Raw genomic sequence first — 72089 nt, 5'->3', positions numbered from 1 at the left:
ATGATAATTTCATACCCTCACTTTCACTCATACCTTTAGAGATCATGTTAGATCCATAACTTGATAACTATTGTTACCAACAAGTTTGCTATAAAAATAATTCAACTCACTTCGTCTGAGTTCATAAAACTAGTTTGCCACCTACTCGTGGATATCCGTGTTCTAGTTTTTATTTCTTAACTTTTACCAATTCCTTGACACCATTGAGTATCTTGTGATATTTTTCTACGAAACTCTTAGGATTGCATTTATTTTCATGCGCACCATAGACATGCTACCGTAGCTCGTAAGCCTTCAACAATCGAGAGTCATTGTTATCACGATGGTACTTGCACCCTTTTAATATTAGTGCTCTATTTTTAACCCATGCCCTTTACTGGCACATTTTATTTTTGTATAGAAGAGTCTATTCTCATTCAAGAATGTGCATTACATTACCCTTTTCTATTTCATCTCGTGCTAAGTGTGCACATATTAAAATACCCTCTTATTCCACTTAATCCCACGTACAATTCAAAGTACTTCCTTGTTCTCCGCCAACACCTGAATTTAATTCAAATCGCACATGTCCCCAAGTTGTAGGAATACATTCGAGTTGCCTATTAAATCCTTGACTATCAGACATAACTTTCAACATCCCTGATGTGGACCATCGTAACTATTGCTCGTAATGAGTTTGTAATTGTCGTACAAGCACTTCATAAAAATTATACCCTTCTTATCATAAAGGTTACTGATAATACCTCATTCATCTTGTTTTTAGTAACTATAACCTTTCCTCATCTTTTTTTTTTTAAACCATTACTTTAAAGGTAACATATGCTTACTCAGACACTCCCCCACTTAGGAGCAAATGAAATTTGAAACTCTTACTTACCACACAAAGAGTTAACTAAAATTTCGGATAAATTTTCTCGGACCATTTATATGCTCACCTGCTTTTACATCATTTATTTTGTCAAAAGCTTTCTGGCGGGCTCCCCCAATTAGAAATCTCTATTTTACCGCTTCAATCTTTCATCGTACATTGACTTTTATTCCATCATTATGTCGAAATGCTCATTATTCTAACAATAGGATACATTGGTTATACTCATAGGAACTTTCTTTGTTCATTTTCGTACCCAAGTATCACGTCGCTACTAGCTGCAACATATATTGCTAAGGGCCATTATATTCCGCCCTTGCGACATCTTTATAGCTAGCACTTTACTCTTTCATGTTCACTTTACCATTGAAATCTCTTTTAATATTTCACCCTTCAATCCATGCTCTAATACAATTCTAGCAAGTACGACTACCTTGCGCCTCTCATCTCATGCTTAAATATGTTGAACAAGTGTGACTCCCTTAGGCTAAATCCACATATCATTATATAACGTTTCACAACATATACTATCTTCATAATGCTACATGTAAGAATTACACATCCTATATTTATCCACCATCATGTTCTCAATATATATATATATATATATATATATATATATATATATATATATATATATATATATGTGTGTGTGTGTGTGTGTGTGTGTGTGTGTGTGTGTGTGTGTGTGTGTGTGTGTGTGTGTGTGTGTGTGTGTGTGTATCTCTGAAATTATATTTCTTGCTCTTAAGTCCTTTCATGAAACTTTATTTTGATGGTATCCCACCGAGTAGGCTAATACTTATGATAAAGATGGCATGCATGTAGGGTCTTATTACCTCATGTCTTCATTACAATGTGAACTCTTTTGGTCGTAGCTAATACCACATATTTATATCAACACGTTTCATACGATAAATATATACTTGCATGTTTTCCCATTATTCATGGTATTATTGACCTCGTCCATACACATTCATGTAGGTATTTATGACACATTATCATGTAGTCTTAGAATTCTTGTAACTTCTCAATCTCCAAATTCGTACCATAACCGTTTTCAATTATTGTTTTTAGCCGTACGTCGTATACCTTATATGTATAACTTTCCAACAACTTTAACTTAGCCCATGAGCCATTTCTATATTTATTCTTCTTGAATCATAAGGATCTGTTCACTCACAAGTTAACTGCTCTTTCAATATCGGGCACATATAGAGTTGCTTTGAGATCATTCTTGGGAATTCTCAATTTTTTTTTTATCATTTCAATAGAATAAAATAAGACATACCTCGACTAGAAAAACTCAAGATTATCATTCCACGTCATTTTCTTTTTCTTCTCTAACAACCTATATTATTTCTTATAACCTCCAAGATTATGCTTTTTGCGCATCTCATGCCTTAATATTTTCACGCTTACCCATTTAAGTTCACATACTTTATCCTCGCATACCTTGGTATGCATAATTAGAGATTGACTTTTATTTGTATCACATTCATCATCTGGAGGAACTCAAGGTTGTCGTGCCATCTTTTACATATGGCATGCTTCGTCTATCCTCAACTCGTACTTACACGTGGCACTTCATTTCTTATGTGTCACTTATATTACGTATGACACAATCATGACGATAACCTATCATGCTCAGAGGAAACCCGATGTCTAGTATAATTAAGGTTCATGTCCCTCATCGTGTAACATTCCCTTTTCGAATGATCAAGAAAGTCTTTTTCTTTTTCTTTTGGGAATGTGTCTTTGGTCATTTTTGACATTGTCTTAACTATGCCAAACTTCTTATGAGTCATACTATGTTTACCACAAACTTGACTGATTCATATTCACTTATCAATTAGATCCATATCACCTCTCTATATCTTGTCATGATAATTTAAGATGCAACATCTTTATTTACAATTTTTTTTTGTACCTTTGCTAAACTCGTTAATGGTGATTACCATAGTAAACAGTCCCTCCAACATCTTGACCAATGATCTTGAATTGAAATCTAGGGCCTAACATATGTGCCCTTATTCGCATCCTTTAGTAAAATTCTTTATAAGTCAAGGCACTATCCTGACAATACTAGCTTACATCCTCACCTTATTTTCTTCCATGATTTCTCAGTATTCGACTGATAATTTTTATTTACCAAAGTCATACGTGTTGACTGTATCAGTCCCAATCTATTCTCAACTTATCCTTCCATTTTGAACAAATCTGACACTTTCTGGCCATTAGCTTAAACATCTCGTATTATAACTTGAACATTGAGCTTCATTCTCATCACTTCAATATCTTTCTCAACGGGAAATCAATACGATCGAGAATCCATAATCTCACTTCAGGAACAAACGCATGATATAGAGTAAGAAAAAAAAAGTGAAACTCCCTAGATGTCATTGTAGCATCCCTAATATAAGTGTGGCCGGCAACACACCGATAAGAGAGACTCTACTTGACACGGCTCTGTAGACTTTCTAGGACTTGACTTAGAATCTAGTGCTCTGATACTAAGTTTGTCATGGCCCAAAATCCACGTGACCGGCACCCAGCACACTACCCGACCCGAGCGAACCAAACCATGTAATGCACCCACATCATATGCATGAAAACCAATTTAACTGCGGAAGCTCCTTGAAAATCATATACATTTTCAAATTAAATGATAAAATATTTTCCAATTCAAAATCACACATGATGTCTTTCATGACAATAACAATGAGACTAAGTAAAATAAATATACTTTTATGTATGTCGTGTACAACCCCATTATTATAACCTTTTACAACTATCTATGGAGCCTCTATACCAAAGAATAGAACCAATGGTTGGAGTAGTTCCAACAAAATAAAATAAGGAAGAACATGATAGCTACCACGAAATAAAAGTGGTGCTTCATAATACTTCGGAAAGAGAGTCATCCTGGCCTAACCACATGCCACGTATCATACATCATCCTAAAACATGTAAAGTAAGCAGGGTCCTGGAGGGGGGGCCCTAAGGGTTGAGTACACCACAGCGATACTCAATAAGTGCCATAGACTTTCTCTAACTTAAGTTCTTGGGACAAACTTTATCAAAATCAATTCATCAATATTTGATATAAAATGATAAGAAATTTTTATCAATTTACGACCCTTGTTATTTTAAATAACAACCAAGTGAAATATAACCCACAATATAAACTTTTAAAGCATTTACATCAATCCAAGATTTTGGATAAAATCATACAAAATTATTCCATTTGCTTTAAGTCATCGGAATCCCTTTCGGCTCCTTAGGCCTAAACATAAGAAAATCCTTACCTTTCATCGGGAGTACTATACCATCACCGGAACAAGAAGGTCAACTAGGTTATGTACCTAGCGGCAAGTATCATATACCCTACTTGCTCAGGTCGTCTCATCGTAGTGCCGTACAAATCGACTCAGCCATGCTAATAATAGCACAAAATAGTACTCTCTCGAGGGAGAGCACTCTGCCGTAGTCTATACCACAAAGTGTCTATCTACGCCTACACCGGCACGTACAGTTTCATGATAACGAACATGATATATCCGAAGTCAATCTCGGTGAACACAAGTAACTCCCAAAATATTTGATACTTCAAAATAGATTCATAGCATAGTAGCCTCAAATGATCTATTTTTATTAAATCATAGCATTTATAGAAAATCTAAATCCTTTGAACAAAATTTAAATAAATAACTGTTTACATGCTAAAGCCTTTAGTAATTTAACATCAATCTTTAAAAGATACCACAAATGCTATTCCGTTCGTCAGTTTCCAAAAGAAATACTTTCCATGAAAACTTATCTTTAGTACTCAAATATGTATACTCTTGTCAATACATAAGTTTTGATAAAAAGTTATAACATTTACCTTGAGTGTCATTCTGCCAACAAGGTTTAAAATAAAATTTCATAAAATGGCATGACACTACATATGTAACATAATATTCTAGTACATGGAGACATCCGTACTTGTTTGTCCTTACAAGCACGAAAGCACATTTGCAAACAACTTAAGTATTAACTTGAAATATGCTTTTAGAGAAAGTCCCTCAAGAAGAGTAGATTCTAATCAACTTACCTCGCTTTCGCTTTATTAACATTCACAAGCTTTCAATCCTCCTCCATTATTCCGGTGTTGATTTAAATGTTCAACATCACCAACAAGTCGATATCTACAATTAGATATCCTAATTATATCAAAATATGACCTAAGATATTGATCAACATCCATATATGGCTCACAAGTTGGCTACAAGCCTCCAACAACTCAAATCGCCAAATAGGTTTACATGCTAGACCATTCAACTTCATTCTTATGTTTTAATACCCATTCGAAGTCATTAATGATACTACATCAATTGTCCCTTGCCATCAAGTTACTATTCATCATCTTCCATAATCAACACTTGCAAAATATACAATTCGGGTGATTACTTAGTTGATCACTTTTATCTTTTGCTAACAAATAATTCCATAGGTTCATTATATTCATAAATTTCATCGTCAAGATTACCATTCATCTTCTCTCTTATTTTCTCAAAAGTACTATTTATTCCATGAACTAGAGTTTTATAATCCAATCTTTCAACCATTAAAATTTGTAACAAATGCTTCAAATACTTCTAACTACTCATAATAAATGAGTTTGAAGCATTGAAATTACCTCCAATAGATCAATCTTTAAAAATCACAACTTTGGCGTTAGAACTCATGTATTTGATGCGCCCACCATGCTTTGACGTTAGATCAACTACTCATACTTCTTGAGGATTTGATGAAAAAATTTAGTATTTGGATGTAAGAATGATGTTAGAACTCATGTATATTGAGTAATAATCAACCCAAAATATCATTAAAAACTTACCTTGGTTGATTAGACTTGATTTGAGCTCAAAATCGCCCCTTCACTTCAAGAACTCTAACCCCCAAATACACAAAATACCTTATTCCCCCGATTTTGTATTTATAAGCCCAGAATTATGGGTTTCGGCCCTGGATGCTTCGCATCCCCACTTCACTCCTCTTTAAAGTTTGGATGCGGACCTGGACGCTATGGCAGCACTTCACTGCCAGCCTCTCTTTCAGAATGTCCAAATGACACACGGTTTGAAGTGTTAGAAACTAGGCTCGAAGATCTTTCATTTGATAGGTTTTACATCACATAACTCCTTATATATATGTAGATATTCTCATCTAAAGTTTGGTCTTGTGCGTACTCGTTTGAAACTTTAGTCTATCATGTAATTTCGAACTTGACTTAGACTTAGGGCTATCCTTAGAACCCACATCACTTATAATATACTTCGTACACTTATTATCATAACTAATTGATATCCATCATATTAATAGTCCTCGTCTGCACACAAAGTAATATTATTAGCGCACATCAACTTTTTTAATAGCGCTGAACTTCTAGTGACTCCCCCTCTAACCGATTGATCAAAATTTGGTAGTGATGTCTTTTTATTTCAAACTCTGCAATCTGGCGCTCTTTGCTTGACTCAACTCCCCTATCTGATCCTTTAGACCTTGGATTAATGGAGCAAAACCTCTGCGTTCATGATCACGGACCACCTTGAACTAGGCTTTTTTTCTTGTTGTTGTTGAGCGGTAGTGATCGCTTTTTTCTGTCTAATTTGAGCTTTGAGTGCTCGTCTCTCTTGTGCCTACTGAGCCTTTTCCCGCTCGAAATCAGCATGTTGTATGTCCATTGCTGTCTCCAAAATGCCTTTATCTTCTTGTAAAATGTCAATGCGGGATTGGTACTCTTGTGCCACTTCCCTTCCGGTTTCTGTAACTCTAGCCTCAATCTCCTCCTCCTAATCAAATGTATTCTATATGAATTTTTCTGGCCTTTGCTCCGAGATAGCTTAATTGTGAAACCACTCAAGGTATGTGAGACTTACCTTCCCATGTTCACGATCAGCTACCATCTCGTCCAAGTCGGAAAATCGACTTCCAACCCAAACCTTTTGTACATATGACTCCCTTGGAAGTTCCTCTCCCTTGAATTCCCACACAAACTGATGCATGTCCTCAATTTGGGGCCTCTTTTGCTCTCTCCCTAGCTGGCGCATGACACGTAGGGGTGCGTAGGGTTGGAAACCTCTGAAACCCATGAGTATAAAGAACGGGCGATACGTCGACATATGCATGACCCTGGCAGAAGGGGACATTTAATAGTTCCAAGTGATTTTATCAGCAGTCAATGAACCAAGTAGTGTCCGCCAAGCCCTTACCCCCTCTAGAAGATTACAACTCGCGGCCCTGTTTGGGTGACATCCAATGTAATTCAGCCAGTGATCACAAAAATTTACTACTATTGGATGATGATAAAGGTGCTCCAATGTAATTCAGCCTCGATTAGATCTTTGTTAGGCTCAATTCCCATGATGTTTGTGAGGAACTTGAGGTGCTTAAATACTTGATTTTCTCCCATGTAGCAAAACTAGCACACCAGTTACAAAGACTACTCGGGGTCTTATCTCTGATCAAGAACATATGAGGTGTCTCGTCTCTTACCCTTTTCTAACTGCTTTGTTGTGGGGAATTCATGGTGAACCTAAGAATAAGAAATAAAAGGGGTCAGGACTTACCTAAACTATATGCAAATTCTGATTATTCTTTTTTTTAAATGCCAATTTAGGACTCAATCTATTTTTCATTATTATTTTTTGAAATTAACGGATACAAAAGGTGAAATGGTAAAAGTAGGAAAAATGGCTATTATTACGAAAATGGCCCTTTGATACTTCCACGGAAGGCTTAAAGGATGTCTCGGAAAAAACGGCAGAACATAGGGACAAAATGATAAAAAGTAGACAAAATAAATAAAAATGATTATTTTTACGAAAACGGTCCTTCGGTACTTCCGAGAGAGGTTCAAAGGCTGTCTCGACAAATACGACTAGACAAAATAGCCATTTTTATCAAAATAACCCTTTAGTACTTCCATGTAAGGTTTAAGGCTGTCTCAGCAAAACGATCGGACAAAACTAGATAAGATGGTTATTTTTGCAAAAATAGCCTTTCGGTACTTCCGTAGAAGGTTTAAAGCTGTCTCGGCAAAAATGGTCGGACATAAAGAAAAAATGGTAAAAGTTGAACAAAGTAGCTATTTTACAAAAATGGCCCTTCATCACTTCTACGGAAGATTTTAAGGTAGTCTCGGCAAAATAGCCGAACAAAACTAGATAAGATGGCTATTTTTGCAAAAATAACCTTTCGGTACTTCCGTAGAAGGTTTAAAGTTTTCTTGGAAAAAATATCCAGACATAAGGGCAAAATGGTAAAAGGTAAAAAAGAGAGGGACAAAGTAGCTATTTTACAAAAATGGCCCTTCAGCACTTCCGAGGAAGATTTTAAGGTTGTCTCGGCAAAACGGCCCGATACAAAGAAAACACAGTAAAAAGCAGACAAAAACAAACGAAATGGTCATTTTTACAAAAGCAGCCTTTCGGCACTTCCGTGGAAGGTTTTAGGTTATCTTGGCAAAATGGCCGGACATAAGGGCAATATGGTAAAAAGGTGAAAAAGAATGGACAAAGTAGCTATTTTTATAAAAACGACCCTTTAGCACTTCTGAGGAAGATGTTAAGGTTGTCTTGGCAAAACAGCCGGATACGAGGGCAAAACAGTAAAAGGTGACCAAATATAGCATTTTTTTATTTATTTTTATTTTTTTGAAAATTTATACTCATGTGTGTTTTTTATTGGGCTGAACCTGATGGAGGTTGCCTACGTATCTCACCGGGTAGTGAGAATCAAACTTGCGTAGTTCGATAAAAATCGAATATGTTCTCTTTTCATTTTTATAAAAATTAATCCTTAAAACTATACAACTAGATCACATCGTCCCCTTATTTTTTTTTAAAAAAAACTAACAGACATTTGTACAAAAATCGGGAGAATTTCTCTCTTATTCATCCAACTGATTTATCCTAAAGCCGGTCAACATGCAAGCCTCCCAAATAATGTAACAGATAGCACATAATATGAATATAATGGTCACAACAAGGTACCTGTCGTAAAACAGAACTCGAACCCTGTGTTGAGCGCTGCTAAGTCAAATGCACATGATACAAATAAAGCGAACCTACTACGGATATCCGGTATGAGGTTTGTTCTTCTAGGTTTAAATCCTAGTGTAGAAGGTATCTAGATTGGCTTACTCGAGTGGACAACTCGAGTAGAGGAGGGTCAGTGTACTGGTAGCTTTGATATCTGGTTTAGCTGGTGGTGCTCCCCGCCTAAAACATGTGTGACTAAAATCCTTCATCGGGTGGCAAGCACCTCGGATATCTCAAAAGAAGTGGGCTATGTCAAGTAAATGCCCAATTTTAATTTCAAAAAGTCTCAGAGGGGTTGCGTGAGAAGACAGTTTATATGTACAGTTCAACAATATCAAAGCGATAAAAAGCAGACAAATAGCACATTAGGCCCAGATAAATCACTATATATATACAAAATTAATAAAGCCAAATAAAAGTCAACATGTACAAGCTTGAATTCTGGTTAGTCCCCAGCAGAGTCGCCAGAGCAGTCACACCCCTTTTCTACCCATCCAAAAATAATAATAATAGTAATATGTGTATGAGTTAAAGAGTTTTTCTACAATTAAAGTGACAAACTTGAGTAAGGATTATTTTATTTACAGAGTCGCCACTTGGAATTGATTTTTCGGTGTTCCAAGTCGCCTTTTATTTTAATCCTTATTCAAAGAAAGGTTTTACTCTATTATTATTGGTCTGCGGAAATAAAGTTCGGCTAAGGAATTCTGTTGACCGAGGAAAAGGTGTAACGTATTCCCCGAGCCCCGTGGTTCTAGCACGGTCGCTTTATTGACTACAACTTGGCTTGAATTAATTTTGGATAAATCGTGAATTATTGGTTTCCGTATTTTACCTATCCGCTTTTATTTCTTATTTATTAGAAATATTAAAGAATATTTTGAATAATAAGATGTCATAACCACACTAAGCAAGCGAATGTATGATCGAGATGAAATTTATTAATTGTCTTAACAGCACTACGCAAGCGAATCCGCAGTCATGACAAAGGATTGTCAGCATATTTTTACTTTTGGGGAAAACTTACTACACTCGTGCTTTGAGAAAATTAATTTTGGAATTTATTAAAAGGTCAACTATCGTGCTACACAAGTGAATCCACAATTATAGCAAAGATAAAATATTAACTAAAACTATTGGATATGGTATAAAATTATTGAATTAATTAAATTTCAAACATCATGCCACGCAAGCGAGTCCGTAAAGTTAAAGCGCACCTACTATTTGCCTAGCGTTTAAAATTAATAAGAAGGAAATGAGTTAATTTAATTAGTAACAAAAATCTGTTTTTTTATTATCGTTCTCTAGCCTTATTGTTGGGAAAAATTATGCAAATAAATGTTGGATCGACTCTATCTATTTTAAAGAAATGGGTCAACTTCTTGTTAAAGGAGAAATGGGCTAGCTTATGGATTATAGAGTTGTGGGCTGCTGAAATTTATTATAAGAAAATGGGTCAGCTGAAATTATTATAAGAAAATGGGCCAGCTATTTTAAGAAGAAAAGGAATGGGCCAACTAACTTAGTTGGCATCGGGCCTGCTGATACTATTTTTATTTGGCCCATTATTTAATTTGATAGCTGGTGGTTAAAGGCCTACTTATCATCATCTTACAATAAACCACATCCCCTTTCATTAATTTGGACAAAAATGATCCTTTCAATAGATTCATGTCTTCTATAATGGCTTAATTTAAACCCAAAAAATTAACACTACTTGTGAGGAAAAAACTGTAGAAAGAACACTAAATGTTCAAGCTCAATTTCATAGTGAACAATTTAAACCAACAGATACTACAATGGATTACACGAGAGGTTAGTTATTATTCTCATAGCCTAAGGTAACCAAACTCTTTTCATTGCTAAAATCACCTTCTACTTCATTATTATCTCTTTTTGTCATACATCTTTAAGGCTAGTATATAACTAGACATGTTAATCAAAATATGCTCGGAAGAAGAATAAAGCATCATGTTGGGGCTTTGTATTAAACTAAACAACGCTAATCTCATAAACCAATGAAATTGATGCAAACACATAAAACTCTCTTCTTTCTCTCTTAAAGATCAAGCTTAATATCTGGCTACTAACTCTTCAAGAATGCTTAAACCATAAACTAAAAGGATTGGACATAAAACCAAAATGAACATCATCAAGGTAAGTCCTAGAAATGTAAAGGAGTAAAGTAACAGTGAGTCCTTAAAGGAGTAATATCTCCTCTCATACATCAGAACGGAATCTACACCCATTTGAAACAAAACAACAACCTAAACATCATTTAAACGTGTCATTAACTAAAAGAAAAAGTTCAACTAACTCTTATACATGCTTGATACTTTAAAAAAACAGATCATACACAAACATAATACTTTCAAGGTATGGGTATTTACCAGACGGGTTGGACCGGGCTGGACATGGGAAAACCAACCCGTCCGGTTAGTGAGGTGGGTTAGTTAGTGGGCTGGGATTCCGGGCTGGTAGTGGGCAGGCATATTTCGGGTTTTGGTGGGCCCGTTCGGGTTCAGGCTTATCGGGTCCGGACCGGGCCGAGTTAATTTTTTTAATGTATTATGTTTCCTTGTTCAATGTAATTGTTACTTAAGTATTTGCACACTTTTAAATAGTAAAATATGTATTTCAAGGCATAAAAATTAAACTTTAAAGTTTAAAGTTTTAAATTTGAAATTTAAATTTTAAAATTTGAAAATTTAAATTAAGTGGCTACATAAAATTATTTAATAAGCCCAATATGTAAGAATCAAATTTCAAAGGCTTTCATTTCATATTTTCATTGTATAATAACACTTCAAATTAATTTGTCTTATAAACTAACACATTAAACTTAAAAAAGTCTAACAAATTCAAAATAACCTAAATTGTCTCAAATCAACTTAAATACGAATTTCTAGAGGACGCACAAGACAAACCTTAATATGCCTCATTAAACCAGATGTGCCCTCCTACTTTCGATGAACATTAAAGACTCGACCACATTTCTTGCACTCTACTTTGCTAACTTTTTTATTTTCTTCTACCACCTCAAAGTGTTCTCAAATATGTGAACGCACTCTAGAAGCACGGGGCATGATTTAACTTGAACCTAACAAAAATGGTAACCACACTTCACTTGATAATTATAATTTTGTAGTGGCTACCGTAAATAATTGATAAAACTTGAAATATTAATTAATTAAGAACTTGAGAGCAATAAGCAATTCAATAATCAAAAGGGAATTGAGAGAAATTTAGAGTAGAAGAAGAGACCAAGTTGTGAAAAAAATAAAGTAGAGGGGGGCTATTTATAGTTATTAAATGGCTAAGAATGTAATTTATCAATTAGTAGGGGGTGGAGGGACTATTTTAGTAAGGGGATAGGCCGCAATGGCTAAAAGTACAAAAAAATGGTTGTTTTCCAAAGGTAAGTTTTTATTTTTGACCGTTCAGAATTTAAAAAATAAATAAAATTACAACATAAATCGGGCTAGAAGGGTTAACGGGTATCCAAAAAAAGCCCGACTCCGTCCGGCACAATCCCCCTACCCTAGCCAATTTATCACATCCCTTACCGAACCGGGCGGACCAGGGCTGAACCGGATCGAACCGAATTGTTAGTGGCCCGACCCGATCCGATTAACACTCTTATTTTAAGGTGACAAATATACTAAAAGGATTCGAATAATTTTATTTCCATTCACTTTTGATCCAAAAGTAGTACAACAGTTGAGAAAATTACCTGGATAGCAGAAAGAATATGTCAACATATGAGGGACTGAGTTTCAGCAATAAAAGAAGCAAAAACAGCAACAATCCAGCAGCAAATAAGTATTAAAACAGTCCAGAAATCTCAACAAAAAATTAATTTTGAGAGAGGTGAAACTCAAAACCAAGCTCTAAAGACTTGTATATTTTTCTAATAATTTTACACTCGAAAAATCACTCACAAAAGCTCCCAATTTCAGCTTACTATTAGATGTTCAGCTGTTAATTTTTCTCTCAAGTTTTTGTGTGTTCAAACAACTCTAAAAGATGTGTCCTAGATTGTGTAAGAATGAGCTCTTTAAGTAGAAAAAATAAGTCCTTTTGGACAGATTTTGGTTCACCAAAAATCTGTCCAAAAGGACTAACTTTTGTGCGCCAAAACAATCCTCTTTTCACCAAATTCTGACACAAAACAGGACAGTTATATTTTCCAGCACGCTTAAAATAGTAAAAGTAAACAACTATGTACTAAACCTTTTTTAATTTCAGCTTTTATCAACACAAACTCAAATACGCAAACTTAATCCAATTATGAAATTGACAAAGCAACAAAAAGACTTCAGTTGGAACTAAACTAAATATCCAATGAACTAGATTAAATAAGTTTGATTTATGCAACTAACAGAAACGATAATTGAAATTAGGAAACACTGCCTAAAACATAACTTAAATGAACATTTGTAAGCTATCGAACAACAATTAATATCAACTTAAACAAACGACTAACTAAATGATGATTCAATGACACAAAGATCAATTTGGTCGATAACAAATTAATAAACAACTAGGCTAAATAGAGACAACTAATCAACAATCATACTATCGATCAAAACAAACAAACAAAAACCAAAAACTAAACGCAAAATTAGAGCTGTCAAAATGGGCCAGGCCAGCCCAAGCCTTGTGAGCTTTTAAATTTGGTGGTCTAGGACGGGCCAGTCCGCCATATGAATGGGCCTTAAAATGGCCAGCCCTATTAGGTCTGCGAGCTAGGGCAGGTTGGCCCTTCAATTTTTTTAGAAAAAAGAATTTCTTTAAATCATGTGTTTGTACCTGCTGGACATAAGCAAATTGCAGAAACATCTTTGACCTTTCATCCTACTTCTGATGACATCAACAATGATTCAACACCAGCAGAGCAGTAGTTAACAAGCAATAACATAGCAGGCGTGAAGGAAATTGAAATTTCATCAAATTCCAATGAGATGCACAAGACAGTAGCTACTGCAAATACGCTTGAACTAGCTGCAACATTCAACCTCACACTACAAATATCATCCACACACTTCTTTTGCATGACATGGATACATTGCGAGCTCTTGACAATCCCAGGAAAAATCAAGGTGCAATAGTCCACGACTACAATCATACTGATGATTTTGGGATGCATAATGGTAAATATTTGCATGAAGAAGGAGAAGAGGATGCACTACTGGATGCCTCCTTCAACATTATAGCAAGAGAAGGAGATCTTTCACCTAGACAAGTGAGAAGTGGATCCAACAAAAACAAGAAGAATGCACTCGAAAGGCAACATAGTTGGGACGACAAGGTAACACAAGAGGTTGTCATTAGGAAACCTCCAATGTGAATTGCAAAGCAAAAGGCGATTGTCCCAACAACCTCCACAAGGTCCAATAGATCAAAGAAAAAATAATAAAGTTTGAATAATATTTGAAGATAGTGGAAGAAGAAGCTAAGAAGCTACAAATTGAAGAGTGCACAAGTTTTGTAATAACCCGACCGATTGTTTTACTTGCTAGAATTCCGTTCCCCTAAATAAGGCTTCCCGTACTTGATTTTATTGATTTGTGACTTGTGAGGATAGTTGGTTCGGGATTTGGAAGAGTTTGGGTTGAAATCGGAATACTTAGTTCCTTAAGGTTGGCTTAAAAGGCCAAGTTTGACTTCGCTCAACATTTTGAGTAAATGACCTCAGAATCGGGATTTGACAGTTCCAATAGGTTCGTATGATTATTTTGGACTTACGCGTATATTCGGATTGGGTTCTGGATGACCCGGGAGCGTTTTGGCGCCTAATAGTGAAAGTTAGTTCTTGAAGAACTTTGAAGTTCTTTAAATTTGGTTTAGAGCAGGTTTTAGTGATATCGAGGTCCAAACGGAATTCCAAGAGAGGGAATAGTTCCGTAATATCATTTAAGAATTGCATGCAAAATTTGGTATCATTCCGAGTAGTATAAGTATGATTCGACGCGTTCGGAGCGATTTAGAAACTTTAAGTTCAAAGCTTGATTCAATTTGGTTTTGGGGTGTGATTCTTGGTTTTGTTGTTGTTTTATGCATTACGAGAGTTGGATCAAGTCTGTATTATATTTATAGACTTGTTGGAGTAGTTGGACGAGGTCCCGATCGGGTGCATTTTGGACCGCCCGGAGTTGAGTTGAAACACACCAGATTTCTGCTTCTAGTTTCCTTCTTCGCGAATGCGGTTAGACCCTCGCATTCGTGATGAAGGGTTTAGGGTCTGTGGGCTGGGGAGCTTTTTCCCTTCGCGTTCGCGTGCGCAGAACCGCATTCGCGGAGGTCTGGGCCCTCTGGTCTTCGCGTTCGCATGACTTGGCCCGCGTTCACGTAGAAGAGGCTGAACTGGGTAGCCGTTGTTCGTTCTTCGCATTCACGAAGAAGCCCTCGCGTTCGCGTAGGGTAGGCCAAGAAAACCTCCGCATTCGCGTTGCTCCTGTCACGTTCGCGATGGGTAAATTTTCCTGGGCCTGGACCGTTTGCCTTCGCGATCGCGAAGAAGTGGAGCAGCTGGGCAGTGAGTTTAAAATTGGGACTTAGGCATTTTTGGGGTCATTTATTACACTCTCAGGCGATTTGAGAGCTCTTAAGAAGGGGATTTCGACCTAACTTTGCGAGGTAAGTAATTTCTACCTAATATGAGTTTAATACATAGTTTATGGGTAGATTATAATATGTAAATTAGTGAAAATTATGGGTTTAGAGGAAAACCTAGGTTTTTGATAAAAATGGAGATTTACCACGAAAATGGTTATGAAACTTAATGAAAATCATATATTTATGTTCCCAAGGTTATGGGTAATAACTTTCTTCAAAAATTTCCGGAATACGGGCACGTGGGACCGGGGGTGAATTTTAGGAATCTTGCATTTAGAGTTGGGAAATTTCTTAAATGGTAGGGATATGAACTTTTAAGCCTATATTGATTAGTTTCTACACTATTTGGATAGTTTTGATTACTCGGCATCAAATTAAGGGTTTGGGCATAAGCTTGAACCGAAAAGTAGGCCTTAAAGCGAGATAAATCTCTTTTCTAACCTTGTAAGAGAGAAATTTCCCCATAGGTGAACGTAATTAATATATGATTATTTGTGGGGGCTACGTACGCACGAAGTGACGAGAGTCAGTATGTAGCTACAATTTTTGTTAGGTCCGGGTAGTTCTAGGCTTACACCATACTTTATGGGTACCGTTATCTGAACATAATTGTTTATTTGCATTGAATGGAATTAAGTTGAGGATTTCAAAGGTTTCAAGTAAATTAATATTTTGAAAAGAATTGAGAAAAATTTCATTATATTTATATTTAACCGCTTCGCAAGTATATTCCGTGAGCGAGGTGACTATTTTCAATACTCTCATGGGAGCGGATCGTTCGCCTCGACAGGTTAATAGATGCATCTATGGTTCGTGCCGTTCGACCCTCGGCAGTGCACAATTTATATTTTTATATTGGATCGGGCCGAACGCCCTCGGTGGAATTTGTGTATGATAATAGAAGTGGAAGCCCTTTTTATAATTTGGTATAAATTTACTGTTTTAGAGATCATTTGTTAAAAATGAAGGAAGTATTTTGGTTTCTTGGATATGTTGGAAGAACTGTACAATTATTTTCTTATTCTGAGTTTATTGCTAGTTCTGTGTATCATGCTTATTTAGAATCACATATTATTATATTGTTGGCCCTAGTGAGTGTCGAAGTCGACCCCTCGTCACTACTTCTTCGAGGTTAGACTAGATACTTACTGGGTACATATTTTTATGTACTCACGCTACAGTTCTGTACTTGATTGTACAGGATTTGAAAAAGGTGCATCTGGCCACCACTTCGGCGCGCAGACTGATTTCCCAGCTCGAGACTTCCCGATGAGCTGTCCTTTCGAGCCGTTCTGCAGTAGCTGGAGTCTCTCTTATGTCTTTTATTTTCTATTTATTTCCTTTCAGATAATAGGCTAGCATTGTTTTGTATATTCTACTAGATTGTCCACATACTTGTGACACTGGGTCTTGGTACATGCACTAGTAGACTTATGGTTTTGGGTTGTTCATATGATTACGATTAATACTAATTGCTTCCATTTATTTATGTTAAAATTTAAAACTCCTAAATCTTTTTTTTTAAATGAGGAAAAATCTATAGTTTACAAATTTATCTAAGCGGGAAGTCACTAGTTGATCAGTGTTGGCTTGCCTAACAATGGTGTTGGGCGCCATCATGGCCTATAATGGAATTGGGCCATGACAACCTGGTATCAGAGCACTAGGTTCACGTTGGTCTCACAAGTTATGGGCAGTCCTAGTAGAGTTTTGTGGATCGGTGCGGAGACGTCCGTACTTATCTTCGAGAGGCTATAGGGTGGTAGAAAACTACTCTTTATTCATCTCCTATCGTGTAGTTGATGGTATTCATCTCCTGTGGTTACGAGACTAGAGCAGACCTTCTGTTACTTGATATGATCGACCTTAAGGTCATCCTGGGCATGAACTGGTTATCCCCATATCATGCCATCCTTGATTGTCATGCCAAGACTGTTACTTTAGCGATGCCAGAGTTGCCGAGATTGGAGTGGAAGGGTTCCTCCGTTAGTACATCTAGTCGGGCTATCTCTTTTCTGAAGGCGCGACATCTGGTCGAGAAGGGTTGTTTGGCGTATCTAGCATATGTTCAGAATACCACCGCAGAGTCTCCGACGATTGATTCAGTGCCAGTAGTCCGGGAATTTGCCGATGTGTTTCCTTCTGACCTTCCAGGCATGCCGCCAGATTGTGATATTGATTTCTGTATTGATTTGGCTCCATGTACCCAGCCTATTCTGAGGCGAGCTTTCAGAAGCTCAAGACAGCTTTGACCATAACACTAGTTCTAGTGTTGCCTTCCGGTTCGGGGATGTATACGGTTTATTGTGACACTTCACGTGTTGGCTTGGGTTGTGTCTTGATGCAGGAGGGACGAGTTATTGCATATGCTTCACGTCAGCTGAAGATCCATGAGAAGAATTACCCTGTGCACGACTTGGAGTTGGCCGCGATTGTCCATGCTCTTAAGATATGGAGACATTATCTATATGGGGTATCGTGTGAGGTTTATACTGATTATCGCGGCTTACAATATTTGTTCAAGCAAAGGGATCTCAATTTGAGACAGTGTAGATGGCTTGAGTTACTGAAGGATTATGACATCACCATTCTTTATCATCCAGGCAAGGCAAATGTGGTCGCGGATGCCTTAAGCAGGAAGGCAGAGAGTATGGGTAGCTTTGCATTCATTTCAGTAGAGGAGAGGCCACTAGCTTTGGACATTCAGTCCTTGGCTAACAAACTTGTGAGGTTGGACATTTTAGAGCCCAGCCGAGTTCTTGCATGTGTTGTTACCAAGTCTTCATTAATGGGGCAGATCAAGGCTCGACAGTTCGATGATCCGTATTTGGTAGTTCTTAGAGAGACGGTACTACAGGGTGGTACCAAAGAGGTTTCTATTGGCGAGGATGGTGTTCTGTGACTCCAGGGTCGCCTATGTGTTCCTAATGTCGATGGCTTGAGGGAGAGGATTCTATAGGAGACACACAGTTCTCGGTATTCTATTCATCCAGGTGCTACGAAGATGTATCGTGACCTGAGACAGCATTATTGGTGGCGGCGGATGAAGAAAGACATAGTTGAATATATGGCTAGGTGCTTGAATTGCCAGCAGGTTAAGTATGAGCACCAGAGTTCAGGTGGCCTACTTCAGCAGATGACTGTACTTGAGTGGAAATGGGAGCGCATTACTATGGACTTTGTAGTCGGATTGCCGCGGACCTTGCGGAAGTTTGATGCAGTTTGGGTCATTGTCGACAGGTTGACCAAGTCGGCACACTTCAGATAGGTTGGCCCAGATTTATATTCAGTAGATTGTTCGGTTGCACGGTGTGCCTGTTTCCATCATATCAGATAGAGGCCTTCAGTTCACTTCGCATTTCTGGAGAGCCGTACAGAGTGAGTTGGGGACCCGAGTAGAGCTCAACATAATGTTTTATCCACAGACCGGCGGGCAGTCAGAGCGGATAGTTCAGATATTGGAGGTAAAGCTGAGAGCATGTGTGATTGACTTTGGAGGACAGTGGGACCAGTTCTTGCCTTTGGCCGAGTTTGCTTACAACAACAGTTATCAGTCCAGCATCGAGATGGATCCATTTGAGGCTTTATATGGTCGGCGATGTCGTTCTCCCATCAGGTGGTTTGAGCCCGGCGAGGCTAAGCTATATGGTACTGATTTGGTAAAGGATGCCTTTGAAAAGGTAAAGTTAATCCAGGAGCGACTTCGCACAGCATAGTCCCGACAGAAGAGCTACGCGGATAAGAAGGAGCATGATGTATCATTTATGGTCGGCGAGAAGATTCTCTTGAAAGTCTCGCCGATGAAGGGTATTATGAGATTCGGAAAGAAGGGCAAGTTGAGCCCAAGGTTTATAGGCCCATTTGAGGTGTTGAGGCGAGTTGGGGATGTTGCTTATGAGCTTGCTTTACCTCCCAGCCTATCAGTATTTCATCCAATTTTTCACGTGTCTATGTTCTGGAGGTATCACGCCGAGTTGTCTCATGTGTTAGACTTCAGTACTCTTCAGCTAGATAAGGGCTTAGGTTATGGGGAGGAGCCAGTTGCTATTGTTGCTAGACAGGATCGCTAATTGAGGTCCAAGAGTATTTTCGCGGTAAAGGTTTAGTGGAGGGGCCAACCAGCCGAGGAGGCGACCTGGGAGTCCGAGGAGGACATGCAGAGCAGATATCCACACTTATTCAGCACTTCAAATATGAATCTAAACCTGTTCGAGGATGAACGTTTGTTTAAGAGGTGGAGAATGTAACGACCCGACCGGTCGTTTTACTTGCTAGAACCATGTTCCCCTAAATAAGGCTTCTCGTACTTGCTTTTATTGATTTATGACTTGCGGGGATAGTTGGTTCTGTGTTTGGAAGAGTTTGGGTTAAAATCGGAACACTTAGTTTCTTAAGGTTAGCTTAAAAGGTCAAGTTTATTTTGGTCAACATTTTGAATAAACGACCTAGGAATCAGGAATTGACGGTTCCAATAGGTTCGTATGATGATTTCGGACTTGGGCATATGTTCGGATTGGGTTCTGGATGACCCGGGAGCATTTTGGCGCCAAATAGTGAAAGTTGGTTCTTGAAGAACTTTGAAGTTCTTTAAATTTGGTTTAGAGAGAGTTTTGGTGATATCGAGGTCCAAATGGAATTTCGAGACCGGGAATAGTTTCGTAATGTCATTTAAAACTTGAATACAAAATTTGGTGTCATTCCGAGTAGTATAAGTATGATTCGACGTGCTCGGAGCGATTTAGAAACTTGAAGTTCAAAGCTTGATTCAATTTGGTTTTGGGGTGTAATTCTTGCTTTTGTTGTTGTTTTACGCGTTTTGAGATTTTAATCAAGTCCGTATTATATTTATAGACTTGTTGGAGTAGTTGGACGGGGTCCCGAGGGGCTCGGGTGCGTTTCGGACCGCCCGAAGTTGAGTTGAAACACACCAGATTTCTGCTTCTGGTTTCCTTCTTCGCGAACGCGGTTAGACCCTCGCGTTCGCGATGAAGGGTTTAGGGTTTGTGGGATGGAGAGATTTTTCCCTTCGTGTTTGCATGCGCAGGATCGCGTTCGCGGAGGTCTGGGCCCTCTGGTCTTCGCGTTCGCGTGACTTGGCCCGCGTTCGCATAGAAGAGGCTGAGCTTGGTGGCCGTTGTTCGTTCTTCGCGTTCGCGAAGAAGCCCTCGCGTTCGCGTAGGGTAGGCCAAGCGAACCTCTGTATTCGCGTTGCTCCTGTCGCATTCGCGATGGGTAAATTTTCCTGGGCCTGGACCGTTTGCCTTCGCGATCGCGAGGCCTCTTCCGCGATCGCGAAGAAGGGGAGCAGTTGGGCAGTGAGTTTAAAATCGGGACTTAGGCATTTTGGTGTCATTTATTACACTCTTGGGCGATTTGGGAGCTCTTAAGGAGGGGATTTCGACCTAACTTTGTGAGGTAAGTAATTTCTACTTAATGTGAGTTTAATACATAGTTTATGGGTAGATTATAACATATAAATTAGTGAAAATACGGGTTTAGAGGAAAACCTAGGTTTTTGATAAAAATGGAGTTTTACCACGAAAATGGTTATGGAACTTAATGAAAGTCATATATTTATGTTCCCAAGGTTATGGGTAACAACTTTCTTCGAAAATTTTTGGAATCCGGGCACGTGGGCCCCGGGATAAATTTTAGGAATCTTGCATTTAGAGTTGGGAAATTTCTTAAATGGCAGGGATATGAACTTTTAAGCAGATGTTGATTAGTTTCTACACTATTTGGATAGTTTTGGATTATTCGGGACCAAATTGAGGGTTTGGGCATAAGCTTGGACCGAAAAGTAGGCCTTAAAGCGAGATAAATCTCTTTTCTAACCTTGTAAGAGGGAAATTTCCCCATAGGTGAACGTAATTAATATATGATTATTTGTGGGGGCTACGTACGCATAAAGTGACGAGAGTCCATACGTAGCTACTATTCTTGTTAAGTCCAGGTAGTTCTAGGCTTACACCATGCTTTGTGGGTACCGTTATCTGAACATAATTGTTTATTTGCATTGAATGGAACTAAGTTGAGGATTTCAAGATTTCAAGTAAATTAATATTTTGAAAAGAATTGAGAAATATTTCGTTATATTTATATTTAACTGCGTCGCAAGTATATTTCGCCAGCGGGGTGGCTTTTTCCAATACTCTCATGGGAGCGGGTCGTTCGCCTCGGCAGGTTAATCGATGCATCTATGGTTCACGCCGTTCGACCCTCGGTAGTGCACAATTTACATTTTTATGTTAGATCGGGCCGAACGTCCTCGGTGGAATTTGTGTATGATAATAGAAGTGGAAGCCCTTTTTATAATTTGGTATAAATTTACTATTTTAGAGATCATTTGTTTAAAATGAAGGAAGTATTTTTGTTTCTTAGATATGTTGGAAGAATTGTACAGTTATTTTCTTGTTCTGAGTTTATTGCTAGTTCTGTGTATCATGCTTATTTAGAATCACATATTATTATATTGTTGGCCCTAGTGAGTATCGAAGTTGACCCCTCGTCACTACTTCTTCGAGGTTAGACTAGATACTTGCTGGGTATATATTTTTATGTACTCACGCTATACTTTTGTACTTGATTGTACAGGATTTGAGGCAGGTGTATATGGCCACCAGTCCGGCGCGTAGACTGATTTCCCAGCTCGAGACTTCCCGGTGAGCTGTCCTTTCGAGCCGTTCTGTAACAGCTGGAGTCTCTCTTATGTCTTTTATTTTCTGTCTATTTCCTTTCAGACAGTAGGCTAGCATTGTTTTGTATATTCTACTAGATTGCCCGCATACTTGTGACATCAGGTCTTGGCACACGCACTAGTAGACTTATGATTTTGGGTTGTTCATATGATTACGATTAGTACTAATTGCTTCCATTTATTGATGTCAAAATTTAAAACTCCTAAATCCTTTTTTTAAAAATAAGGAAAAAACTATCGTTTACAAATTTATCTAAGCAGGAAGTCGCTAGTTGATCAGTGTTGGCTTGCCTAACAATGGTGTTGGGCGCCATCACGGCCTATAATGGAATTGGGCCATGACAACCTGGTATCAGAGCACTAGGTTCACATTGGTCTCACAAGTTATGGGCAGGCCTAGTAGAGTCTTGCGGATCGGTGCGGAGACGTTCGTACTTATCTTCGAGAGGCTATAGGGTGGTAGGAAACTACTCTTTATTCATCTCCTATCGTGCAGTTGATGGTATACTAAGTTTCCTTCTTCTATTCTCTCACAGATGGTGAGGACGCGTACAACGGACGTTCCAGGCTCAGGAAGAGCTGCTCCCCCCATTGTTAGAGGCAGAGGCAGAGGCTAGGGGAGGGCACCGACTTAAGGGAGGGGACGAGGGCGTCCTATAACTGCCCCAGTAGAACCACCAACGGATCTAGGATCCCATCATGGAGGAGCAGGGCGAGGTGCCTGTTCCAGAGCCAGCCCCGGGCTTTCAGGAGGTCATAGGCTGTATGTTGCGGTTCATGGACACTATGACTCAGGCTGGTTTATTACCAGCAGACCCAGCCACATCTCAGGCAGGAGGGGAGCACAGACCCCTACTGCTCAGGCTCCTGGGCACGCAGCTGCAGTGTATCACACTCCGGGTACACTACCCATAGGCGGGGCCCAGTCAGTTACCGCAGCAGCACCTGAACCTAGACCAGCTGCGGGCGGCGATCCGCAGAAGCTACTAGACAGATGGAGTAGGCTACACCCTCCTATCTTCGGGGATGAGCGGCATGAGGACCCTCAGGATTTCATTGATCAGTGTAGGGACAAACTGCACAACATGAGGATAATGGAGTCCCATAGAGTAGATTTCACTGCTTTCCAGCTGGAGGGCAGGGCCCGTAGATGGTGGCAGTCTTACCTTCTTAGCAGACCAGCAGGTTCTCCTCCCATGACTTGGGATCAGTTTACACGACTTCTATTGGACAGGTATATTCCACCCTCTCAGAGGGAAGAATTACGGTGTCATTTTGAGCAGGTCGAGCAGGGTCAGATGTCTGTGACCGATTATGAGGTGAGATTTTCTGAGTTGTCTTGCCATGCACTTATGATACTTCTTACGGACGCAGAGAGAGTGCAGAGATTTGTTGCGGGGTTACACCCTAGTATTCGGGATAGCATGGCCAGGGAGGTTGAGATTGGTACTGATTATCATCTAGTGGTAGAGATTTCTCGGAGGATTGAGGGCTACCGCTAGAGGGGTAGAAAGCAGATGCAGCAGGATAAGAGGACCCAATTCTCGGGAGAGTTTAGAGGTGCCCCGGCTAGGGCAGAGGTCAGTTTGGGAGGGGTCAGCCTAGCAGGCCCACATATCCACCACCTCCACCACCTCCTCGGGGTGCTCCAGCACGACCCTATTTTAGTGCTATGCCAGAGAGTTCTTATCGCCCACCAGTTAATCAGGGTTCCTCCATTGCCTACTTCAGTGCCATACCAGAGAGTTCATACCGCCCACCAGCCATCCAGGGTTCTTCTAGTGGGTATTCAGGCTATCATGGTCAGACTTCGGGACAACAGTCTATGGCACCGCGGGGTTGTTACGAGTGTGGGGATCCGGGTCACATAAAGAGATTTTGCCCCAGACTTCGAGGCAAAGCAGTATAGTAGGGTCATCAGCCTATGATTATAGCACTAGCCGTCCGACCGCCAGAGATGAAGGACAGGCAGGTAGGGGCCATCCTAGAGGTGGAGGTCAAGCATGGGGAGGTCAGCCAGCTATTGTTCAGCCAGGCGGAGGCTAGCCGACCGGCGCTCCAGCTAAATTCTATGCTTTTTCGGCCAGACCAAATAAGTTGCCTCAGATGCCGTGATCACATGTATTATTTCTTTATGCGGTAGGGATGCTTCGGTATTATTTGATCCAGGGTCTACCTATTCATATGTGTAATCTCTATTTGCTCATTTCCTGGTTATTCCTCGTGAGTCCTTGGGTACTCCTGTTTATGTGTCCACTCCTGTGGTTGTGGATCGGATCCACCGGTCCTGTGTGGTTACATTCTGTGGTTACGAGACTAGAGCAGACCTTATGTTACTTGATATGATCAACTTTAAGGTCATCCTGGGCATGGACTGATTATCCCCATATCACGCCATCCTTGATTGTCATGCCAAGACTGTTACTTTAGCGATGCCAGAGTTGCCGAGATAGGAGTGGAAGGGTTCCTCCGTTAGTACATCTAGTCGGGTTATCTCTTTTCTGAAGGCGCGACATCTGGTCGAGAAGGGTTGTTTAGCGTATCTAGCATATGTTCGGAATACCACCGCAGAGTCTCCGACGATTGATTCAGTGCCAGTAGTTCAGGAATTTGCCGATGTGTTTCCTTCTAACCTTCCAGGCATGCCGCCAGATCGTGATATTGATTTCTGTATTGATTTGGCTCCATGTACCCAACCTATATCTATCCCACTGTACCGTGTGGCTCCGAAAGAGCTGAAGGAGCAGCTTGAGGAGTTATTGGCAAAGGGGTTTGTAAGACTAAGTGTATCACCTTGGGGTGCACCAGTGTTATTTGTGAAGAAGAAAGATGGAACTATGCGGATGTGCATTGATTACCGCCAGTTGAACAAGGTTACCATCAAGAACAGGTACCCGTTATCGCATATAGATGATTTGTTTGACCAGTTGCAGGGTGCCATGGTGTTTTCTAAGATCGACTTGAGATCAGGGTACCATCAGTTGAAGATCCAAGACTCAGATGTTCCGAAGACTGCCTTTCGTACCATATATGGTCATTACGAGTTTCTAGCGATGTTCTTTGGCTTGACTAATGCCCCAGCGGCGTTTATGGATTTGATGAACCGGGTGTTCAGGCCTTATATTGATTCCTTCGTTATTGTCTTCATTGATGACATTTTGATTTACTCACGTAGCTTGGGGGAGTATGAGCAGCATTTGAGAGTGGTACTTCAGACCTTGCGAGAACAGAAGCTATGTGCTAAGTTCTCCAAGTGTGAGCTTTGGCAAGAGTCTGTGGCATTCTTGGGGCATATTGTATCAGGAGAAGGTATTAAGGTGGATCCCAAGAATATTGAGGCAGTTCAGAGTTGGCCTCGTCCCACTTTGGTGACTGAGATTCGGAGTTTCCTGGGGTTAGAAGGTTATTATCGCCGGTTTGTGCAAGGTTTTTCATCCATTGTGGCACCTTTGACTAGATTGAGCCAGAAAGGTGCTCCATCCCGTTGGTCCGATGATCGTGAGGCGAGCTTCAGAAGCTCAAGACAGCTTTGACCATAACACTAGTTCTAGTGTTGCCTTCCGGTTCGGGGATGTATACGGTTTATTGTGACACTTCACGTGTTGGCTTGGGTTGTGTCTTGATGCAGGAGGGGCGAGTTATTGCATATGCTTCACGTCAGCTGAAGATCCATGAGAAGAATTACCCTGTGCACGACTTGGAGTTGGCCGCGATTGTCCATGCTCTTAAGATATGGAGACATTATCTATATGGGGTATCGTGTGAGGTTTATACTGATTATCGCGGCTTACAATATTTGTTCAAGCAAAGGGATCTCAATTTGAGACAGTGTAGATGGCTTGAGTTACTGAAGGATTATGACATCACCATTATTTATCATTCAGGCAAGGCAAATGTGGTCGCGGATGCCTTAAGCAGGAAGGCAGAGAGTATGGGTAGCTTGGCATTCATTTCAGTAGAGGAGAGGCCACTAGCTTTGGACATTCAGTCCTTGGATAACAAACTTGTGAGGTTGGACATTTTAGAGCCCAGCCGAGTTCTTGCATGTGTTGTTACCTAGTCTTCATTAATGGGGCAGATCAAGGCTCGACAGTTCGATGATCCGTATTTGGCAGTTCTTAGAGAGACGGTACTACAGGGTGGTACCAAGGAGGTTTCTATTGGCGAGGATGGTGTTCTGCGACTCCAGGGTCGCCTATGTGTTCCTAATGTCGATGGCTTGAGGGAGAGGATTCTATAGGAGACACACATTTCTCAGTATTCTATTCATCCAGGTGCTACGAAGATGTATCGTGACCTGAGACAACATTATTGGTGGCGGAGGATGAAGAAAGACATAGTTGAATATGTGGCTAGGTGCTTGAATTGCCAGCAGGTTAAGTATGAGCACCAGAGTCCAGGTGGCCTACTTCAGCAGATGACTATACTTGAGTGGAAATGGGAGCGCATTACTATGGACTTTGTAGTTGGATTGTCGCGGACCTTGCGGAAGTTTGATGCAGTTTGGGTCATTGTCGACAGGTTGACCAAGTCGGCACACTTCAGATAGGTTGGCCCAGATTTATATTCAGTAGATTGTTCGGTTGCACGGTGTGCCTGTTTCCATCATATCAGATAGAGGCCTTCAGTTCACTTCGCATTTCTGGAGAGCCGTACAGAGTGAGTTGGGGACTCGAGTAGAGCTCAGCACAACGTTTTATCCACAGACCGGCGGGCAGTCAGAGCGGACAGTTCAGATATTAGAGGTAAAGCTGAGAGCATGTGTGATTGACTTTGGAGGACAGTGGGACCAGTTCTTGCCTTTGGCCGAGTTTGCTTACAACAACAGTTATCAGTCCAGCATCGAGATGGCTCCATTTGAGGCTTTATATGGTCGGCGATGTCGTTCTCCCATCAGGTGGTTTGAGCCCGGCGAGGCTAAGCTATATGGTACTGATTTGGTAAAGGATGCCTTGGAAAAGGTGAAGTGACGAGAGTCCATACGTAGCTACTATTCTTGTTAAGTCCAGGTAGTTCTAGGCTTACACCATGCTTTGTGGGTACCGTTATCTGAACATAATTGTTTATTTGCATTGAATGGAACTAAGTTGAGGATTTTAAGATTTCAAGTAAATTAATATTTTGAAAAGAATTGAGAAATATTTCGTTATATTTATATTTAACTGCGTCGCAAGTATATTTCGCCAGCGGGGTGGCTTTTTCCAATACTCTCATGGGAGCGGGTCGTTCGCCTCGGCAGGTTAATCGATGCATCTATGGTTCACGCCGTTCGACCCTCGGTAGTGCACAATTTACATTTTTATGTTAGATCGGGCCGAACGTCCTCGGTGGAATTTGTGTATGATAATAGAAGTGGAAGCCCTTTTTATAATTTGGTATAAATTTACTATTTTAGAGATCATTTGTTTAAAATGAAGGAAGTATTTTTGTTTCTTAGATATGTTGGAAGAATTGTACAGTTATTTTCTTGTTCTGAGTTTATTGCTAGTTCTGTGTATCATGCTTATTTAGAATCACATATTATTATATTGTTGGCCCTAGTGAGTATCGAAGTTGACCCCTCGTCACTACTTCTTCGAGGTTAGACTAGATACTTGCTGGGTATATATTTTTATGTACTCACGCTATACTTTTGTACTTGATTGTACAGGATTTGAGGCAGGTGTATATGGCCACCAGTCCGGTGCGTAGACTGATTTCCCAGCTCGAGACTTCCCGGTGAGCTGTCCTTTCGAGCCGTTCTGTAACAGCTGGAGTCTCTCTTATGTCTTTTATTTTCTGTCTATTTCCTTTCAGACAGTAGGCTAGCATTGTTTTGTATATTCTACTAGATTGCCCACATACTTGTGACATCAGGTCTTGGCACACGCACTAGTAGACTTATGATTTTGGGTTGTTCATATGATTACGATTAGTACTAATTGCTTCCATTTATTGATGTCAAAATTTAAAACTCCTAAATCCTTTTTTTAAAAATAAGGAAAAAACTATCGTTTACAAATTTATCTAAGCGGGAAGTCACTAGTTGATCAGTGTTGGCTTGCCTAACAATGGTGTTGGGCGCCATCACGGCCTATAATGGAATTGGGTCGTGACAAGTTTGAAGAAAGAGGGGCAACAATCAATTTTTTACCTTGTTTTATTTTATAACTTTTTAAGTATCATCTATTGTAATATCATCACAGAGTATGTTATAAACTCTGTGATGATCATAGAATACTTAGTACTTTCGAGTTCGTATTTTCTTCATGCTTTCTAGTAAATGAGGTTTTACGCCTCAATAGGATTGGTAAGGTAAGGTCTAGCGCAGCATGTGATTATTGTCCACCGCCTTTGGAAAATATCCTTACGGCTACGAGATCATTCGCTCTCGTGAGACTATGCCAGCAACCTACTGAGGCTGCATCATAAGGCAATGGAAGCGCAAATGGATGGTTATATAGCTAAGGCATAGAAGCAATACTACTGTAGCTTTTGTCCCTCTCACTTGTACTCTTCCATTGTGGTTTTTTATCTTTTTATTATTAATATAATAACTACTAGGCATGATGCCTAGTAGTCTATTTAAAAAAAATCATGTAAACAACTTTTGTTTTCTTAGAGCGTACAAAAAGCTTGATATTTGATAAGGAATCTCGTAATTGAAATGCAAATTCTTTATATCTCTAGCACTTCTTTTTTAAAGTTACATGAATATTTTCTTAATACTTTTCTTTTATTTTCTTTAGATTCATGGATTGCTTCAATAAATTTATATGTTAAAATATTTCAATTTTGGATTAACATCATTTGCTGATTTCATCATTATAGTCCATAAAATTTTTAAAATTCCTGAAATTTGCTAGTGGTCAATTTGTTTTTTGTATTTAAAATTGATCTTTTCTATACTGAAGAGCAGTTTAAATATTAATAATATATTAAAGTAATCCAAATTGATCATTGGCCACTTGAAGTAATATTTTTTTAAAAAAAAGATTATTATTTGCCACCTAAAATTTTTCGAGTTCGTTATTAGTTAAGCAAAAGAAAAACTAATTTTTTCATATTACATGCATGTCAAAAATCTAAATTCTAATTGATATGGAAGGGTAAATGAGCAATCTAGAGTTGGGGAATGGGGATTATAGTTAATGATTTTTTTAGTTTTTAGTTTTTTAAAATATTAAATATTTAATAGTGAATTAATTTGAATTTAATTAATTTTTGGCCCACGGGCCGGCCCAGGCCCAGCCTCGATCAACCCTCAAGGGACAGCGGGTTGTCTTGGGCCGGGCTTATAAGCCTCAATTTTAAATGGGCTCAAAAAATCCTAGCCCAACCCTACCCAAGTAGCGAGCTGGGTTGGGCTGGCCTCACGGGCCAAGCCCATTTTGACGGCTCTACGCAAAATTCAGAAACTAAAAAAAAAAAAAAAAAAAAGAGTTGCGGGGTTGTACCAAACGAACCAAGTCGACTGTCCTAAAATCTCAAGGGCGATGCAAATCGCAACAAATCGACTGCCCGATCACTATTTTCTCAATGGCATGTGCTGGAAAAAATAAATTCCGGCATTATCGAGGTTAATTCCAAATCATGACAAAGAGAAAATGGTGTTGTGGGGTCATGTTTATGCTAGAAGAAGAGTGACAGGGGTTGTTTGGGTGGTGGAGCAGTGGCGTGGTCGCGACAGCGGGGGTGATCACGGCAGTAGGGTGGTCGGCCAGAGTTCGGCCAAATTTTGGAAGGGTTTGAAGGTTTGGGGCGTGGAATAAATAAGAGGAGAGTGGGAGGAGGCCGGTGGTGTGATTTTTATGGGGTTTGGAGGTGGTAGACGGCGGCTAGGGTTTCGGCCAAGGTTAGATCTACGGATTTGGGGAGGGTTTTGAAAGTTTTGAGGTTTGGAATCAATAAGTGGAGAGTGAGGGGAGAAGAATGGTGTAAATTTTGTGGTATTTGGACGGAGGCCGGCTGGTGGTGGCGATTTTCGGACGGCGGAGAGGGGCAACAGATGACTGGTCTTGAAGAAGAGAGGAGAGAGTGAGAAGAGAGAGGAAGAAGAGGGGAAATAAAGGGGATATGGGGCGAAATTTTGGGGAATGAGGGCCTTAAATACCCGAGATAATGAGGAAGGAGAGTCGTTGGATCAAATGAGATTGATGGATGAGATTTTATCTCACCTCACTTATCAAAACGACGTCGTTTTGAGGCATCTCTCAGACCAATGGTCTGGGCCGGGTCTGGGCCGCCAATTTTGTCCAATTTGGGCCAGTTTCTTCTTTAAAATGGAAAGCTCAATTCCTTAACCCCTTAACAAACTAATTAAACTAAAATCCAATTCTAAAAATCTACAAACACACACAAAATAATTATATAAAATATAATATAAAAGGAAAAATAAAAATTAGGCATTTACAAAAATCTTTTTCAAATTTTTGGAATGACGTGTATGGTTCTGGAGAATTTCATTATCCCGATATTTATATTTACAACCCAAACATGTTTTCAAAAAAGGGATTTTTACCTATATGTACTATATCAAAATGTATTTACCCTCACTGTATATGTTTTAACTTAATTACAAAATTTTATATAATTTATTAATTATATACAAATTAGTATTAATGAGTATCCCTTTATATTAATAATTAAATAGGAAATTCTCTCTTAACTATCTCTCTTCGATCTCTCTCCGTCTCTTTCTCTCTCATTCTCTATTAGTCTTCTTATATTAATATCTTCATGTGGTTAAACTGAAGAAATGATACTAATGTTAAGTGAAAAAAAGAGAGAGGATTAGTACCTAGCAAAGTTCTTGCTTTAGATCCTATGAAAACGAGAAAGTAAATAAGAAAGAAATTAGCTCTGATGAAGAAAATCATTTTACTTATCGTTCTTTTAGCCTTTTGGAATCAATAAACAAAATAGTATTAATTAGAAGCGAGTAGATTGAATTGGAAACTATGTTAATCCATTAAAAACCCTATTGACAACCATTAAAAAGCTTCGAAGCTTTGAATTCGAAAATCGAATTTTACAAAATTATTTTTTGTTTGGATTTGGTGTTGTTGCAAATGATTGGGAATATCCATTGGAGTTTATATCTCAATTTTGAGATAATTTGGTGAAGATTCGAGGTGGTTTTGGTTGAAATTTCAGATTGAAACTCGAAAAAGAAAACATAAAAAAAATGTTTATATTTTGTATGTCGAATGTAGGAACGGTATACAAAATATCTACAACTTATATAATTGTATATGAGTTGTTTATAAATTATATGTAAATTATAGTTTTTGACCGGATTATGTACAAAAAATATGTATTTAAGTTGTAGATAAATTATAGATTTTGACCGGATTTGTATATAGTTTGTAAAAAAAATTTATTACTTCCTGTAAATATAAAAACCTATACAAAACTGGGTAAATAAGTTTAAAATCTTATATATATACGAAAAGTCCCTTTGCGGAAAATGAAAATAAAATACATTCGGTTGGGCTAAGTGAAGCTTAGCAGACATGTACAAATAAAGGCCCATATCCACTGGGCTTAACCTCTATCGTACACACACTCCGTTTTAAGCTGAAGGTGACAACCACTCCAAACATGTATAATCCAGGAAAAAAAATAAAAATATGAACCAATTCTGTAAATTCTTTCTGATTATATATGATTGATTGAAAAATTTATAATAAAATCCAAATATTAGTTTAAATTTTCATTTTCTCCATCGTAGTCATCAAACAAGAGGTTTTAGGCCTATAAAAAGGGCTCTCACACCCATGTAAAACAATTACATATTTTTTGTATTGGTGATCTACTAGAGCTTTCTCCTTTTCTAGGAGATCTAGATTTGCATTTTAACATACTGCCCATCTAACTTTGGAAAACAAGAGAAAAGGCGTCTGGAAATTAAAATATTATAAATGCCTTTGTGGTATTAGTTTGAGAATTGTAACAACATACACAGTGTAATATTGGTTTGAGAATTAAGACCGCAGAATAAATAGATATTAAGCAATTTCTTGTTAAAGGCACTTTCTGAAAATAAAAGAACAATAAATATAGGTAATTTTATTTTTCCTTACGATAAAATTTTCAAAGGAAAGTCTAGATAGTCTAGTTAAGAAGTAGTAGTACTTACTATCTTAATACTTTAATTGCAAATAATCTCATATTTCTTGTCTTCAGATTTCGCAAGAGATTCAATTATATTAGTTTTGACCCTTTCTCTCAAATTATATCAAATAGAAAACAATAAAATGAAAAACAGGACGAATATTAGTTTTGACCCGACCTGTTCCTTTCAGCCTTATTAGTAGTATTATTATTATATTATTATGGGCACTGCAAGTTGCAAAAACGTGTTACTATGATGAATTCCTCTCTGTCTCTCTTGAATTATTTAATCATTTTCCTTTTTCGATACAGCAATATATAGTTTACTCAATAGGTTGTTGATCTTATCCATGCATTCTATACAAGGTAGGGTGTATAAATCGAATCGAAAAACCTTACCAAATCGAAAAGTCAAATCAAATCGATTAAAAAGTCCGATTTGGTTTGGTTTGATTTGGTTTGGTATTGAGTAAAAAAACTCGAACCAACCCGACATATAAATATATAATTTTTATATATACTTTAAGATTTTATATAGAATTTTCTTTAAAAAATATCTAGAAATATTTGGGATTCTCTTACGAGATAAATTTTTTAATAGAATATGAAGTGCTCCATATTTATTGACCTTAAATAATGGGTTGTATGATCACTTTCTTATCAAGTGTTACAGAAAATGCGTTTATCTCTTTGTTCTTCCATATTCATAACATATGTTAAGATCTATTAAAATTTTATATATTTTTCGAATGTGAAGTGATTATTAATATTTATGTATCATATTGATTTTTATGTTTAATTACTAGATTCGGTTAAACTGAAAGTATACATCAACGAAAAAATTGTTAACCTGAAAGTGTACATCAACGAAAAATTATTATCAAACGACTAAAAAAATAACTATTATGTGTTACTAATAGAATTCTCCCATAAGAATATTTTTAATCGATAGTATGTTTGTCAATTTTTTATATTTTTACTAAATATATATTTACTTATCAAATATTTAACAAAGTAAAATTGAAATAATATTTAAGTAACAAAAAATCCGAAAACCCGAAAACCCCGACAAAATCGAACCAATCCAAACCGATATAGTTGGTTTGATTTGATTTTGATAAAAACCGAACCAACCTGGTACATGTACACCCCTAATACAAGGAATGCAGTTTTACTCGTTTTCCCCTTTTGCATCGTTCGTGCCATTCTTTAAAATTGATTTATTTTATTTTGTTTGTTCTAACATTAATTAAGTTGTTAGTATAAGAGAAAGTTCCAAAAAAAAGATTTGATGAACGATTAAAAATAACATAGAGTGTTTGAGATGAGTAACTGGTCTCTACTCTAGAAGATGAACATATAAAATTAATTTGTCTTTCTTCTTTATAATTAATAGGGCACTAGATTCTCAAGCTTGTATGATACCGAGTCAAAGTCAGCAAATAATTAGATTCCAAAATAATTATTGGACGGCCACTAATAATGTATATAAAACGATTAAGAAATGGTATTATTCATTGAGATTTTACTGTTTTAGAAGCTCTTAATACAATCCTCCATACCTAAATATAAAGGCAAATCATTGTGATTTCTTTACTTATTCAAATTTCCAGCTTTTAGATTAAAAAAGGCAACATTGTCAATATATTTTTAGTGCAAAAGTGTAATCAATCTTATTGGCCCAAAGCAGAATAGCCTAAAGCACCCACTTGAACTTTGCAATTACCCTTATTAACTTCTCAAATGAGAATGCCTTACAGATGATTCCAAATCGTTAATTGCTTACTACTATTTCTTAATCTTATAACTTTTTATTTTAAGACAAAAGGAGGAAAAGAGAATTTCTTCTGCGAAAGTTGAGTTCAGCCATTTGTCGGAAAAGCAAAGCGAAATTCCACTAAAAAAATGTTTTCCTGTCAGAAAAAGCGAAAGGTTAAGCGGACAAAGAAAATCAAACTTCAAATCTCAAAAAATCAAACTTAAGCAAATCCCATGTACAATTATATCCATTTAATTTAATTCTCCCAAGTTTTCAACCCAACAAAAATTCGCCTTCTAAAAATAGCCGTGGAGCATTATCTCACAAGTAATACACTAACTCCCTCTTTTCTCAAATTTTTAAAAATAATTATCTCAAATTATTTATCGTTTTAGAATTTTAAAATAAAACAAATTATTTTTTCTATCATTTTATCTTTAATAATAGTAATTATTCTTGAAAACTACTCCTCAATTATGAAGTAAATATTCAATAAAAAGAGATTAAATTTTAAGACATAAATAAAGATAAAATAGTAAAAAAACTCTCTTAATTAACTCTTTTAAGGGTCGTGTAACAAACACGATAAATAATTTGAGAAGTAGGTAGTTATAATACTATCCCAACATGTGCTACCGCGGTGCTAGTATGTATACACGTTATTTGCATAAATTTTAGGGATAATTTCTTGGATATTCTTTCATATTTGATTTTATAGCACCTTTAGAATACTGACGGGCCTCTTTCCTCATCCCTTTTCCACTCACTCGTAGGAAGCTCCAAAGTAAAATTGCTACTAGTCAAACTTTAATTGAATTACCATTGGAAAATTAGTATTGGTAGAATGTTTTAAATATGTACTAAGTTTTAATTATTTCTCCCTTAAGTCTTCTTGGGAAATGGTATCTAGGGCAGTAATTACCTTTGCCAAGTGGACCATTATTCTTGAAAATAATTAAAGCTTACCCACCTCAAACCAAGTATAACCTCTTTGGAGATGAATAAATGCTGAAAATGTATATTTAAAAAAAAATAATTAAAGCTTCCCCCACTTAAACATTGACCAGACAAATTGACTTGATCTTCTCTTCTTAATAATAAAATCTAAGTCAGCGACGAAATAGTAAATGCTTTCACATTCTTGTCATTCTACGTAAACTATGTTTTATCATGTCACTTTATGACTAATTAACCTCTTAAACAGATTCATTCTTCATTAACACAAAGTCACAAAGCATTACGTCAAATGTACTTCTTACATCGAATGTATTTATTATATATGTTCTCGTTTTTTGCTCAGGGGTTATTTTTGGTATATTAATGTGTAATATACTTATAGTTTACATATTTTTTTATGTATAAATAATGTGTATTTGGCTAGCAATTATAATTATTTTTTATGGGTCAAATATGTTTAAAGCCCCTAAGAATGCACCTTAAAATTAAAATCTTATGTCCCTCTTAATTTTTACCGTTACAAACAACAATCTTCTTAAATATAATAAAACCGTGGACTTTCTTTCTTGCCCCCTCTAACCCCTATCCCAAGACGTGAGAAATGCTACCAACTTGTTTTAAAGAAATTGTTGAACTCATAATCTACTACAATATAACAATATATTATCTTCAATCCGGCTATCCGTGTTTCTTTGAACTGTGTTTGTCAGATAGTACCTACCAAATTGTGTATGTTATTAAAAATGACCATTTGCATACCTACAGAATTAATAAAACTCAGTTTTCTTTAAAACACTGTCTATATATCCAGTTTCTTTTTTTGGGTTGTACTTGTACAGAAAACCATTTATTTTCTTGAGATTTTTGACAACATCTGAAGCTGAAATTCTGTGTTTCAGAAAGTGAAATTAATGGCAGGTGGGGGTGGAGAAACATCAAGGCAACTTGATCAGACACCAACTTGGGCTGTGGCTGGTGTTTGTGCAGTTATTATCCTAATTTCTATTGCTTTGGAGAAGATTATCCACAAACTTGGAACGGTATGAAATGATGATAACTAAAAGCATAGTATTCTTTCTTTGTTTCCCTCGCCTCCTGCTTGTTGACCTTCTTCTTTCCCTTTTGTTTTGCTTTTTAGGAACAATAATTCTGGTTTTTGTGTTTCTATTTCTGCTATTTATTCCTGGTTTTTAATGCAAAGATGTTATCTTTATTTAGTTACTTTTTGACCCTTAATTTTTCTTCTTTATAGAGGTCTTAACCAGACCGGAGTTTTTATTGAAGTGTGACCTGTAGCAGTTCTCTTTCTTGTTTCCTTGTTTTGGTGTCAAGGAATTTTAATTTGCAGCTATATAGATAATTGACTTCTTAATGTCTGCGGATGTCTTGCCTTACCAAATTGGAAGTGAATTCATGTTCTTTCTCTAACTATAGACTCTAGAACCTACAACTGATCTGGATTGCTTAGATGATAGTGTATCATACGCGGGTTTTGCTTTTTCTTCCGTTTTTCTTTTACTACTTTTTTTATGATGATAGTGTCAGAGCCTGTTTTTGTTCACCTTGACTATTCTATCGGGTACCGGCTATACAAGATATGTAGAAAGGAATCATCACAAGCGTGAGAATTGTGGGAGTAGATACAGAGGAGTTCCTAGTAATCGTGGGTTTTACAATGGATATTTGCATTGAGCTCGTACCTATTTACCTGGTATAGATGAGTTAACCATTAGTGAATCCCTAATTTAAGGACAAATTATTGAGCAATAGAGTAAAGATGGATCCAAATGGAGTGGCACTGATATTGAGGATTCATATAGCCGGACTAGTTTTGAGGGGCAGTAGTTGTTGTATTTCTGTGGCTTTATCTGCTGATGTTACATTAGACTCTCAATTTAATTGCTTTTGAGAAAGCTTTAGGCTTTATATGTGTTTTTCCAAGATAATTTGTTTTACTTCTATTGCTTTCGCTGTTGCATACCCCCAAAAAAAGGTAAGAAATTTTTTCCCACTTGGTTGGAAATGTTTGCTCACCTTCAAGTTGTTTTATGCATATTGGTTACTTGGACATTATAGCTTTTATTGCTGTAATTGGATGTTCTTTTTCTTGCATTTATCTTAAAGTGAAAAGTGTTAAATGTCTTTTCTCCATCTTATTTTAACTTCACCAATTAAACCAGGGAAAAGAGTGAAATATAATTCAATGTCTGTGTTATGCCTTGTGAACTGATTCCTTTGTGCTTCAGAAAATATTACATCGATTTCCTATTCATTTTTAGACTTTTCGTCCTTTCATTTAATTGTAATAACTTGCTATCTCCCCCCCCCCCCCCCTTTTTTTTTTTGGCTTTTGATAGCATTTTAAACTAAACAGGTTCGCTCTGATAATATACTGATATTGAAGTTTGTTGTCTTATAGTTTTCACAACTTATTGTGATTGCCTGAGCAAATGTAGTATCGCAGCTCATTTGTTGCTTCCTTGAACGCCTGCTACTCTAGAAAATATTAGTAAACCTGAGTTGATGTAGTATCTCAGCTCATTTGTTGCTTTCTTGAATGCCTGCTACTCTAGAAAATATTAATAATCCTGAGTTGATCTCAGCTCATTTGTTGCGTCCTTTAATGATTGCTACTCTAGAAAATATTAATAATCCTGAGTAGATGTAGTATCTCAGCTCATTTGTTGCTTCCTTGAATGCCTGCTACTCTAAAAAATTTAATAATCCTGAGTTTATGTCTTATCTCAGCTGCCTTGTTGTTTTCTTGAATGCCTGCTACTCTAGAAAATATTAATAATTCTGAGTTGATTTCAGCTCATTTGTTGCTTCCTGTAATGGCTGCTACTCTAGAAAATATTACTAATCCTGAGTTGATGTAGTATCTCAGCTCTTTTGTTGCTTCCTTTAATGGCTTCTATTCTTGAAAATATTAATAATCTCAGCCCATCCTGCTACCTTAAAAAATATTAGTAATCCTGAGTTGTTGTAGTATCTCAGCTCATTTGTTGCTTCCTTGAATGCCTGCTACTCTAGAAAATATTAATAATTGACACAGTGAAATCTTTGCTCAGTGGTTGACTGACAGGCATAAAAAAGCTCTATATGAGGCTTTGGAGAAGGTTAAGGCCGGTAAGATTTTGTGCTCTCCTCCTCTTATTGTTACTTGTTTTCATTTTCTGATTTAGTCTTCTAATTATTGCAGAGTTGATGATTCTCGGTTTTATCTCATTAACCCTTGTATTTAGTCAATATTACATTGCTGGCATTTGTATCCCTCCAAATGTTGCTAACACAATGCTGCCGTGCCCTGCGGTGCACAAAGATGTTGAAAAGGAGGAGGAACACCGCCGGAGGCTTTTATGGTATGAGCGTAGAATTTTGGCTGGTGCGGAGCCTACATGCAAAGAGGTAAATGTGTACATGACCCTTGAATTTAGTCGTATTAAGGAGCGCTGATGGCAAAAATGGCTCTAGCAGAACTGTGCTTATAGTAATTAACTAATACTTTATTGAATTAGATATGGCGACAGACAAAATGTTTTTCATTTCTGTCAGTTGACCTAGACAATGAGATATTCTGCGCAACCTACTAAAAGTTCTCGCGAACTTCCTTAGAATGTTTGTCACTTCAATTCAAATAAATGGACGTTTCAAATATCGTGAAGTCATCATTAATAGAGTTGCGAAAGAAATTTTACACATAGCTCCTTCATTCCATTAGGTATTTGACAAGTTGTCTGCATTATATTCATGTAGCCCAATCAAAATTAGGAAACACTTAGCTTTTTACCATCACTGATTTATTTTTAGGTTGTCCTGTCTGATGTAGGAAGAAAAGACTTGAGATAACTAGCTGAGATATGTAAGATCCATCCAAAATGATTGTTCCACAGCCCCCTAGGTGGTTGGGAGAGGGGTTTGGTATGTCGGAATTGGATGTGCATTACGTGGGCAGAAATATTGTGAGACCATCAATCAAAATGGAGTTTTAGAATGTGATGCGTTCTTGAAATAACCTAAAGTGGTTTATTCAGTTATTGAATCTCCATCGCTTTAATGATGAAACGCTTGGGCTATTCGTATGAGTACCCATTGTTTGCGCAACAGTAGTTTTATTGATAAGAAAAGGAGAGTTTGTTCTGTGAAAGTTCTGTTTGTCCCAGCACATTGAACATGTGTGACTGCATACAATTGGAGCAGATGACTAAATCGTGACTTTATATCTCAGTTACAACTTGCACCACAAAAATCACCATGTATGTGCTTCAGATTTCTTGGACTATGAGCTTCTAAAAGTTGTTAGGTCAGCTTAGGTTTAGGGTAAATTTTTCATATAAAAATAAATTAATAATATTTGAATGTAAAGTTTTTGTTCTACCAGATGCTGCATCCTTGCGTTCCGTTAGCACTATGTTCTAGCCATCTATTTCTTCCTTCGCAGCTATGTTTTAGACCTTTATGTTTTAGTTTATATTAGGATTAACAACATGATTTTCTTTCTTAAGTTAACTAATCTAAAGTATTCCTGACAGGGACGTGTTGCTCTCATTTCTGTTGATGCACTGCATCAAATACACATCCTTATTTTCTTTTTGGCAGTCCTTCATGTGTTATACAGTGCTATTACCATGTGGTTGGGAAGACTTAAGGTAAATCAAAATATACTTTATGTAGTTATTCCTATGCTTTAGCTGCCATTTATACTGCTTTTTAGGTAATCTGGAAATATTGTAGAGCCCAATTATTGACTATGCGTTTTAGTAGTTTTTCTTGTCGAGACCTTCAGTCCTTCAATGTATTCAGAAGATCGATCAAATTTTCATGGTGATTCAATACCCTGGTGTTATTAGTGGAAGGACGATCGTTTCTCTAATCTTACTTGGTTGACATAGTCAAACATTTTAGGAAACTGATTTGCAAGACGAACTGGTCTTGGTATGACAGGAATATTCAAACTAAATTGCAAGCCGAACTGCAGTTAATCATTTGGATCACTAAAATTGTTTTTCCTAAAACTGCTGCAGCTATACTTCCTAGCTATAATTGACCATATACCAAGACTCATATTTGTTATCGAGACTCAACACTTGTGTAGGGTGATAAACTGATCATGGTCCCGTGCTTGGTTGCTTATTTAGTAAATGTCCTCTCCTTTTAGATTTTAGGATGCTGTTATCCTTGGTAATAATCCATTTGCTTAATGCCAAACTTTGTTCTTCAGATTCGTGGCTGGAAACAATGGGAGCAAGAGACTTCAACCCATAATTACGAGTTTTCAAATGGTATGCTTTTGCTTGCTGTGAAGCTAAAACTTTGTGCTGTTGCTTGCTATCTATGTTTATTTGCTCAGTCCATTTTGGTTTTGACTGTATCATTATGTTTGTAATGGGACTTGCAGATCCTTCAAGATTCAGACTTACTCATGAGACATCTTTTGTCAGAGCACATACTAGTTTCTGGACAAGGCTCCCGATCTTCTTTTACATTGTGAGAAATTAATAAGATGTGAATTGCATAGTTTTGTAGCACAAGGCCAAACTAGTGTTAAGATGGTTCATTGTTGCAACTTAATTCATGCAGGGATGCTTCTTAAGACAATTTTTCAGGTCTGTCAGTAAGTCTGACTACTTGACCCTGCGCAATGGTTTTATCAGTGTGAGTTCTCTTTGTGCTTTGTTCTGCAATTCGCCTTGTTCCTTTTGAATATTCTCTGTTTCCCCGTGAAACTAAAAATCTTCCGCGTGCAGGTTCATCTAGCTCCTGGAAGTAAATTTGACTTCCAAAAGTATATCAAGAGGTCATTAGAGGATGACTTCAAGGTAGTTGTCGGCGTCAGGTAGCTAGATGTGTTATTTTCTCTCTCAATCTTTTTAGCATATTTATGTATTCTTACTTGTGCGTAATCAGCATAAATATCCTTGCTTCTCTGATTGGCTTACTTGTTCTTTTCCGGCAGTCCAGTTTTATGGGCATCATTTGTGCTTTTCTTGCTTCTAAATGTTAGCGGTAAGTGATGTTCTGTGGTGGAATCCATTTATGAACTTCAGTTTTAGTCGCTATCCAATTCAGCCCGAGTATCGTTTTCTTATAATCTGAATCATTTGGCCCGTTTCAGGGTGGCAAGCATTGTTTTGGGCATCCTTAATTCCTCTGATTGTAAGATTCCTGTCCATTGTTCATATGCTTGAGTTATTCTAGGGGAAATTCTTATCGTGAAATCTTCTCAGATCATTTTAGCTGTTGGAACAAAGCTTCAGGCTGTTGTGACTAGGATGGCCATTGACATCACAGAGAGACATGCAGTAGTTCAAGGAATCCCTCTTGTACAAGGCTCAGACAAATACTTTTGGTTTGGTCGACCACAACTGGTTCTTCACCTCATCCATTTTGCCTTATTTCAGGTTTGCATTTCAATACAATTTTTAAAAAGTAATGTTGGTAAACCAGAGGATGCGCATATCATTTGGTTTCAACTTTGCAAGTACAGAGTTGCCTTAATACATAATGTTGCTATAAGTAACTCGGGCTTAGAGGGGCATTTGATAATTGAAAGCCAGGACATTATAAGTTCATACAATCAGCTAAGACGTCATCTACTTCTATTGAGGATAAGAAGTAAAAATATTTCCTTCTATCTATGGGTCAGTCAATAAACTTCTCTATCCAGTGTCTGTCAAGCATGCTGTTGAATATTGAAAGTAAACATAGAAACTAGTGCATGTGCAGTACTGAAAATGTTGTGTTTTGTTTGAGGAATTGTGCTAAGAAAATAAATAAAATGGAAAAGATGGTGCTGGAGCGTGGAATAGTTTACTTTTTCATATCGTAATCTCTATGTATTTCTTGGAATTACCTTGGCTAAACTTTCCTTTTTTAAGTTTTTCTATTGCTAATATATCTTTTAAACTTGGCAGAATGCATTCCAGCTAACATATTTTCTGTGGATATGGGTAATAATTCTTCTCCCTGTATCAAAGATGATATTCTGATATTGCGAGATATTCTTTTTCTTTTTCTTTTTGTTTATGCTATAAAACTATCGGTAGAGATGAGGATTCTACTTTATCTGTAGTATGAGTACGGGCTAAAGTCTTGCTTCCACGACGCGTTTGAGCTGGTCATTGCAAAAATTGTTGTAGGGTATGTTTCTTGCTACAGAAAGCTACTTCGGTATATTCATTATTTTAGTTTCTAAGCTTCAAGAGTCTAATTTGCCATTGCTATTACAGGGTGGGAGTCTTATTCTTATGCAGTTATATCACTCTTCCGCTTTATGCCCTCATAACTCAGGTACTATCAGAGGATCTTATCTCTCGAACCGATAGCATAATTGTTTCCACGTTTTATTTCGTGCCATACTACCTTTTGGCATTTGCCATTGCTTCGTCAAACAATGGAAGTTCACCACATGATACTACTAAAATCTCTAGTCTTTTAGCATGATCTGCTGTTAACTTGGATAAAGCATTGGCCTTTTAACTTTAATGTTTGCAGATGGGATCCAATATGAAAAAATCAATATTTGATGAGCAAACATCCAAGGCTCTGAAGAAGTGGCATATGGCTGTGAAGAAGAGGAAGGGAGCAAGGGGAAGCAGGTCTCCTACGCGAACGCTGGGTAGTGCAAGTCCAAGGTCCACAATGAGCTCACCTGTACACCCAGCAGGCCCTGCTCTTCATCGGTTCAAAACTACCGGTCACTCCTCACGTTTCCAGGGCTACAACAGCGATCAAGAAGCATCCGACCTTGAAAATGATCCAACAACACCGATGAATCGTGCAGAGATTGCAACTACGCAGATTTATCATGATGACACAGAAATTCATGTGCATGTTCCTCCAAATGGAGAATCTACTAGGAATGAAGATGACTTCTCATTTGTAAAGCCTGCTCCCCAAAGGTGAAAAAGAAGTAGGTAACCAATTAGCTTGTGCCCTTTTTTCTCCTTTTCCTCTTCCCCCTTTTTCCTAGTCATATCAATGTGCTTATCCTTTTAGGACTATCATATAAGCAATTTGGCAGTTCCTCGGCACATATAGGTGAATTCCTTGTATATTTTCTCATGAAATTGCCAAGCGATGATCTCCAATGCACTATGTAATGGTTTGCCTTTTTCTTGATGATTACCAAGTTTTAAAAAGTTGAAACTTAAAAAAGAACGCCCTAGGTCAAAAGCATGAGGTAATTTCTTTCCCTTTGTCTAAAGCATCGGTAAGTAGAGTTACTCGTGGGAAGTGTTGGGAGGTAGCAAATACCCGTCTGAATAGTCAAGGTATGTATGAATTGGCACGGGTACCACTGTTATTAAAAAAAAGGAAAAGAAAGATATCCTATGTCACATGCAAACGGTCTTTCGACTTTCAAACAAAGAGAAAAAGCAAGGAAATGAGTTCAATCAATCATTTTCAGTACTCTCCACCTTTAGTTTTGTTTTTCTCTCTTAATAGTGTTGCTAACATGCCTTGCAAAAAGAATGACAAGCATATGATCTTTGTAGCAATAAAGAAGCAAATCACATGGTGCACTAAGCAATTTTACGGTTGGTATTATCTTTAAGGGGTTTCTTCTATTTATGGAAAGTCATTTTTCAGATGATCTTTGAGTTTGTTTAAGTTGGAAATGGGAATTGAATTCCTCCAAAATGAACGAATTTTCGGTTACCTGCATTTCAGATCGAGCCAGACTTATCTTTCTCTTCCTTGGAAAAATACAGTTCGCTAGGTTTTGGACCATCGTGTTCTTGAGCCGAGGGTCTATCGAAAACGGCATTTCTACTCCCTCGGGGTAGGGGTAAGGTCTGCGTACACTCTACCCTCTCTAGACCCCACTTGTGAGATTTTACTGGGTAATTGTTGTTGACTTGTTGTTGTTGCTGCTAAGTTAATTATGATCTACAAAATGTCATTGTCTTTGCCGCAATGACGGATCCAGGATTTGAAGTTCGTGGGTGTTCACTTCCTTTAATATAAAGTTGTTATTAATCGCATAGTACAAGTGCATAACTATTCGAATGCAAGAGAAAAAGAGTTAATATGAAAACTACTAATATCATTATCAAAAAATACTTTGTCACAAGTCATAATGAACTACTAATAGTATTATCATTACAAGAAGGGTTTAGTATTTAAAATTTTCTGGAAGATGTCATTTTTTATTCCTAAATCTAATTAATATACCTAAAGGTGAAAGGAAGTAGGAAAAGGAGAAAACAAAAATCAGAAAAGGAAAATTTAGTTGAAAAACGGAGAAAGATTAAAAAGTTGGCTGCGGCCTGACACTAAAACCTAAAGGGAATAGAAAAGTAAAACTTTTCCACAAAAAACTGACCATTAAAAATATAGAGGCCGTTTCAGTGTGGAATCAGGGAATTGAACCTTGGTCTTTGCCTTTAATTTTGCTTTAACTTCCACGTCAAAATCATTTTGTTTCTTGGGTGCTCGCTACAACATTATATCCACTTTTTTGTATTTTTATTATAGCTATACATAGTTTACGTCAAGGTCAATGGTGCTTGAGCACCTAAAACTAGGGGTGATCATCGGTCGGTTCGATTTTATAGAATTTCGGTTCAGTTTTCGGTTTGTGATTTTAATAACCAAAATTGAATCATAATAACTTCGGTTCGGTTTAATCGGTTTGATTTTCGGTTTCAAGCTATGATAAAAATAGTACGAAACAACGAAAATAGATTACTTTTTGCAGCCGATACAAGTGTTTCTACTGTCTTCAACTAACACATGTTGAACCTTAAGCAACTAACCCATGAAACAACTTTCTTCAACGAAAATCGTCTCGTGATTGTTGAACCTTAAGCAAAAGCTACAAACTTTTTAGCTTAGGAGAGTTTCCAAAGTTATTCCATGCTTTGTCGACTAAACCGCTAGAAGACTATTTTCCACTCCAAATATTAATTTTTCACTAGATAAAAAGGTACCAGTTTTAGCTTAAACCTCTTTTGCATTAGTTCTCGCAGTTCATCAATTTCTCGCTCAATTCTCGTGAATCATTTGAAATTTTCGTGGTCAATTGAAGAGTCAAGAGTGTGAACTTGAAATTGTAGTATCAGAATTGTAGTATCAGAATTCGGTTCTTCAATTAAAACCGACCACCGAACCGAACATCGAATTTTTTAAAATAATAAACTGCAAACCGGCCGAATAAACCGAAAAACAGAAACCGAATAAACAGAAATTTTCGATTCGGTCTGTATTATGCCCACCCTACCTAAAACTAGCACGTACATCCGCCCCTGGACTCTTTGGACCACTATAAAATTATGATCTACAAAAAAGAAGCCGTCTGAATTTAGGTGTGAAATCTCCTATAAAAGCAAAAGGATTGAAACCCTTTTTTTCTTCTTTTATCTTGTATGACTCTGATTCCTTACCTAAGGTAATGGACTTCTGTTACAAAGCAAAAGAATTAAGTTTACACTATACTGCTCTTTTCTGCTCAGCATCTCTTCTGTTTTCCCTCAAATATCTTTAAGATATTCTATTAAAATCTATATCTGCGGTGAAAAGTTGCAATATCATTTAAACAAATATGCACATATCTTCATAAATTAAATAAAAACACTTGCAATGACTATATGAAATTATAGTCCACTTGTGAAATTACACTGAAATTGTTGTTATTATTATACTCCCTCTGTTCACTTTTACTTGTGCACTATTGACTTTGCACACTCCTTAAAAAATAATAAATAAAGCGCATAATTTACTATGATACTCATATTAATTGATGTATAGTCTTAATGTATTTGGATGGAATGAATAATTAATGCTAAGGGCAAAACAGAAAAAATAAATTATTTTTATCTTGATATGTAAAAAATAATAAGTAAAAATAAAAATTTATTTTTAAATACTTGACAATTAAAAGCGAACTAGGGAGTACTTGCATTGATTATATGTATTTGTATTTTAACAAACAGAAGTTGAACCACTAATCCACGTTGGTGTGGAGAGGTGCAGTGTCCTTGGAATAGAAGTTTTCTAATTTGAGCTTTTCGTTGTTAATGTGTACAGAATAAGATATCATTAATTTATTGATGGTCATGTCTATCTTATACAGTCCCACATATATGTTTCGGATATGGTCTTTGGATAAACAATACTACTCCGTTTTAATTTATTCGAACTCATTTGACTAGATACGGAGTTTAAGAAAAGAGAGAAGACTTTTAAATCTGTGGTGTAAAATGAGGCACATATATTCTGTGTGACTATAAATCATTGCATAAAAGTAAATTGTTTTCAAATAAGAAAAGAGGTCTTTTTTTTTGCACGAACTAAAAAGGAAATAGATTCACATAAATTGAAACAAGAGTGAGTATATGATAATAATCTTAAAACTTCTTATTACTTCTTTTCTTTAGCTTCTCTATGGTATTTAATTTTCAGATTAGAAAGAGCACATAATTGTAACTTTTAGGTAAAATACATAAAATAAAAAGGAAAAGCAAAACAAGAAAGAAAACAAGTGGGACAGAGGGCGATGATGGGTCATGGGTGTGCACGAAGAAACAGTTCACATGCATTAGGCATGGCCTGCCTTTTACAAACAATGAAGATGCACCCATTGTTTCTCCAGGTTGTCATTTCTCAATCTATTAACAAAAATATTGAACCAGAATTTAAATCTTTCGCAAATAAATAATCTTTTAAGTAGCTTTTTGGTTAAAAAAACTAATTATTTCTTAAAATATAATTTATGTTTTACATGGAGATGTAAGAATTTATATAGCCAATTTGTGTGTGCGTCTTTAAGCTTGTAAAGGTAAGCAAACCGAGTCTCGCACCATCATTCGGTCATCGCTATACTCGTACCACATGGGTGACACACCGTGCAATTGACTCATGGTAATGGACAGCATGAAACTTAGTTCAAGGAAGAGATCGTTGGGTATGCAAACAAAATCTCACATTGATAGTTGAAATGATTAGGAGCTTGCATATAAGGTGTAATGATCTTTTAATGATGTAAGACATTTTAAAGAATACCATGCGGGCTTAACTTATAACGGATAATAAAACACCATATTAAGAGTATCTTTGTATAACCATGCCATAAGTATTTCTTAAAATATATTATGTTTTAAATGGAGAAAGTAGCCGATCCTAATTTTATTATTATTATTATTATTATAACACGTAACATTTTAAAATTAAGCCGTTCGATTGTAACAACAAATTTTTCAATTCACCAATGGGGGCCTCCACAATTTTATCCACTTGAACAAATATCAGATTGAAGTAACTATTTGTTTGTATTTTCATGTCATGAAAAAGGAGGGAGGCAAGAAGTCATATCAGGAATCCTTCTAAAGTTAAATAAAAGAGAAGAATCATTTCTTTTTCTTAAACGGCTGTTCTCACTCCAATTTAGATTAGAAAAATTATCGCTAACACAAACATATGTAACATTCGAATCCAACCTTTAATTATTGGAGACGAAACAAAAATAGATTGTCAATTACAGCTACAAAGTACGGACATGCCACTTGTTCTTGGATAAATAGAGTAAACCTTTTCTTTTGTCACGCAAAATTAATGTACAAAGAACATGTTACCCATCTCATCCTCAAAACAAAACTTTCTAGTGTTACTTTTGTCTTTCAACAAAAAGGAAGAAAAGGCAAAAAAGTAATAATATTGTACTTTAGCATCCCTAGTCCCCACTCCATGTCCACTATTACAATAGTAACAATTCTTTTCTTACTTCGACGAGGTAATATATCTCGAGACTTCATTAATTACAAGGTTGAAGATCATTCACTAATTTGATTTATTGTAGAATATAAAATAAATAATTTGAACAAGAGTTCACATTATATGTATTTTGATAATGTAAATTTTGACAATATTGATAATGATATTTTATTTTTGGGCTACCATAAAAGATTTGATCCGAAAAATTACATGATGTTATTGGTCAAATTAAGCTGATGACGTAATAAACTATACATTAACAGTGTACATAACTTAACCTCTAAAAACAATGGGCACTTTGTTTTCTAAACAATATGTATTACCAAAATAATTACTACTTAGTTGTTTCTTGGAAAATAAAAAATTACCGTATTGTTTTCTAAAAGACTGTTTCTAATATTAATTCATCCTAAATCATATTCAAACACAAACAGAAAAAGATTAAAATCAAGAAGGAGAGTATTTTGGAATCCGAAGGACACCAAAACTTTTGGAACTTTCTTCTTTTTTCTGTGGACAGAACTCTAATGGCAATGGCGGTTTTATAGAGACCACTGGTCGCCCTCAGTTTGAACAAGTTGTTACACAGTTCCCTTTCCTTTTTGGTTTTCGACAAGAGTTTTGATAGACTTGAATACAAACAAATCAGGTAATTTCACATGCCTTTGCTTCTTTGTTCCTTGAATTAACCTTATCCATTTTTAAAGTAATTAAAAAAGGACCCTAATCAATCTTGAACCACACATGATTATACTTCTTTATGACATTTGTGCATGGATAATTTGCATACATCTTAATTATTTTATCGAATATTAATTACTTCTAATGAAAAGGAGCATTGACGTAACTGGTAAAGTTGTTGTCAGGTGACCAAGAGGTTACGAGTTTAAGCCGTGAAAACAACCTAGCCTCTTGCAGAAATACAGGGTAAGATTGTGTACAATAAACCCTTATGGTCCGGCCATATCCCGGACCCCGCGCATAGCGGGAGCTTAGTGCACCGAGCTGCCATTTTTTATTTAATAATTACCTCTAATCATGCAATCGATAACTCTATCTATCAAGACTTAACTCATGTTTAGACAAATCAAAAAAGCCAGCCAATTCAATGTTTACCTTTTTTTTAGTCGATATACATAGATTATATATTAGTTATACACATATTATACATATATTATACATTCACCGCTAATTTTCGTTTAGAGATTAGGTGAGAGCGACTATTTGGGTTAATACTCTGTCACACATAGTAGTATTTTTTTTATCTCCACTCAAATTTGAATTGATCTTTCATTTAAAAAGATGCTAATCAACATGTAACCCTACATGATTGTATACGGTCAAAATCGTGCTTGCCCGATTTTGTATGGTTAATCGAGACCGGGGTGGCAAACCGAGGTTCAGTCCCAAGTTATATTGGATCGTTACATGAATAAATATTGCCTAGCTCGTGATTCAGGGATCGATCGAGATCGAGACCAGCTAAGGTCGAGACCGAAAAGGATAGGGATCTAGCGAGATCGAGGGAAGCCTACCAGGTCGAATAATAGAAAACCGAGGAATCCGTGACCGGGCGACGATTGTGGCGGAGATCTCGGTATATATCGAGTCAAGACCGGTTGATTAGCCCATCAGAAGATTTCCTTCTGTATTTAGAATTGTACCATATGAAAAACTCATCTACTATATAAAGGGGGTTCCAATCATTTTATAAAGGGACACTCATAACAAAGCAATATATTACGTTTTCTCTCTCAAGCTCTTTTATTCAGTTGTTCAGTTCTTACTTTTCAATAATATACTCAGTTGGTTCGAGGGCGACCTAGCTCGAGGGCCCAAGTTGCGCGTTACATTGGTTTGTTTTATTTTACAGTTAATTTCTAACTTCAATTCTTATATTTCTCAGTTTGTGCCAAGTAAAATCAAATATCCTTAAAATCACTTACAAATTTAATTGTTATCCGATTTTAAGGGTAAACAGTTTGGCGCCCACAATGGGGCCAAGGATAATAGTGATTGCCTGGTGCTAATTTTCATAACACACACTGCTTTACACTTATTCTTATAAGCATTTTTTATTCCAGGATCAGCATGTCGAACTCTCAAGCAGTATCCACACACATCGACAATGGTCTTGGTTTTCATGGCGAAAACGACAACGTAGCCGCCCCAGAAAACGAAGTGCTTCCAGTTGATCTCGAGGGAGTACCAGTTGTAGACCCCATCAACGTCAGTTCCCATGTTGCCCTGAATACAAATCTGGGCGTCGACCCCGAAAATAGCATCCGCAAAGACGTTCGATCAGCCGGTCAGAATGCACAGAGCGGTGAAGAAGGAGGAATCAACCTTCGAATAATATTCGAAATGCTGCAGGCTTAACAAGTTGCAATAACACAACTTCAAAATCAGAACCACGCACTAAGTAGGGTCGAACCCGAGCCATCACAGAAAGTTGTTCACAAGGCCGAACCAGTCCCGGGGAGGTCAAATATGAATAAGTTAGGGACCGACCCCGCTATCTTGAAAATGCTCGAGGAGCTGACAAAGCAAATTGAATCGAGGGAGAAGAAGATTGAAGGGAATGACAAAAAAGTGGAAACATATAACTCCCGAGTTGATCAAATTCTGGGGGCACCACCGATTTTGAAGGGTTTGGATTCAAAGAAGTTCGTACGAAAGCCCTCCCCCCCGAGCGTGGCTCCTAAGCCCATTCCAAAGAAGTTCCGTATGCCAAAAATTCCCAAGTATAATAGAACTAGTGACCCCAACGAGTATGCCACTTCTTACACATGCGCAATAAAGGGGAACGATCTAGAGGACGATGAGATTGAGTCCGCACTGCTGAAGAAATTCGGAGAAACTTTATCAAAGGGGGCGATGATATTGTACCATAATTTTCCTCCTAACTCCATTGATTCTTTTGCCATGCTCGATGATTCCTTCGTCAAAGAACACGCCGGAGCGATAAAGGTCGAGACTAGAAAATCAGACCTCTTCAAAGTAAAACAGAAAGACAACGAGATGCTTAGAGAGTTCGTATCTCGGTACCAAATGGAGCGCATGGATCTTCCCCCAGTCGCCGACTATTGGGCCGTTCAGGCTTTCACTCAAGGCCTAAACATACGAAGTTCGGTATCCTCACAACAGTAGAAGCAAAACTTGATCGAATATCCAGCTGTAACTTGGGCCGACGTATATAATCGGTACCAGTCAAAGATTAGGGTCGAGGGTGACCAGTTGGGGACTCCTTCCGGATCCGTTTATCCAAACAGGACCATCGACAGAGTTAAAAGGGATATTGACCGGGAACCACGGTCAAACAGAGATCGATATCAGCCATACGTTGGAGATCGGAGAAACAACGGGCCTGGACGCCACCCCGTTCGAATTGGTAGAAGAAATGATCGATGACAGAGCTCTCGAGGGCTCATGAGTAAAAGAAGTTTCGATAGAAATGTCGAACCCAAAGAAGCACCACGACTATCGGAATACAACTTTAACATTGATGCATCAGCTATTGTATCGGCCATTGGGCGCATCAAAGACACCAGGTGGCCTCGACCTCTATAGACTGATCCGGATCAGAGAAATCCTAATCAAATGTGCAAATATCATGACACCCATGGTCATAAAACAGAAGATTGCACACAGCTGAGGGAAGAGGTAGCCCGTTTGTTCAACGAAGGGCATCTTCGAGAATTCTTAAGCGATCGGGCTAAAAACCATTTAAAGAACAGAGATTCAAATATACAGAATGAGCAAGAAGAGCCGCAACATGTGGTCCACATGATTATTGGAGGGGTCGATACTCCTCAGGGGCCCGTATTCAAACGCACCAAGGTGTCGATCACGAGGGAAAAGCGTACTCGAGACTACGTACCAGAAGGAACCCTGTCTTTCAATGACGAGGATGCAGAGGGGATCTTACAACCCCACAACGACGCACTGGTAATATATGTCCTTATGAATAAAATTCAAGTTAAACGTGTTTTGATTGATCCAGGTAGCTCGGCCAACATTATTTGATCGAAAGGTCATAGAACAGCTCGGCCTACAAGATCAAATTATGCCCGCAGCCTGAGTACTTAACGGCTTCAACATGGCAAGCGAAACCACCAAATGTGAAATTACTTTGTCAGTGAACGTGGCCGGGACCATCCAAGAAACAAAGTTCCATGTGATCGAGGGTGACATGAGGTATAACGCCCTGCTTGGAAGGCCGTGGATCCATGAAATGACAGGGAGTCAAAGCAGTGTACGGAAGAACAACCCGCCAGCAAGGAGATGTTTGCAGTCGATGAAGTGATACCGGTATCGGCGCTCTCATCAACGAAGGGATCGGATTCGAAGGGAAAGCAGGAGGCCAAATAGCAACCACAGACACCGACCTCGACCCAATTACTGAAGCAAGGGATCGACGAGGATAACGACTACTGGATCCCTCGATCCTTCATAATTCTCGATGACTACGACGCCACCATATCGATGGTCGAAGAGCTGGAATAAGTCACACTGGCCAAGCATCAGCCCGAACGAAAGGTATACCTCGGCACGGGGCTAACCCCAGAGCTCAGGAAAAAATTTATTCATTTCCTTAAAGCTAACATGGATTGCTTTGCTTGGTCCCACCTCGATATGACACGGATCCCACCAGAAATTACCACTCACAAACTGAGCCTGGACCCTAAATTCTGCCCGGTGAAGCAAAAAAGAAGGCCCCAGTCCGAGGTCAAACATGCCTTCATCAAGGACGAGGTAACCAAACTTCTCAAAATAGGATCCATTCGGGAAGTAAAGTATCCCAAATGGTTAGCAAACGTAGTGGTAGTCCTTAAGAAGGGAAACAAACTTAGAATGTGTGTAGATTATAAAGACCTGAATAAAGCATGCCCCAAGGATTCTTTTCCTTTGCCTAATATCGATCGTATGATCGATGCTACGGCCGGCCACGAGACTCTCAGTTTTCTCGATGCCTACTCCGGGTACAACCAGATACAGATGAACCCGGAGGATCAGGAAAAGACCTCGTTTATCACTAAGTACGGTGCCTATTGTTATAATGAAATGCCATTCGGTTTAAAAAATACTGGTGCAACTTATCAACGCCTAGTAAACCGAATGTTCGAAGAACAAATAGGAAAATCAATGGAAGTTTATATTGATTACATATTAGTTAAGTCCCTGCGAGTAAAGGACTATTTAATGCATTTACAAGAGACTTTCGATATACTGAGGAAGTACAATATGAAGCTCAACCCCGAAAAGTGTGCATTCGGTGTTGGCTCGGGCAAGTTTCTTGATTTCATGGTGTCCAATCGGGGAATCGAGATCAACCCCAATAAAATCAAAGCTATCGAGGATATCACGGTAGTGGATAATGTAAAGGTCGTGCAGAGGTTGACGGGGCGGATATCCGCCCTAGGATGATTCATTTCGAGATCCTCAGATAGGAGCCACTGATTCTTCTCGCTGCTTAAGAAGAAAAGCAATTTTTCATAGACTCCGTAATGACAGCAGGCCTTGGAGGAACTAAAACGGTATATATCGAGCCCGCCACTGCTTCACACCCCGAAAGTGGACGAACAACTTTACTTGTACTTGGCAGTCTCGGAGATAGCGGTAAGCGAGGTCCTGGTCCGAGAAGAACAAGGTACGCAATTCCCTGTCTATTATGTTAGTCGGACCTTAGGTGAGGCCGAAACTAGATATCCACACTTAGAAAAATTAGCGCTTGCTTTAATAAGTGACTCTAGGAAACTAAAACCATATTTCCAATGTCATCCAATATGTGTTGTAACAACTTATCCTCTTCGAAATATTTTACACAAACCCGAGCTTTCGGGTCGATTGGCCAAATGGGCCGTAGAAATCAGTGGGTACGATATTGAGTATCGACCCCGAACCGCCATCAAGTCTCAAATCTTGGCGTACTTCCCGGCTGACTTTATGTCGGCCCTCGTACCCGGGGTTGAAAAAGAACTATTGATAAAATTGGGTACATCTTCGGGAGTCTGGACCCTCTTTACGGGCGGTGCTTCGAATGCAAAAGGGTCCGGATTAAGCATTGTACTAAAATCACCCACAGGTAATGTAGTTAGACAGTCCATCAGAACTACAAAATTGACTAGCAATGAGGCCGAGTATGAGGCCATGATTGCAGGTCTCGAACTAGCTAGAAGCTTGGGGGCGGAGGTCATAGACGCTAAGTGTGATTCCCTCCTCGTGGTAAAACCAAGTGAACAGGACTTTTGAAGTCCGAGAAGACCGAATGCAAAGGTACTTGGATAAACTACAGATGACTCTACATCGGTTTAGGGAATGAACCTTATAACATGTACCTCGAGAACAGAACAGTGAGGCCGACACTCTTGAAAACTTAGGTTCATCCGTCGAAGACGACGAACTCAACTCGGGGACTGTCGTACAACTCATGAAATCAATAATCGAAGAAGGTCACACCGAGATAAACTCCACAAGTTTAACCTGGGATTAGAGAAACAAGTACATAGAGTACTTAAAGAATGGGAAGCTTCCATCAGATCCAAAGGAGTCGAGAGCTCTGCGCACAAAGGCAGCACGGTTTACTTTGTCCGAAGACGGATCGCTGTTTAGAAAGACGTTCGATGGACCGTTAGCTATATGTTTGGGACCGGTTGATACCGACTACATCTTATGGGAAGTTCACGAGGGCACTTGTGAAAATTATTCCGGTGCTGAATCACTGGTCCATAAAGTAATCAGAGTAAGGTACTATTGAACCGATATGGGGAAGGATGCAAGGGAGTTCGTTCGAAAATGCGACAAATGCAAAAGGCATGCGCCCATGATTCATCATCCCGGGGAACTACTCCACTCGGTCCTGTCCCCATGGCCCTTCATGAAATGAGAAATGGACATCGTTGGCCCTCTCCCCGTCAACCCCAGGTAAAGTTTAATTTATTTTATTTATGACTGATTATTTCTCTAAATGGGTTGAAGCACAGGCTTTCGAGAAAGTCAGAGAAAAGAAAGTCATAGACTTCATTTGGGACCACATCATATGTCGATTTGGGATTTCCTTCTAAATTGTATGTGATAATGGAAAATAATTCATCGGCAGCAAAGTAACTAAATTTCTCGAGGATCACAAGATTAAAAGGATCATATCAACACCTTATCATCCCAGCGGGAACGGACAAGCTGAATCGACCAACAAAACCATCATCCAAAATCTTAAGAAGAGATTGACCGACGCCAAAGGAAAATGGAGAGAAATACTACCCGAGGTTCTATGGGCATACCGCACAACATCGAAATCCAGCACCAGAGCAACACTGTTCTTGTTAGTTTATGGCGCCGAAGCTCTGATCCCGATCGAGGTCGGAGAACCTAGCATTAGGTTTTGATATGCAACAATGGAGTCGAATAACGAGACCATGAATACGAGCCTAGAATTGTTGGACGAAAGACATGAAGCCTCTCTCATCCGATTGGCCGCTCAAAAATAGCAGATCGAAAGGTACTACAATCGAAGAGCCAATCTTCGACATTTTAACATTGGGGACTTGGTGCTAAGAAAAGTTACCCTCAACACCCGAAATTCGAATGAAGGGAAACTGGGTCCGAACTGGGAAGGACTGTATCAGGTTCTCAAAATCGTCGGAAAAGGATCCTACAAGCTCGGTATGATAAATGGCGAACAACTTCCGAGCAATTGGAATGTATCGCACCTAAAATGATACTACTGCTAAGGTACGACCCCTTCCATTTTTATTTATATTTTAAACTAACCCTTGCAGGTGTTCGACCAGAAACAACGATGGATTCTTCGACACGAAGCCTTTAGGTTTGAAAGGACGCGTTGTACTCTTTTTCCCTTAGACCAGTTTTGTCCCAAATGGATTTTCCGGCGAGGGTTTTAATGAGGCAACCATTGATTGTGCTAACTTAGAACAATTCAACGAGTATCCGAGGTTATTTTACAATCAACCTCAAATACTGGGGGGTATTTCCCTCGAATGTTAACTTTGATGCGAAGAAATTACTTCATGGTAGCAGGGTTTCGATAGGAAAAATTTGTAAGGGCCAAACGGTCAAACGAACCGTGCCCGCGTAGTTTGCTCGAGCCTTGGCACAGAACATGTATGCATGTATAATCATTTATAAAGAGAAGTATTTTTCTTTGCCGATAATTCATGCTTTAGAAATATTTTTCTACTTTACAATTTCATACTCTCGATCTATTATGTAAACAGGCTTAAGGGCCGACCATAACCGGAGTTCGAATAATTACCCCCACGCTCAGATAAACAGGCTTAAGGGCCATCCGAAAAATAAACGAGACTGAATCATTAAAACTTCGAGATCATAAGACCTTTTAGGCAACCCTCAATTTTTATAGGCCAGGCCACCCCACTCGGGGACATACACTCTGGGTAAGCTCGAAGTAAAATGGGAAAATAAGCCAAGGGGAAAATCCCAAACTAAAAAGGCTACGGCCGAATTAACACGGTTCGGAGACGTCCAAATTCCATAACAAAATAGGCCTTCGAATTCCCTCATAAACCGGTTAAAAGGGCTACCCTCGGCAAAATCATAAAAGGCTTCGATAATATCAAGCCTCGAAAACTCTAATGAGTACAAAATTGTTCGAACTCCCGAACAGTTCCTTATTGCATGCTAAAGCATTACAAGTTTTTCAAATACAAATGATAAAAAACTTTTTCAAGCCGAAAAGGGGAGAAAGCCACAAACAATCTTTTTACAAAGGCTATATGGGCCTAATACAAAAGCCTAAGGGGGTTGTTTTTGCTTTGAGTTCGAGAGATCATCTTCGCTCAAATAAAAAATCTAAGGGTTACCTTACTTCGAGTTCGAGCAAGCACTCACTCGATCGTAAAGCCTAAGATCTATACTAGCTCGGTTTCAATCAAATTATCTAAACCTCAGACCTTAGAATACAACTTCATAATTTTATAAGGTAGAAAGGAAGAAAGTTTTTATATATATACACATCAAAAATCATTTACAAAGGCAACATGGCTCGATCAAATTTCTCTACAAAAGACTGAAACAGTCTTAAAAGAAATACAAAATAATACTAAAGGACTTAGTCATCTCCGGGAGCAGTATCTCCGCCCTCGAGGCCTCCTTCGCTTTCAGATCCGCTCATACTCCTGGTATCATCATCATCAGGAAAGGCCAACATTCTGTCTTCGGCTTCAAGCTCCTTAGCATTCTCGATCTCGGTATTTTCTTGGGTTTTAGACCCTTAGAGTACAAGGCCCTTTTTTTTTTTAATCACTTTCGCCAGTTTCGAGATAGGCAGCAAGGATTCTTCATCACTGGACGGGGGTCTCATAGCCGCATCATTTACGAGACCTACAAAAGGAGAAAGTAAGTAAACTCATGTTTGAAAAGATGCTTGAACGATAGGCAAATCGGCAAGCCAAGAAGAAGGCTTACCATGAGTACGAGCCTCCCACCAGTCCTTTAACAAATCGCACCACACACGCTCGGCGTATATTGACGTCGAAACCAGGCTCCTGACCCAGTTCTCGAGGTAGGGAACCGCACCCGGCATCCAAGCAACGGCTGCATCGAGAAAAACACTGATAAGAAAAGATGAAGAAGTAAAAATAACAAAAACTGAAAACGGGATCGTACTTACGTTTCATATTCCATTTCTTAGGAAATGGCATACTCTCAACCGAGATTAGGTCCGAGGTCTTCACCCGAACAAACCGGCCCATCCAGCCCCGGTCTTTGTCTTTATCTATACTCGAGGTGAACGCCTTGGTGGCCCAGTGTTGAAGCTTTATCAGCCCACCTCGGTAGAGTCGAGGGCTATATAATCTTACGAGGTGGTCGAGGGTGAAGGGAACCCCGTCGATTTTGCTAACAAAGAAACAGAGCAGTATCACGATCCTCTATAAAGAAGGGTGAATTTGGCCGAGGGTCACCTGGTATTTCTTGCAAAAATCGAAGATGACCGGATCGAGGGGACCCAACGTGAAAGGATAAGTGTAAACACTCAGGTACCCTTCCACGTGGGTAGTGATCGCTTCCTCCGGTGCCGGTATCACAACCTCTTTATTTTCCCAATAGCAATCTTTCTTCACCAGATCAAGAAGACTTTTGGGTAGCGAGCATATATATCTCGATACCGGCTCGCATCGACCAGTAACCGATGAGGTTTTCTCGACCTTAAAATCGGAATCAATAACACACACCCCAGGAATAAGTTCCTCAAGGCGTGGCTCCACCACTGGTTTCTCGCCGGCCGGCCGAGATGAGGAAGCATCCTCTTTCTGCGGAACGGTTTTAAATATTTTTGCCATTTAGTTTTTGTGAACGAAGGAGAATGGAGATTGAAGTATTTCGTGTTTTAAGAAGAACAAACAACGAAATTTGAAAACCTGTAAATATGGAGCTTTGGAGAAGGCAAAAAACTATGAAGATAGGAATGGAATAGTTTCGTAAATAAAAGTTTGGAATGATGAAGAAAAGGGCTATTTATTGTTTTCAACGACAGTTCAAAACTGGTAGTGGTCGACCGTCGATTGACGCGCATGAAATACCTGGGGAACTGTACCGACGAGACGTTTCTGTCACTTTTACTGCTTATGTCACGGCGATTACGTCATGATCGAAGGCTCAAATCGTTTCTTGTCATTACTCTCCAAAAAACGATGGGACTATTTGTATACGGTCAAAATCGTGCTTGCCCGATTTTGTATGGTTAATCGAGATCGGGGTGGCAGACCGAGGTTCAATACCAAGTTATATTGGATCGTTACATGAATAAATATTGCCTAGCTCATGATTCAGGGATCGATCGAGATCGAGACCAGCTAAGGTCGAGACCGAGAATGATAGAGATCTAGCGAGATCGAAGGAAGCCTGCTAGGTCGAATAACAGAAAGCCGAGGAATCCGTGACCGGGCGGGGATTGTGGCGGAGATCTCAGCATATATCGAGTCAAGACCGGTTGATTAGCCAATCAGAAGATTTCCTTCTGTATTTAGAATTGTACCATATGAAGTACTCCTCTACTATATAAAGGGAGTTCCAATCATTTTGTAAAGGGACACTCATAACAAAGCAATATATTACGTTTTCTCTCTTAAACTCTTTTATTCAGTTGTTCAGTTCTTACTTTTCAATAATATACTCAGTTGGTTCGAGGGCGACCTAGCTCGAGGGCCGAAGTTGCGCGTTACATTGGTTTGTTTTATTTTACAGTTAATTTCTAACTTCAATTATTATATTTTTCAGTTTGTACCAATTGAAATAACATATTCTTAAAATTATTTATAAATTTAATTATTATCCGATTTTAATTGTAAACGATTATTAAACTAAACCGCAAGTTATTTTCTATTTTAATCACTAAATATTAAACGAAACGTGTCTGCTTGTAATAGCTAGTAGTATTTGTAGTGAAGAATAGTAGGGACCTCTACATGATTTTCTCTGCCCCACGTGTAAACTTCAATTACCTTCCTTCAATACCTTCCATTCAACACTCCCCTCAGATTTTATATCTATATATTACGGACTTTGAGACATTTTCATATGTTTTTATCACTACTGTATTAAGTTCACATCAATTACCGACATTTCAACCACATCTTTTGCATCCACTCTCTCCTCTTCTATATTATAGTAGTACTAGTAGTTGCTTATATCCATATTATTGTTGTTGAATTTGTTTCAATTATGACTCGTCCAGCTAGATTTCTGCTTAGTAACAGCTCTTCTTCAACTTCCCCTTCACCGCCGGCGGCGGAGCCACCATCTGCGGTGGCAGTGGAGTCTGACTTTGTCGTAATACTAGCTGCTTTGCTTTGTGCACTAATTTGTGTGGTGGGTCTCATAGCTGTTGCAAGATGCGCGTGGCTCCGGCGAGGAACCGGCGCCGGAGCAGGTGGAGCTGGTGGTCAGTCGGCGGCGGCGAACAAAGGGTTGAAGAAGAAAGTGTTACAGTCGTTGCCTAAGTTCACGTATGACCCCAGCAGTACAACGGCGAAAGGTACGCCGTTCACGGCGGAGTGTGCCATCTGTCTGGCGGAGTATGCGGTGGGAGATGAGATCCGTGTGCTGCCGCAGTGTGGCCATAGTTTTCACCTTCAGTGTATTGATACTTGGTTGGGTTCACACTCTTCGTGCCCTTCTTGTCGTCAAATTCTCGTGGTTGCTCGGTGCCGGAAGTGCGGTGAGTTCCCTGCAATTTCCCATAAAACCGACGGTGCTCCGGCTACAACTCCGGATGAGTCTCGTTCATGCGCTAGCTCAAGTAATTTTCTAGTCTAGAAAAAGAAAAAAAGACTTAGCTTTAAATTATATACGCCGATAATGTAAATGATCAAATCTAATTTACATTATCAGTGCAGTTTTACCAGTTGTAATCCGTCACTTATTGTGCTGTGCAAGTTAGGTTACTAATTTACCAAATTATCGCAGTAGTTATCTTTAGCGTGACTTATGTAAATTATTTTTACAAATTTAGTATATGTTGAAGTTAAAATTGATAGAGCTAATGCCGACCAAAGATTGTAACTGTAAAATGGTTAAGTGTAATTGTCAGAGAGTTTGGAAATGGACCCCATTGAAGGTGGTGAGGAGGTTGCTTCACTTTGTCTAGTAGTAGCTATAGAGGAAGAGATAAAGAGGAAGCAACATGCTTGACTGCTAGTGTTAATGGGAATGTAGAAGGTGACAAACTTGAAATGATAGGCGTGTTGGCTTCTTGTTAGGGAAATGCCAACTAGAAATGTAATTGTAGGGCAGATGGTTTGGAGTAATTGGTACTTCAATTTCTAGTTAAATTTCTTGTACAATTTACTTGTTGTAATAGTTTAAAAAACATAAGCTTCCTTTCTCTTGGGCTAATTTTTTGTTTGTTTTTGTGTTCTCTCCGAGAAATTACTCGCTTTGTGTGATCTTAGGCTGTTTACATGGAGGTGCGATTCTTCTTTGAAATATTGCGTGAGTGCGGGATGCCTAGCTTGTATGCGGGATGCCTTGTATGTACGTGATTTTCTTTTGCTGTTGTTCTCTTTCCAAGAAATTACTCCCTCCCGTGCGATCTTAGCTCCTTATTTTGACTTGCTATATTACCATCGAGAAAAGTCTTCAATGTGGATGCCATCCCTGCCTTGCTAAAATGAAACCTCTAGTTGAATCAAAATATGTATTTAGAGGCGGATTCAGAAATTTAACTTTTTGAGTTTAACTTTTGTTTTAATTCTATGGGTTTAACTTTTAATGTTTTAGTTTTGAACCCATTATATTTTTAACGTTATGAGTTCATAACTACTACTTATTATAATTTTACAAAACTTTTATACATTAATTTATACTTTATCGAAAGTATTAGATTCAGACGAACACGGTACAGCTATATAGCGGCAACCGCCCCTGAGTATGGTAGTTAATATAGGAAGGAAGAGTAGCTATATATGCGGCAACCGCCCCTGAGTATGGTAGTTAATATAGGAAGGAAGAGTAGCTTGTGTTATATATTCTTGGCATTTATATTTACTTCGTAGACTGTACGTAGCTTTATGCCTGTGACAGTTCGGGATAAAACAGGACCACTCTTGTGGAAACTACACTAGACTAGAAAGTACTCTAAAATATAGGAAGGTAGAATAATTTAATGAACAAAGCAATCCAGAATTAGTTTGGATAAAAAGGGACTATCTAAGCAGCTGAATATAACTATATCTCTAGATTCAGGATTGCTTAGTTGCATTTTATTTTTGATCTCATAAGGTTATTAGTCGAATCCAAAATCTAGTGCTAGAGGGTTCATAATAAATGTAATACTAATATATATCCATATTAGTACTTTTTATTTTGTATATGCATACTTGGTTTGAGTAAAAAATAATTGGTTAGTTGAACCCATAAAATTCATTTTAGATCTTCCTTTGGATAAAGTGACTGCCGCCTCTAACAATTTTTAACTTTAAAAAATGACATGCTGGGATCTTGAAGCATATTATAGTCCTAGTAATAGTTTCTTTGAATGGTAGTGATTGACTCCTCTGTCCTTATGCATAAATGAGTTCTAGTACTGGATCAAAAGGCACTTATCACTTTCTCAGTATGCAAGTTGTGGTAGTAGGAAAAGATTGAGGATGACCAAAACTATTTTAAAAAAGACTTCAGCTTTCCTTTTCAATTAAACAACCAATGCAGGATCTCGTCACCCTTGCATCAAGCTAGGGAAAAAGAGGAAGATATTATTTTGATTCGGATCAAGGGTGGGTTTGGTTAAACTCATTGTTTCACGCTCGTACTTGTATATATATGTATGCCAAAATTAAAATGTATACACATAATAAGATCACTAATTCATAATCTTGAATTGGCTTATGATGTCATTCATGCCACACCCTTTGGAGCAATTTCTATTTTTTCCCTCAAAAGGAGGAACATCTTCAAAAGAGAAAAGGAAATAATAAAGCAAGATAAAGACGAGGAGTAGTGGATACAAATTAACTTTTCTTTGTTGCACCCAACTTGTGATTCTGTAGCCACAAAAACACTTGAAAAATAAAGATCTCTTTTTCGAAAGGAATACTAGGAGTATATTATAGTAATGATATTGCACAAAAGGGAAGATGAATATAAAACTAACTGCCTTTTAAGAAGAGATATATACTTAAATTAGTAGTAGTTTTACTCGACATCCTCAGATATATGCCTGCTACCTTTGACTAATAACCACCATTCTTTTCTTGAAACGCTTGGCTAGACATCGTTCCCGGGCCGGCCGGGAAAAGCATCGCACTAAATAGGCATAGTAGTGCGCCACGATTTTAAAACAATTAGATTGTCTAATTACTACAAACAATGTTTCTCACTAATTAGTATGCTTTTCTTGGGTTGATGCAACGCATCAATGAGTAGTTTGCTTCAGGACCTCAGAAAAAGAAAAAAATTTCCTTCACTCATGAATGGAACATATTTTCTTTTATAATTATGTTATGATTACTATCAATCTTACTTTAGTCAGAGACGGATCCAAAATATAAGTTCTATGGGTTCAATATTTAAGATTAGCGTTGAATCAATTATATCTTTAAAATTATAAATTCTTATATACTAGTAGTTGGTGTAATTTTTATGAATTTTATATAAATTTATGCACCATGCTAAAAGTACTTAATTCAAATGAACATGATACCGAAAGGCTACATCCGTCCCTATCTTTAACATGCACAATTTTCATAAAAAACATTTTGGTTTGCTAATATTACTATCAGTCTTGAATAAATGTTTTCCTTTAATAATTTTTCTCACTCGTCAATCAAATACAGCTAGTGTTTGGACATAGATTTGGTTGAAACTTGAAAAAAAAAGTTTTAGAAATTGTGTTGAAAAATAATTTTTGGAAGTTGTATACTATAATATATATACATCTTACTATATATAAGCTATATTCGATTTATATACTATATATACATCTTAAGATATACTATATATACATGTATATCTACTATATATATCTAGTATACTATGTATATATAGTATATCTTAAGATGTATATGTAGTATATCTTAAGATGTATATATAGTATAGTATATATAGTATATCTTAAGATGTATATATAGTATAGTATATATAGTATATCTTAAGATGTATATATAGTATATCGAATATAGTTTATATATCTTATGAGATGTATATATAGTATAGACTATAGTATAGTATAAATATAAGCTTATATGTATACTATACTATACTATAATATATATACATCTTACTATATATAAGCTATATTAGACAAAAATATTGTAAAGAGATATTCAAATCAATGCGTTATATTTTAATTATAGCATTAAAAATCATGGCAATATCTTTCTTAGTCTTCCTCCCCCTATGGAATGAGCACAACAAGGTGCTAATACCACCATTGAGAAGAAAAAGAAACTAATCAAGATGTGCCAAAATACAAGTTACATATTAATTTACATGGTATCTCTTACAAATTTCATAAATCCTTCAAGGTCCGGAGGAATTTTCGTTGGTGGTGGCGGAAATGAAGCTTGCTCATCAACGCTTCCAGGTGAAGCATCATCCTCCGCAAGTTCAGCTAGCATTTCTTCATAAGCTTCGTCTACCTCTGGTTGTGATTCAGCAAGTCCAAAATTTCTTCTTTCCGAACGGATCCAATCTCTGAAAAGTACTGATTTTTCCAAGCTCTCCCTCATAGACGCTCTATAATCACCGAGTTGAAGTCTTGCTTGACTGAAAGCGCTCTCTGATGCCACTGTTGAAGCTTGAATAGTTAAAATATCTAGGGCCATCCTTGAAAGAATCGGAAAGTGTTTTTCTTTGTCCTTCCACCATTCCAAAATATTAAAGGAGCCATCGGGATTCACTTCCTCAATTCCCTATGACAAATAAACTTCAAGCTCATTTAGTTGTGAAAAATCACTAGTACTAGAACCTTGAGAACCCCTGAACCCTGCCCAAGCACTAAGTGCTCTTACTCCCGCAGTTCTTTTAGATGATTGAGAACTAGAAGAATGAGGAGTTGGAACATTTGGTCTAGCATGATCTAATGCAACTTGATAAGCATTATAAATAGTTTGAACATTTATTTTAATTTAGGCTATTGCGTTCGGAAGTTTAGACAACTCCTCATCTTCAAGTGCTAAACCATTATAAATAATTTCATACCAAAATTGAGGACCTCCTAATTTCATAGTAGGATTTAACAATGCAGCAATACCATAAATAGGGGGAATAGAAAAAAAATATTTTTTAAACTTTTTTCTCATGGAATCAATAGCAAGTTGATAAATTTCCCCCACCATCTGAAAAATGATCAAACAAATTTGCAAGTTCTGTAATATAAACTAAACAGTTAGAAATAGTAGGATAATATTGCCCAGAAAATTCATTTGTAGCAATATGGAATTTTTTTAAAAAATCTACAAGCATTTTAACATTAGCACAATCCACATTTGTAAGGTGCTCATCATCATCACTTACATGAGCATTAAACGTTGAGTTTATGGGGTTTCTATATTCATATGCAATAACTAAACTTTCATACATGTAATTTCATCTAGTTGGACAAGGTTTAGGAACCTTTCTTTCTCTTAGGCCAAATTCATCTCATCTTTTAAAATATTCTCTAAGTCTACTTCTACGATTTGAATAAAAAAGCCAATTAAGAGCCATTTTAACCTTTTCAATCTCAACATTTAAAATTCGCATGCCATCACCCACAATTAAATGGTAAATATGATAAATACATCTAACATGAAAAATATTACTAAATACAGGACTTAGTATCGTGGTAAGCAAGGCTACAACATTTGTGTTACTAGTAGCATTATCCATTGAAACTGATATTATTTTATCACTAATGCAAAAATATCTACAAATATCCGCAATCGTGCTAGAAATAAACTGCCCTGTGTGACGTGAATTAATTATTCTATAAGCAATAATGCGCTTTTGCATTATCCAATGCTCATCAATCCAATGACTGGTAACAGTAAGGTAATCACAGTCATTACCACTTCTACCAATATCAGTTGTAATAGCAAGACGACAATTTATATGAGTAAATAAATAGCGCAAATATTGTTCATATTCATGTTTATATTTATAAATATCACTCTTTACGGTTGTGCGAGGAAAACCTTTATAAGTAGGATTATAAATTTTTCTAATATAATGCACAAAGTGGGGGTTAGAAGAAAAACTATAGGATAAGCACATAACAGTGACCATTTTTGCCAATTCTTCCCGATCTTTTTTTGGATCATAATATAAAATACCACCGGTAACAGTGTTAATTCCCGATTGAAATTGATTTGACCCGGTACTAAGGTCAGCCTGACTAGGTGCACTTGTCCCCTCAGCCAAAGCTTTCATACGAAAATATCTAGCTTTATCTTGAGGGTGTAGCAATATGTGTCTAGTCAAACTTTCCGTCCCCCCCGACCCCCTCCCTCCTCCCCGACTTCCAACATATTGAAAAACTAACTCTTTGCCACAAGTTTTACACTTAGCCCTATTTTTTTCTCTTAGTTGAGTAAAAAATTGCCAAACAAGAGATGTTTCTGCCCGTTTAGGAGGTTGTCTAGAAAAAGTAGGGGCACTAATAGGAGGGTCAGATGGGGGATCATCTAGATTATTATTAGTTGGGTTAACTTCAGGAGCAGGACTAGTGGGTGTATCATCATCCGGTTGCGTTTCATCAAAATCTATTTCTTCATCATCATTTTCATCAATAGTTGGATTACCATAAAGAGCATTCATATATTCATGATTTAATTGTTCACCGAGTGCTATATTATGGAAAAATTGACTCTCGGTAAATTGTAATAAACTATTATCGCTATCAAGAATAGGAGGTGTAGGACGGGTAACATGTTTGGGTCGGGGAACCGGGGGAAGTGGAGGAGGAACATATTAGCCACTAGATTCACCACTCTTTGATTTTTCCTTATTTTTACTAAACATATTTTTTAAGGAATAAGCCATCTTAATTAATCAAGCAAAATAAATAAAACAAATAAAATTATAATATTAAAACTTAAGAGTTGGAACGAGTTTACCGAATTGACGAACAACTTGTTGGAAATTGATTATCGTTGAAAATTTCAATTCACCAACTTCACAATTGTTTCACAAATTGTAACAATAAAGTAAGCAATAGTAGAAGTAAATTAGAGAGAGATTGTGATAGATTGATGATTTTGTAAGAAAAAATGAAAGAATGATGGGGTATTTATAGTTGAAAATAGGGAAAAAGTATAATTATAAAAAGTTTGGGATTAAAACAAAGTTGAGGGGTTAAATGGCTATTTCATAAATAGCCACGACTATTTTTGACAGCCCAACGGCTATTTCTGACAGTCCAACGTTTTTTTTTTTTTTTTTTTTTTAAAATAATATTTTTTTAAAAAAAATAGCCGTTGGGCCCGCTAGGCCCGCTAAGGGACCTGGCCGGTCCGGGTCCGGTCCCGGACCCTGGCGGGCCAAACGGTCCCGGGCCTGGCGGGCCCAATCATAGGACCGGCCCACGAGACCGGACCAGGCCCGCTAAAACCGGACCAAACGGTCCTGGCCCGTTTAGCCGTTTGGCCCGTCTGGCCCGCGGTCCTGGGCCGGTCCCGGGCCTGGACCGGCCCACTTTCCAGGCCTACCCTACAACATACAATTTTTTTTTCTCCATTCTCCAATATTTGTCAATTTCTTGAAGTTCTTAACGTGAAGCAAACAATAGTTTTTAAATAATGTTTGATACATTCCAATATTTTGTAAATATTGTTCTTTTGGCTTCTATTTTTATTCCATAACATTTATTTTTTTTGGTGGTTGAATCCTTCCTTTTTTAAAAAAAATTGGTGTAACTATATTCTAAAACCAAATCATTCAATGAATTTACGTGTTACCCCTGAATTTGAAGCTATGAACGGAAAATATAATATTATAGTCATCATCGTCTTTATAATGTTAACAACTTTAAGGATATTTCAGTCATTTTAACAAGAAAAAGTGCTTACCAGCACTTGTTTACCAAACACTTCATCAGCTTGTTTTAAGTTTCAGCACTTTTATCCAAACACGTAACTGTTTATTTATAAAACAAGTTTCAGCACTTATAAAGTGCTTTTTAAAGCCACTTTTTTTAAGCCAATCTAAACGGGCCCATATTATAGCTACCAATTTTTAAGGGTGAAATTAAAAAATAGTCAGATTTATAAGTGGTAATTGAAAAATAGCCACAGTTTCAAAAATAATCGAAATTTAGCCTCTTTTCATGTAAAGATAAATCTGAACGAAAACGTTATTCAAAATACGAAAAATATTCCAGCATAATATACTGGGCCAGAATAATATGCTGGAAGTTCATACACGGGTACTCCAATCTCCAGTATATTATGCTGTAACTTTTCGTGTGTTGGAGTTCCAGCTGCAAGTTCATACACAGGTGCACCAATCTCCAGTATATTATGCTGGAACTTTCCGTGTTGCAGCAAAATAGTGGTTATTTTTCAATGACTTTGCAAACGCTAGCTATTTTTCAATTATGAGTCTGAAAACTGGCTAGCCCGTGCTATTTTCACAATAATCAATCCCAACATAGAAAATTCCAAGTCGTTCAATAAAGTCCAAACGCAAAAAAACCATAATGTAGTTTAAAGGAATCAAAATCCATATATTACTAAGACATAGAATAACACTAAATATGGTAAGCAATGCGCAAGAAATTCAGTTGATTTGGGTAGCGATGTTTTCACGTGAGATTTTTGAAGATAACAAGATTTTCCCTATATAAATATCTGTTGTTCCTCTGGTTGATTACAATTCTCCCTTAACTAGTCATCAGCTCATACGCTTAAGTTGGAACATGGCTCAATCTCAAGTTTCCTACTCTAGGTTTCTCGTAATACTTTTTTGCTTACTTCTGATCATTGCATCAAACGGTGAGTTTAATAAATAAATAAACAAGAAGGAAAAAGTGTTTGCAATATTAATATATTCATTGCTTAGAACATGACCATTTTTATTCTGCTTTTTTCGGCGCAGACATTGTAGCTGTGAAGGCTAGTAGATTCATACCATCTGAACCTATTTGGTAAGGGGCAATGCATCATTCTACAAGATTGTAATAATGAGTGTAAGCGAGAAGGAGATATATATATATATATATATATATATATATATATATATATATATATATATATATATATATATATATATATATATATATATAGTGAATGTATAAAAATATAGGTTAACTTGTCCCTGCTGCTTCCTACATGTGTATACTCATATTGGATTGACAATAAAAGAGGAGAGAGTTAATGAAGAAAAAAACAAGTTGAAGGGCAACTGAGCAGTTTCACATGTTTATTAAGTTTTGATATGTGAAACGTCTCACACCAGTAAAAAGGATCACATTTATCATCCTCATCTAAAAGCTTAAACTTTTCCAGCAGACAATCCTTCTCAACTTTTAGATGAGGTCAAACACAATTCTAACAATAAGCATACTGAAGAACAATTCTTAAAACGAACCAAAACAAGATGATCAGCTTCTCTACTGGATTTAACTTTATGATCATAATTCAAAGGAAGATGAGATTATATGAGTGTATTAATAAAATGTTACAAAAATTAGTATCATAAAGTGCCTTAAGACAAATTTATATCCAAATCTATAGAACTCTATTTGAGCTGGATTCGCGATGAAGTAAACAGAAACACTACGTATGAAGAGGATAAAACAAAAGATCCATATATAAGAGCTAAATGAATCCTCTTCTGACCGTAATCCTGTTAAGTGATTTCCTTGTGAGCAATCAGCCACTGTCATCCTAGTTTTCCCTTGAATCACTAGAACAGTTAATCACATAGCATACCTCACATTCAGCAAGGGTAATCAGACAAAATTTCAAATCTCCAGCGCGTTTATTCTTTTGCAGATTGCTTAGCACCGACAGCGAAGAATTCTGTAATGACTTCAAGGGGCATGCCTTTTGTTTCCGGAACCTTCAGGAAAACAAAGACCCAAGCGATGGCACATACTATAGCATAGATGCCAAAGACACCAGCAAGTCCAATAGAGGTTAGCATAACGGGGAGTGAATAGCTGACAATAATGTCTCCAAACCAAAATGTGAGAGCACATATAGCGATACATAAGCCACGAACACTGGTGGGGAATATCTCGGAGCAGAGGATGTTGGGGATTGGACCAAAGCCTGTAACGAAGCAGCAAAAGTAGACCACAACACTAATGGTGGAGATCACAGCATGCGTGACAGCGCCCATGGTAATTACGTTGCCTAGGACTAGTACGATCAGTGACACCAACAGAACAGGCAAAGTAGCCAGCAGAAGCAACCTGGAGAAGACAACAGACAATTACATTACTCAAAAGTGGAAAATATTACCTGTATAAAGTTGAAATGATTAAGTCTGACCAGAGTTAGCATCAAATTTGGAAACAAGTCTAGCTGGCAATATTCTTATTTTGTATTAACACCTTATTCAAACCCCGTCTAAGGCATGAATTCCAAGTAAGTGATATGGCAAGGCTTGATATTTGTTCTATTTCCAGTTTTCACTAAGATTATGGGAATAATAGAACTAATGTTACCTTCTGCCAGCAATGTCCATCAGTCTCATTGCAATGCCTATACTGGGAAGCATTAACAAAGTAGTGACGGTGCTAATGAGGAAAGATGCTGAGTCTGAACCAATACCCAGATTTGATAGCAGAACTCCTACTCCTGCTTGTTCAAGAATTTGAGGAGTGTAGTAGAGAACCCCATTTATACCAGAGAACTGTTCAAGGAACAAAACAGAATCAGTAGTGAGTAGGCCCCCCATCAATAACAATAACAACATCAAAAACAGGAATGACAACTCTCTCAATCCCAAACAAGTTGAGTCAGCTATATGAATACTTCTTTTAATTTTATGCAAAGGTAGAGAAATCAGCTTTACGAATACTCTACGTACAGCTTGTTCTATTTGGACACATTTTATTCTACTACTCAATGAGTTGTCTTTTAATTTAAATTTAGGGGTTCTCTAAACTAGAGGTCCAAACTCTCACATTATCCCTGCAGACATATATATCTCTTGAACAAACTAAATAGACTCCTAGCAATTATTAGACCCATGCAACTTTACTAACACGAGTAGCATAAAACCATCTAATTAACACAAGCATTAGATATAGAACGATGAGAGACTTTTGACTAAAGAAAACTACAGTAGTAAGAATTAGGATTTTCATATAAAGCATGTAGCAACAGTGAGTAAAAACCTAAGTTTATCACTATATGAAAGTATTGTCTATCTAAAGGAAGAGTATAAAATTTCATTCTTGACTCAATGTTCGATCCATAATGAACTGTGCCATAAAAGGTGATTGGTATATCTCATTTCACTCGAGAGATGCCAATTTGTATCCATACTTCATATACTTTCTGATTTGAGCATGAGAGTAGTATACGTAATGCTTAATGTCAAGCCATTTCCCAACAGAATAAGCAGCAAATTCCTTGACAAGACATCTATGGAAAAATACCAGTGTCTTGATTTTCTTGTAAAATCAATGATTATTCAGTAATTAGTTCTGCATTACTAATTCCATGAGTAAGACACTAACATAATCGTGACTATCCTTCACCAATTTCTTCTTAGAACCAAGCTAAAATTAGGTAACATTTCTGATGGTTCTATTCCATATTCCGGAAATATCATATGTTCAGAAACTAAAACAACATAACCCCTTTACCTGCTGAAGTATTTGAATTCCAACTCCAACAATGAGAGCGTGCTTGACTCCTGGCTCAAAAAGAGCTCTCCAGCCTGGGCCCTTTGTAATAGGTTCAGATTGTTCAACTGCTTCCTCAATAGACTGTTGAGCCAATATGCTCTCTGTTCGAAGAACAGACTGGCTAACTAAAGCAGCAGCATGTATGAATTCACCTTCTGCAGGAACATCGCAACCTGGAAGGGAAACAATGGATCCACGACGTGATCCAGCACCAGCCTCCTGATGCAAATAAATCCTTTTGAGTGCTCCTTCCTTTTTCTCATCTTTTCTATATGCTAGCTGCCAACCACCACCTATACCCATACTTGTTTGTTCTCCACCATTTGCAGTAGTGAAATTGCTACCTTGTCTCATGCTTAATGAGGTTGGAGGCTCTTCTGCGCCTGTCCCTTGACGTGAGAGCAACGGGCTCCTGAGATTGTCATCAGATTCTGCCCCAGAAGCATCAGACATATGCTTGTCACCATCCCTTTGACTTTCTTCATCCCAGTTTTCATTTTTAACTTGATTCTCTGCTACATTGAACATGCTGCCAAAATTTGAAAAGAGCATGCTGCGCATGCTTCCCATCTCTGGTAGCTTCTCGTGGACACTGCCAAATAGAGTGACCATTGGATCCATAAGAGTACTTTGATTTGCCACACTCCCATGACGGGAGACCAGACCAAGAGTACTTTGTCCAGTCACAGGTTTGGCAATCCATGAAAGCCCCTCTTCAGCTCCGTATAACTTGATTCGATCCTTCTCTTCTGCATGCTCCTGGCTATCAGCAAGTTCACTGTCCGGACCAATTATGTACTCCTCTATAGACACTTCTCCTCCAGCACCCATGCCTTCCATCAGCAAGGCCATTTCACCTGAAGGCGGAAAAAAGTAATTGTTTGGAATCCCTTAAATGACATATCACAAAATCTTAAGAAAATTATTTCTGTGAAGAAAAATGGAGCCAGGAGGCATACCGGAGACATCATCCCTGC

General features: G+C 37.7%; 3 protein-coding genes across 7 annotated transcripts in view; 2 read left to right on the top strand and 1 right to left on the bottom strand.

Annotated features, from left to right (window-relative positions):
- The first annotated feature begins 35727 nt into the window (after positions 1-35727).
- LOC107828089 (MLO-like protein 8) lies at positions 35728-43110 on the top strand. Its single transcript, XM_016655344.2, has 15 exons — positions 35728-36121; positions 38153-38210; positions 38284-38489; positions 39614-39730; positions 40303-40363; positions 40480-40568; positions 40662-40736; positions 40829-40917; positions 41038-41087; positions 41197-41237; positions 41309-41482; positions 41996-42031; positions 42154-42221; positions 42311-42371; positions 42576-43110. The coding sequence occupies exons 1-15, from the start codon at positions 35993-35995 to the stop codon at positions 42984-42986; spliced, it is 1665 nt and encodes a 554-aa protein (XP_016510830.1). The 5' UTR covers positions 35728-35992; the 3' UTR covers positions 42987-43110.
- A 16193-nt stretch (positions 43111-59303) lies between these two features.
- On the top strand, positions 59304-60307 carry LOC107828099 (RING-H2 finger protein ATL80-like). The gene has a single exon (XM_016655355.2). The coding sequence runs from the start codon at positions 59496-59498 to the stop codon at positions 60087-60089; it is 594 nt and encodes a 197-aa protein (XP_016510841.2). The 5' UTR covers positions 59304-59495; the 3' UTR covers positions 60090-60307.
- Positions 60308-68863: 8556 nt separating this feature from the next.
- Positions 68864-72089, bottom strand: part of LOC107801812 (monosaccharide-sensing protein 2) — a 5472-nt gene continuing 2246 nt past the window's right edge. For all 5 annotated transcript variants that reach the window (XM_075235150.1, XM_075235149.1, XM_075235153.1 and 2 more), the window contains 4 exons: positions 72072-72089; positions 71071-71969; positions 69922-70109; positions 68864-69666 (listed from right to left, as the gene is read on the bottom strand). The exon at positions 72072-72089 is cut by the window's right edge and continues 549 nt beyond it. In XM_075235150.1, coding sequence (XP_075091251.1) covers positions 69231-69666; positions 69922-70109; positions 71071-71969; positions 72072-72089 — 1541 coding nt within the window. In that variant the 3' untranslated portion in view covers positions 68864-69230. The remainder of the gene's footprint in view (positions 69667-69921; positions 70110-71070; positions 71970-72071) is intronic.

The sequence above is a fragment of the Nicotiana tabacum genome, chromosome 17 (assembly GCF_000715075.1).
Source record: "Nicotiana tabacum cultivar K326 chromosome 17, ASM71507v2, whole genome shotgun sequence".
Classification (NCBI taxonomy): domain Eukaryota; kingdom Viridiplantae; phylum Streptophyta; class Magnoliopsida; order Solanales; family Solanaceae; genus Nicotiana; species Nicotiana tabacum.
Note: the sequence above shows the minus strand (reverse complement) of the source record. Positions and strands in the feature narration are given on the sequence as shown.

Coding starts and splice junctions, on each gene's coding strand:
- LOC107828089 (XM_016655344.2), top strand. CDS start 35,993: ATGGCAGGTGGGGGTGGAGAAACATCAAGGCAACTTGATCAGACACCA. Junction 39,731..40,302: donor TGTGGTTGGGAAGACTTAAG/GTAAATCAAAAT, acceptor TTTGTTCTTCAG/ATTCGTGGCTGGAAACAATG. Junction 40,364..40,479: donor TAATTACGAGTTTTCAAATG/GTATGCTTTTGC, acceptor TGGGACTTGCAG/ATCCTTCAAGATTCAGACTT.
- LOC107828099 (XM_016655355.2), top strand. CDS start 59,496: ATGACTCGTCCAGCTAGATTTCTGCTTAGTAACAGCTCTTCTTCAACT.